The sequence below is a fragment of the Chiloscyllium plagiosum genome, unplaced genomic scaffold (genome assembly GCF_037043375.1).
Source record: "Chiloscyllium plagiosum isolate Xiang-an unplaced genomic scaffold, Cpla_swu_hap1 HiC_scaffold_46, whole genome shotgun sequence".
Lineage (NCBI taxonomy): Eukaryota > Metazoa > Chordata > Chondrichthyes > Orectolobiformes > Hemiscylliidae > Chiloscyllium > Chiloscyllium plagiosum.
In genome coordinates, this window is record NW_028270184.1 from 15780396 (window position 1) to 15852484 (window position 72089).

The 72089-nt window shown below is 44.9% G+C and overlaps 1 protein-coding gene across 1 annotated transcript; it reads left to right on the forward strand.

Moving 5' to 3' along the window:
- Positions 1-28121: 28121 nt before the first annotated feature.
- LOC122543934 (uncharacterized) lies at positions 28122-43990 on the forward strand. The gene is made up of 3 exons (XM_043682881.2): positions 28122-28167; positions 28914-29021; positions 39714-43990. The coding sequence occupies exon 3, from the start codon at positions 39762-39764 to the stop codon at positions 41217-41219; it is 1458 nt and encodes a 485-aa protein (XP_043538816.1). The 5' UTR covers positions 28122-28167; positions 28914-29021; positions 39714-39761; the 3' UTR covers positions 41220-43990.
- Positions 43991-72089: the final 28099 nt, after the last annotated feature.

Consider the following 72089-nt stretch of genomic DNA (forward strand, 5'->3'; position numbering starts at 1 on the left):
GAACTCCATGATCCCTTTGTTCCACGACACTCATTAAGGCTATACCATTCACCATGAAGTTCCTACCGTAATTTAACTTTCCAAACTGCCAGACCTCACACTTATCTATATTAAACCCCATTTGTCATTTCTAGGCCCACCTCCCCAGCTGATCAAGGTCCTGCTGAAATTTCTGATAACCTTCCTCACTGTTCACAATATTGCCTGTTTTAATGTCATCTGCAAACTTACTAATCATGCCTTGTACATTCTCATCAAACTCATTAATATCGATAGCAAACAGTAATGGGCTCAGCACCGACCCCTGAGGCACTCCACTAGTCACAGGCCTCAGTCCAACAAACATCCTTCCACTATTACCCTCTGCTTCCTACCATTAAGCCAATTGTGTATCCAATTTGCCAAATCCCCCTGGATTCCATGTGATTTAACCTTCCAGAGCAGCCTACCATTTGAAACCTTATCAAAGGCCTTACTGAAGTCCATCTTAACTACATCTACTACCCCACCCTCAACAACCTTCTTGGTCACTTCATCAAAGAACTCTAACAAATTTGTGAGGCATGATCGCGCACTCACAAAGCCATGCTGACTACTCCTAATCAAAGCCTCTCTTTCCAAAAGGCATGCATATCTTATTCCTCAGAATCTTCTCAAGTAACTTACCTACTACAGTTGTTAAGCTTACTGGTCTACAATTCCCAGGCTTTTCTTTGCAGCCCTACTTGAGTAACGGCACAACATTCGCTCCCCCCCAGTCTTCTGGGACCTCACCCATGGCTAATGATGATGCAAAAATATCAGCCAGACCCTGCAATTTCTTCTCTCAACTCTTGCGGTGTTCTTGGATATATCTGATCAGGACCAGGGGATTTATCCACTTCATACATTCTAATACATCCAGCACCTCCTCTACTGTGATGTGGACTGTTCCCAAGATATCACCACTAAATTCCTGAAGTTCCCAAGTCATCATGTCTTTGTCCATGGTAAACTGAGAAGAGAAATATTCATTGAGAACCTTGCCCACCTTTTGTAATTCTACATATATATGTCCACTTTGGTCCCTGAGGGGCCCTATTCTCTCCCTAGTTATTCTTTTTCCTTTAATATACTTAAAACAACTCTTTGGATTAACCCTAATCTTTTCAGCCAAGGCTATCTCGTACCCCTTTTTCACCCTCTAGATTTCCTTCTTTAGTAAACTCCTGTATTCCCTGTATACCCCCAGGGATTCCCTTGATCCCAGTTGTCTATACTGAGCCACACCTTTTTTCTGGTCAAAGCCTCAATATCTCTTGCCATCCAGGGTTCCCTCTTCCTGGGAGCCTTGCCCTTCACCCTCACAGGAACACATAGGCCTTGAACTGTAGTTATCCCACTTTTAAAGGCCTCCCACTTGCCAGAAGTCCCTTTGCCTGCAAACAGCCTACTCCCATCAACCTCTGCAAGCTCCTGTCTTGCCCCAGTTTAGAACTTGAACCTGTGGACCAGTTTGTCACTGTCCATAACAACTGTAAAATTAATAGAACTATGGTCACTGGTCCCGAAGTGCTCCCCTATTGTCACCTCAGTCACCTGTCCTGCCCTATTTCCCAAGAATAGGTCGAGTTTTGCCCCTTCCCGAGTAGGACCCTCTATATACTGCTTGAGGAAACTTTCCTGAATGTGCTAAACAAATTCCATCCTATCTCAGCCCTTATAGCTCTGGCAGTCCCTGTCTATGTTAGGAAAATTTAAATCCCTAACTATGGCAACCCTATTGCTTCTGCAAGTGTCCCCAGTCTCCCTGGATATTTGTTCCTCTAATTCCTATTGACAATTTGGGGGCGTATGTGCAACCCCAATAATGTCACCAGCCCCTTCTTATTTCTGAGCTCCACCCACTGGATGATCCTTCACTTATTTCATCTCTGACTACTGCTGTGATACTCGCCTTAATCAGAAATGCAACTCCCCCTCCCCTCCTGCCACCACCTCTGTCCCGCCTAAAGCACCTGTAACCTGGTACATTAAGCTACCAGTCCTGTCCCTCCCTTAGCCATGTTTCCGTAATGGTGATGATATCCCAATCCCATGTACACTCTACTCCCTGAGTTCATCGGCTTCATGTGTCAGCCCTCTTGCATTGAAATAAATGCAATTTAATCCAACAGGCATTCCTCACTCAGTCATGTTCCAGTCTGACTTGTCTTTCCAATTTACTATTTCTGATTACTGTATCTCCTTCTGGCCTCACACTTGCCTCCCTGCTGTTGAGGATGCCATCCCCCCGCCAATCTAGTTTAAACCTTCCCTTGCAGCACTAGCAAACCTGGCCACCAAGATATTGGTCCCCCTCCTGTTCAGGTGCAACCTGTCCCTCTTGAACAGGTCACCTCTGTCCCAGAAAAGACCCAGTAAATATATCCTAACAAATCCCTCGTGAAAGGATGCTGGGCTCATCAACCCAAGTTCAATGCAGCAAATCTCTCCCCAGTGCTATACAATCACATTAGTGCTGCAGGAAATGTCTTTGCTGTTTCTGCAGTCACATCTGAATCGGTTTACCCGATACATTCCTCGGCCACCTGCTTCCAGCACACATAAATCTATAGAAATCGAACAACCTCAGTCTTTTACACACTCAATAACCTTCATTACCCCTGGGGCCACAAATTGTAAAGGTTCTCCCCATTCTGAGTTCCCTAATATCAGTTCACTGTTTGGCAAGTGTGTGTCCGGTGCTGTTCCTGGCACATCCTCTAGCACTATATTCATGTATGGGTTTTTTTTGGCTGGTTCATTTTGTGACGCCGTGCCCGCATAATGGTTCCAATCCGAGTCCTGGCAATGACTTTTGTCCCCATTTCTTCCCTCTTAACATGTGATAAGGTAACACATTAAGGGATCATTAATATTGCAAGAAGAGACACAATGAGAGGCATGTGAAATGCTGAAGTTGTGAGATCAAGCCTCGCCAGAGCAGCTTTTATTAACATTGACCAGTGATTCCCGGAACATCAGGCTCAGGAAAATGACAGAGAGCGATTGAAACTTCATTGGGAAATACCAGTTTCTGTGGCAAACTGTGTGGTTTAGTTCACTTGTCAGTTTTGCTCAATTTAGGATTTTGAAATTGTCCACTCTACACAAATGCGGGTCATTAATATCTGACCAGAAGAGAGGTGGTCCCAATACTGACTCCTGGAACAGCACTGTGCACTCCCCTCGAGTCTGAAAAACAACTCCTCACAGACAATTGTACATCCCTGCTGTCACGTGGCTTTTCATTCCATTGACTTAAATCCTTCACAGAATTCAATTCCACAGATCTTGTCATCGAAAAATTTCCTTTTTGTGTTTGGCTCATGCGAGCCGAGTGTCAGGTGGGAGGGCATGGGCCCGCAGCCTAGGGGTCATGCCCTACCCTGGGAACCATATTCTGCTGTTTATCATTTCACTAATGCCACGGAGTGTTATCTGCTGTTCTGCGTAATTTACTCAACTGTTTTGAGAAGCAAGTTAAATAGTCTCAACTATTTTCTGCTAATAGTAATGCTATCAATCTCTCAAACTGCTTTGATTGGTAAATGCTGAAAACATGCATTGAGACTGTCTGCTCTAACACATCCCTTTTCTTCACAGGAGATGGCAAGATTATGGAGTGAGTTGCTTTCTCCCATTTGCTGTTACTCTGGAATGATTTGAACAGTAAAATTTACTCTGTGAGCTGGTGGCATGGTGAAGTTCATACACCTCAAACGCAGTGCATCTCCCTGCAGTAATACTGATTCAGACAGCAGCAACCTCCCTGTGATATCGAGAAGGACACAGACATAGCATTAGTCGGAGAAATTCTTTCTCCCCCATTGGCTCTGTATCTTTCGGTCTGCCTCAGATGAAATAATTTGGATAAGTTTCCCAACAGAATTTTAGTTCCTGTGCATGTGCGACCTCCCTTTTGCACACTCTTCCACACTTTTCATACCAGCCCCCTCCCCCACCTCACAAGCCCATGTTAGATAGGGCTTCTTTCCGCCAGCACTGCTTGCCAGTGAAAGATGATTTATCCCAGGAGAGGGAAAGCCCTGTTCCCGAGGGAGGGAGCTAACACAGCCTCCTGGGAGCAATCAGTCAAAATGGGAAGAAGCTGTTCTTAAAACTCATTGCTTTTACTTTCCAAAGCAATGAGAATATTTTTAGTTTACAAAAAAAAACACACCTGGTTTATTGTTAATAATTTGGACAGGGCTCTGGCTCGTTTTCTAAGGAAATGATTCTCCCTTTGGGTGGGATGAGGTAAGTGCGAGAGGTTAAAGTCAACTGGGAGAAAGTGAGGACTGCAGTTGCTGGAGATCAGAGTCGAAGGGTATGGTGTTGGAAACGCATAGCAGGTCAGGCAGCATCCAAAGAGCAGGAGAGTTGACTTTTCAGGCAAAAGCCCTTCATCAGGAATGAGGCTTGATGGGCCAGGTTCAAATCCCCAACAACCGCTGGCTGTGAATAAAGAACAATAGAACAAAGAAAGTTACAGCACAGGAACAGGCCCCTCGACCCTCCGTGCCTATGCCTATCCAGATCCTCTATCTAAACCTGTTGTCTATTTTCTAAGGATCTGTATCCCTCTGTCCACTGCCCATTCATGTATCTGTCTACATGCATCTTAAATGATGCTATCGTGTCTGCCTCTATCACCTCCGCTGGCAACTTGTTTCAGGCACCCACCACTTTCTGCATAAAGAATATTTCACATGTGTCTCCCTTAAACTTTTCCCCTCTCGCCTCGAACCTGTGACTTGTGATAGGGGAATGGGTCTGAATGGGTTACTCTTTGGAGGGTCGGTATGGACCTGTTGGGCTGAAGGGCCTGTTTTTACACTGTAAGGAGTCTAATTCTAATTCTAAAAAAAAGCAGAAACCCAGTTTCCAGCTTTGTGCATCTTTCAAAGCTCTTTCTGTACCAAGTGGGAGGAAATGGTTTAATAATCTGCCATTGGAGAGAGCCCAGTCCCTGTGGAAAGGACAAACAGCACAGTCAAGAGCGCAGGGAGACAGAATGAGAAGAAGATGTTCTTGAAACTCCTTGCTGCTTTGAATTCCTGGACCAATGTCGGATGTATTTCATGCTGGTCTCAGCTGAACACCGGCACCTAGCGATGGGACCTTGGTCTAGAGGTATGATTCTCACATTGAGGCTTGTACGTTGTAGAAATGCAAGAGGTCAGGTCACAGACAATTAGATTAGATTCCCTCCAGTGAGGAAACAGGCCCTTTGGCCCAACAAGTCCACACAGATCCTCTGAAGAGTAACCCACCCAGCCCCATTCCGCCTATTTTATATTTACCCCTGACTAACGCACCTAACACTATGAGCAATTTAGCACGGCCAATTCACCTGACCTGCACATCTTTGGATTGTGGGAGGAAACTGAAGCACACAGAGGAAACCCACACAGACATGGGGAGAACATGCGAACTCCACACAGACAGTTACCCGAGGTGGGAATCGAACTCAGGTCCCTGGTGCACTGAGCCCCCAGTGTGGAAACAGTCCCTTCGGCTCAACAAGTCCACACCGACCCTCCGAAGAGTAACCCACCCAGACCCATTCCCCTACCTACTATTCTACATTTACCCCTGATTAATGCACCTAACTGCATGTCCCTGAACGCTATGGGACAATTTAGCATGGCCATATCACATAACCTCCACAACTTTGGACTGTGGGAGAAAACCAGAGCACCCAAAGGAAACCCACGCAGACACAGGGATAATGTACAAACTCCAGACAAATGTGAGGTGATGCATTTAGGCAAGTCTAATTCCAGAGCGAATTACACAATGAATGGAAGAGACTTGGGAAGAGTTGATGGGCAGAGAGATCTGGGAGTGCAGGTCGATTGTACCCTGAAGGTTGCTGCACTGGTGGATAGAGTGGTCAAGAAGGCATGTAGTATGCTTGCCACCATTGGACAGGGTTTTGAGTATAAAAGCTGGCAAGTCATGTTAAAATTGTACAAGACATCGGTTCAGCCGCATTTAGAATATTGTGTACAGTTCTGGCCGCCACATTACCAAAAGGATGTGGCCGCTTTGGAGAGGGTGCAGAGAAGGTTTACCAGGATGTTTCCTGGTATGGAAGGTGCTAGCTATGAAGGAAGGTAGAGTCGGTTAGATTTATTTTCACTAGAAAAAAGGAGATTGAGGGGGGACCTGATTGAGGTTTACAAAATCATGAAGGGTATAGACAGGGTGGATAGAGACAAGCTTTTTCCCAGGGTGCAGGATTCAATAACGAGAGGTCATGCTTTCAAGGTGAGAGGTGGACAGCTTAAGGGGGATACATGGGGCAAGTACTTCACACAGAGGGTGGTGGGCGTTTGGAACACGTTGCCAGCAGAGGTGGTAGAGGCAGGCACGGTAGATTCATTTAAGATGCATTTGGACAGATGCATGTGTAGGTGGGGAGCAGAGGGAATAAAATGCTTAGGAATTGACCGACAGGTTTAGACAGTACATTTGGATCGGCTCAGGCTTGGAGGGCTGAAGGGCCTGTTCTTTGGCTGTAAATTTTCTTTGTTCTTTGTTCCACTGACAGTCACCCGAGGCTGGAATCAAACCAGGGTCCCTGGCGCTGTGAGGCAGCAGTGCTAACCACTGGGCCACACGAGTCCAGATTGCTTTCCTTCAGTTTCGCCAAAATGCCCAATCATCTTTCTGAAAAGGCAGCTCCTTTCAAAGAGGTCGGACTTCATGAAGGAGGGATAGGGCAGAGGTACCATTGCAGCGAAAGCAAATGTCACAGGATGGTTGCCCATGCCATCTGACACCGAATTAATCCTCTGGCTGGGGTATTGCACAGTTCTGGATGCCAAAGTTCAGGAAGTGATTAGAGACAGCACTGAACAGGTTTCGGTGAATAGTACTGTATCTGAGGAATTTAGATTACTTACAGCCCTTCGGCCCAACAAGTCGACACTGACCCTCCAAAGAGCAACCCACCCAGACCCATTCCCCTACATTTACCCCTTCACCTAACACTCTGGGCAATTTAGCATGGCCAATTCACCTAACCTGCACATTTTGGACTATTGGAGGAAACTGGAGCACCCAGGGGAAACCCATGCAGATACAGGGAGAATGTGCAAACTCCACACAGTCAGTTGCCTCAGGTGGGAATTGAACCCGGGTCTCTGGTGCTGTGAGGCAACAGTGCTAACCACTGTGCCACCCCTATGTCAGCAAAGAATGAATGTCAGCAAAGAAGACAGTTTGGAAAGTTGGTATCACTCTCTATGGAGAACAGAAGGCTGAAAGTTGATCTGATTGAAGCTTTCCAAGTTATGAGGAGTCTAGACAGAGGAAATAAGGAGCATGTGCTCCCACGCCTGAAATAATCGAGAACAGTTAGGCCGGGATTTAAAGTCATGAGGAACACAAGTAAAAATTCAATGAGAAAGAATGTTTTCACGCAGGGAGTGTCTAGAGTCATAGAGATGTACAGCACGGAAACAGATGCTTCGGTCTAACCCATTCATCCATGCCGAACAGATATCCCAAACTAATCTGGTCCCATTTTCCAGCACTTGGCACATATCCCTCTAAAGGAGAAAGTGAGGACTGTAGATGCTGGAGATCAGAGCTGAAAAATGTGGTGCTGGAAAAGCGCAGCAGGTCAGGCAGCATCAAAGGAGAAGGAGAATCGACGTTTTGGGCATAAGCCCTTCTTCAGGAATGAGGAGGGTGTGCCAAGCAGGCTAAGATAAAAGGTAGGGAGGAGGGACTTGGGGGAGGGGCGTTGGGAATGCGATAGGTGGAAGGAGGTTAAGGTGAGGGTGATAGGCTGGAGAGGGGGTGGGGGCGGAGAGGTCGGGAAGAAGATTGCTGGTCAAGAAGGCAGTGCTGAGTCCGAGGGTTGGGACTGAGAAAAGGTGGGGGGAGGGGAAATGAGGAAGGTGGAGAAATCTGCATTCATCCCTTGTGGTTGGAGGGTTCCTAAACGGAAGATAAGGCACTCTTCCTCCAGGCGTCGTGTTGCCATGGTCTGACGATGGAGGAGGCCAAGGACCTGCATGTCCTTGGCGGAGTGGGAGGGGGAGTTAAAGTGTTGAGCCACGGGGCACTTGGGTTGGTTGGTCCGGGTGTCCAGAGGTGTTCTCTGAAACGTTCTGCAAGTAGGCGGCCTGTCTCCCCAATGTAGAGGATGCCATATCGAGTGCAGCGGATGCAGTAAATGATGTGTGTGGAGGTGCAGGTGAATTTGTGACGGATATGGAAGGATCCCTTGGGGCCTTGGAGGGAAGTGAGGGAGGAGGTGTGGGCGCAAGTTTTGCATTTCTTGCGGTTGCAGGGGAAGGTGCCAGAAGTGGAGGTTGGGTTGGTGGGGGGTGTGGACCTGACAAGGGAGTCGCGGAGGGCATGGTCTTTCCGGAACACTGATAGGGGAGGGGAGGGAAATATATCCTTGGTGGTGGGGTCTGTTTGGAGGTGGCGGAAATGACGAAGGATGATACGATGTATCTGGAGGTTGGTGGGGTGGTAGGTGAGGACATGTCCCTCTAAACCCTTCCCATTCCTATATCCATCCAGATGACTTTTTAATGTTACAATTGTACCAGCCTCCACCACTTCATCTGGCAGCTCATTCTATTACATGCACCACCCTCTGCGTGAAAAAGTCTTAAACATAAGGAAAGTAAAACAAAAAACTGTGGACTGAAGGTCCGAAACAAAAACAGAAATTGCTGCAGAAACTCAGCATTTGTGTATTTTCAGGGATGTGTAGGTTAAGTGCATTCGTCAGGGGTAAATGTCGAGTATCACTGTCTGACAGTGACAACGAGGCAGATTCAATAGATGCAAAAGGGTTATGTTAAAAGCATAATGTGCAAATTTAGGGGATAAGGCAAGAGAGTAACACTAAAAGAGACACTCATTTCCTCATTGTGGAGAGCTGACACAGCTATGGTGTGTTGTATGGCTTCCATCTACACTGTGACCAATTTGTGATTCTGAGTGAAATCAGAGTCCGACCAACTGAGTGTGGGAAGTTAGACAAAGGGTATATTGCCACATTCGGGACTCAGCTGTGCAACAGAATCTTACACAACAGTGAAGGTCTTTTGACATGATCCTTAAAGGGACATGCCAGAAGCCAGGTGGAAACTGAATAATTATTTGATTCACTAATAATTTTTTCATATCTGTTGAGCTCAGGTGAGCAGAGTGGCTCAGCGGTAGCATGCTGAACTCAGAACCCAGAGGTCAATGGATCTGAATATTTGGAAGTTCCAATGTGCCACACCCTTCCTTTTGTTCTGCTTCCAGTAAGTCGATGAAATAAAAATTTCGTATTGATCCATGGCCAAGTTTACACACAGGTGAGCTGACACATGTGTGAAGGTCTGAATGGTTTTCTCATGTTCTCCGTCAGTCCATTATGATCTGAATCATAAAAGCTGTTCTCTGAGATGGAATCAACCGGTGAAGTTGAAACACATCAGTTGCTGGTGTGTTTCATGCGCAGGATGTCCTCTGGTAATTCCCCAGGCTGTTTCAGACAGCCGTGTCTTCCCGGTGAAGTGAAAAGTTATGAATGACAACAGGATCATCATGTAGGAGGCAGCGTCACTACACAGACGCAGTTCACCATTACTAAGACAGATATCATTGACTGTGAAAAACCACAGAAGAGTCCCTGTGGACTTGATGTGCCCGACGGCTTCTTTGTACACAGTAATTACGCCATGAGTTTATGACATCAATCTCACTGTCTCTGGGATGGAGCTTCAAATCCTCCCACTTCCTCCAGACCAAAGGGGTAGCCATGGGCACCCGTATGGGCCTCAGCTATTCCTGTCTCTTTGTCGGCTACGTCCACTTTCTGTAATTACACCAGCACCACTTTCCACCTCTTCCTCCGCTACGTTGATGACTGCATCGGTGCCACCTCGTGCTCCCGTGAGGAGGTTGAGCAGTTCATTAACTTCACCAACACATTCCACCCTTACCTTAAATTCACCTGGACCATCTCTGACACCTCCCTCCCGTTCCTGGGCCTCTCCATCTCCATTAATGACGACCTACTTGACTCTGACATTTTTTAAAAACCCACCAACTCCCACAGCTACCTGGATTACACCTCTTCCCACCCTACCTCCTGCAAAAATGGCATCCTGTATTCCCAATTCCTCCACCTCCGCCGTATCTGCTCCCAGAAGGACCAGTTCCACCATAGAATACACCAGATGGCCCCCTTCTTTAGAGACCGCAATTTCCCATCCCACATGGTTGAAGATGCCCTCCAACACATCTCGTCCACATCCCGCCCCTCCGCCCTCAAACCCCATCCCTCCAACCGTAACAAAGACAGAACCTCCCTGGTGCTCACCTTCCAGCCCACCACATCATCCGCTGACATTTCCGCCACCTCCATACGGACCCTACCACCAGAGATATATTTCCCTCCCCACCCCTTTTCACCTTCTGCAACGACTGGTCCCTCTGTGATTACCTGGTCAGGTCTACACCACCAAACAACCCACCATCCCAGCCTGGCACCTTCCCCCGCCACCGTAGGAATTGCAAAACCTGCTCCCACACCTCCTCCATCACGTTCATCCAAGGCCCCAAAGAAGCCTTCCACATCCATCAAAGTTTCACCTGCGCATCCACCAATATCATTTATTGTATCTGTTGCTCCCAATGCAGTCTCCTCTACATTGGGTAGACTGGACACCTCCTCGCAGAACGCTTTAGGGAACATCTCCGGGATACCCGTACCAATCAACCCCACCGCCCCGTGGCTCAACATTTCAACTCCCCCTCCCACGCTGCTGAGGACTTGCAGGTCCTGGGCCTCCTCCACTGCCACTCCCTCACCACCCGATACCTGGAGGAAGAAGCCTTATCTTCCGCCTCGGAACACTTCAACCCCAGGGCATCAATGTGGACTTCACCAGTTTCCTCATTTCCCCTCCCCCCAGTTCCAACCTTCCAGCTCAGCACCCTCCCCATGACCTGTCCTACCTGCCAATCTCCCTTCCCACCTATCCTCCACCTATCACCTCCATCCCCACCCCCATTCACCTATTGTACTCTTTGCTACCTTCTCCCCACCCCCACCTCCCTCTCATTTATCTCTCCACCCTGGAGGCTCCCTGCCTCCATTCCTGATGAAGGGTTTTTGCCCGGAATGTCGATTTTCCTGCTCCTCGGATGCTGCCTGACCTGCTGTGCTTTTCCAGCACCACTCTAATCTGAACTCTGGTTTCCAGCTTCTGCAGCCCTCACTTTTGCCTCTGGGTTAGAGTAGACGAATGATAACAAAGGCTCATCTTTAACCCTCCCTTCCGCGTTGGACTGTCTGCAGCCCCGCAGCTCAGGGCCATGGGGATGACTCTCAGTGAATGAATGCTTCTCTTGGATTCTCTTTATCTGGGACAGTCGGTGTCAGACACTAACTCCTGCTCTGTCAGCAGCAAACAAATGGACACCCATGTTGCAAAGGGGTTTCTGCAGGATAGCTGTGTGAAGACAACCCTTTTTCTTAATTTCAAAAATATACTTTATTCATATAATAATTTGATAGTCTGTACAGTTGGACATGCCATACACACGTAAACATTTACATACAGAGATCAGAATTTATCATTTTTATACAGGTCTGTATGTTTATCAATCATATGTCCATATATTTAGCTGAGTTGTCAGCAGAGCCCAAATGACTGTGGTGGGCCCCCTGTTCTTCTTTAGGCAGGCAGATGTTACACGGTGGTCTTTCCCCACCGCGCCTTGGCAGCAGCTGCCCCAAGCTTCAACGTGTCCCTCAACACGTAGTCCTGGACCTTGGAATGTGCCAGTCTGCAACACTCAGTCGGGGTCAACTCCTTCAGCTGAAAGATCAACAGGTTTTGGACCGCCCAGAGAACGTCCTTCACCGAGATGATGATCCTCCAGGCACAGTTGATGTTCGTCTCGGTGTGCGTCCCGGGGAACAGGCCGTAGAGCACGGAGTCCCGCATCACGGCACTGCTCGGGACGAACCTCGACAAACACCACTGCATTCCTCTCCAGACTTCCTCTGCGTAGGCACATTACAGAAGGAGGTGTGTGACAGTCTTGTCCCCCCCACAGCCGCTTCGAGGGCAGCGTGCGATGCGGCTGAGAGTCCGGGCGTACATAAAGGATCTCACAGGCAGAGCCCTTCTCACCACCAGCCAAGCCATGTCTTGGTGCTTGTTGGAAAGTTCTGGCGATGAGGCATTCTGCCAAATGGCTTTGACAGTCTTCTCAGGGAACCGCTCGATAGGATCCGCCCTCTCCTTTTCCTGAAGGGTCTCAAGGACACTACGTGCTGACCACTTCCTGATGGACTTGTGGTCAAAGGTGTTTTTCTTCATAAATTTCTCCACGAAGGACAGGTGATACGGAACGGTCCAACTACTTGGAGCGTTCCGCGGCAGCGAGGCCAGGCCCATCCTTCGCAACACCGGGGACAGTACCTAGTGACACTTGGCGTTTGCGTACCGGGGATCCACGCACAGCTTGATGAAGCCACACACAAAGGTGGCCATCAGGGTGAGGGTGGCATTGGGTGTATTTTTTCCCCCGTTGCCCAGATCTTTGTACAGCGAGTCCCTTCGGACCCGGTCCATCTTTGACCTCCATATGAACTGGAAGATGGCCCGGGTGACTGCAGCGGCACAGGTTCTGGGAATAGACCAGACCTGTGCCACGTATAATCGCAATGACAGTGCCTCACACCTGATGACCAGGTTTTTTCCCGCGATGGAGAGCGACCGTAGCTTCCATCTGCCCAGTTTCTGCCTCACTTTGCTGATACACTCCTCCCAAGACTTGGCGCACGCCCCAGCCCCTCCGAACCAAATACCCAGCACCTTCAGGTGGTCGGTCCTGACGGTGAAGGGGATCGAGGATTGGTCGGCCCAGTTCCCGAAGAGCATGGCCTCGCTCTTGCCTCGGTTTACCTTGGCCCCCGAGGCCCGTTCGAACTGGTCACATATGCACGTGAGTCTGTGCATGGATAGCGGATCCGAGCAGAAAACGGCGACGTCATCCATGTACAGGGAGGCCTTAACCTGCAGGCCCCCGCTGCCAGGAATAGTCACCCCTCTCAGGATTGCATCCTTCCTGATGGACTCGGCAAATGGCTCTATGCAGCACACAAACAAGGCAGGAGAGAGGGGGCAGCCCTGCCTGACTCCAGATCTGACTGGGAAGCTATCTGATTCCCACCCATTGATTGAGACTGCACTGACAATGTTGGTGTAGAGCAGTCTGATCCAATTGCAGATTCCCTCCCCAAAGCCCATTTTGGAGAGGACATCTCTCATATACATGTGTGATATCCTGTCAAAGGCTTTCTCCTGGTCCAGGCTGATCAGGCAGGTATCCAACCCTCTGTCCTGCACGTAGGCGATCGTATCCCTGAGGAGTGCGAGACTCTCAGCGATCTTCCTGCCCGCCACAGCACAGGTTTGGTCAGGGTGAATCACCGACCCCAGAGCAGACCTGACCCGGTTGGCGATTACCTTTGACAGAATTTTGTAATCTGCATTCAACAGTGAGATTGGTCTCCAATTTTTGAGTTCCTCCCTCTCCCCCTTCCGCTTGTAGACGAGGGTGATGATGCCTTTCCTCATGGATTCACTCATGGTACCTGCCCAAAGCATACTGACATACACCTCCAGCAGGTCCTGGCCAATCAAGTCCCACAGAGCGGAATAGAGCTCGACCGATAAGCCGTCGCTTCCGGGAGTTTTATTCTTTTCGAAGGACTCGAGGGCCTTGGTCAGCTCGTCCAGAGATAGCGGCTGGTCCAGCCTCTCCCGTGTTCTGTCGTCTAAGACCTCTGTGATAGAGGACAGGAATGACTGGGAGGCCGCGCTGTCGGTCGGCTTCGCGTCATACAGACTGGCGTAGAAGGATTTACTGATCCTCATGACGTCAGCCTGAGATGACGTTAGCGAGCCATCTTCTTCCTTCAGGCTGCTGAGCACAGAGCTCTCTTTGTGCACCTTCTGGAAGAAGAATCGTGAGCACGTCTCGTCCTGCTCCACCGAGCGGACCCTGGACTGGAAGATTATCTTGGAGGCCTCCGAAGCAAAGAGCGAGGCTTGCTGACCCTTCACCTCCTTGAGGTCCTCCGTGACATCCACCCCCATCATCTGCAGCAGGAGCAGGTTCTGCATACTTTCCTGGAGCTGGGACAGTTTTCCCCGCCTCTCTCTCGCCTCCTGAACACCTTTGAGGATGAAGAACCTCTTGATGTTCCCTTTTACTGTTTCCCACCAGTCCGCTGGGGACTCAAAGAGGGGCTTCACGGTTCTCCAACCTGCGTAGTCCCTCTTGAGCTCCTCAATGTTTCCTGGGGTCAACAGCTTGGTGTTCAGCTTCCACGTTCCCTTACCAGCCCGCTGCTCGTCCTGTAGGTGACAGTCGGCCAGCAGGAGACAGTGGTCGGAGAAGAACACCGGCTTGACATCGGTGGATCTGACCAAGAGCGTTCGGGACACAAACAGGTAATCTATCCTTGAGCGGATAGACCCATCTGCCCGTGACCAGGTGTATCTACGCTGTGCTCCGTCTGCAGGGGCGCTGAAGACGTCGTGCAGCTTGGCATCTTTTACCGTGTCCATCAGGGCTCTGGACGTGGTGTCCAGTTTACTGTCCCCCCTGCCGGATCGTCCATCTGCATCAATGATACAGTTGAAGTCTCCGGCCAGAATGACCGGCCTGGACGTAGCCAGCAACAGTGGAAGCTGCTGCAGGACGGCCAACCGTTCACTCTTACCCACTGGGGCGTACACATTGATCAGTCTCAGGGGAGCATTCCTGTACATGATGTCAGCAACGAGGAGGCGCCCGCCCACCACCTCCTTAACCTCGGAGATGGTGGAGTTGCCTCCTCTCAACAGGATACCCAGGCCGGAGGCGCGGCTATCGTTGCCCCCCGACCAAACTGACAGCCCATGGGCCCATAAGCTCGACCATCTCTTGTAGCTGCTGAGGTGCGGTATCCCACACTCCTGCAGGAACAGGACGTCGGCTTTAACGTTGGGCAGGAAGGCCATCGTAGAAACACATCGCATAGCTGATTTGATGCTACGCACATTGATACTGGCAACTCTTATCCCCATTTTAACAGTTTACAAGGTTAATAGTGTCCATTTGCTGCTGGTCTTGCCCCTCTAGGATCTTTGTACACTGCTTCAAACCCACAGCACTCCAACAAAGTCTTCTTCACAAACACTTGTCCGATCGACTAATTTGTGCTCCTCCACCCTCTTCACAGTCACCCTGATTGTGTTGCAAATGCACTGGCCTGGGCTGCGAGCGGCTACTGAGGCCATAGCTCTGATGTTGGCTGGTACCTTAATTGGCGTTAGGCCAAAGCCAGCATAAAGATCCACCAAGAGCAGGTCAGCACAACCAAACGATCCTCCAACGTCCAATCACAATCCAGCAATGATCTCCAGCAGCTCCGACGACTCGCAACACAATCCCCGTGGTTTCTCCCCTGCCAGCACACGTCCGCTGTGTCGAACCTGCAGCACTCGAGCAGAATCTCTTCCTCTGGTCCTCAGGAACTACACATATTCCGAGCCAAAAGGCTGAGAAGCGACTGCCTCCTCTTTCACCACTCTATGACTCTAAGTGCCAGGAGTAAAGGTGATGAACTTAGAGCATGGATCAGTACTTGGAGTGACAATGTTGTGACCGTTACAGAGACTTGGATATCACAGGGACAGGAATGGTTGTTGGACATTCTGGGGTTGAGATGTTTCAAAAGGAATGGGGAGGGAGGTAAAAGTGGTGGGGGAGTGGCATTTCTAATCAGGCATAATATAAGAGCTGCAGAAAGGGAGGTCGTTGAAGAGGGTCTGACTACTGAGTCAGTATAGGTGGAAGTCAGAAACAGGAAAGGAACAGTCACTTTATTGGAAGCTTTCTATAGATTGCACAGTAGCAACAGAGACATGGAGGAGTAGCTTGGGAGGCAGATTTTGGAAAGGTGCAGAAGTAACAGAGTTGTTGTCATGGGTGACTTCTACTTACCTAATATTGATTGGAACCTCCTTAGTACAAATAGTTTGGATGGAGCAGATTTTGTCAGATGTGTCCAGGAAGGATTCTGGACTCAATATGTAGATAAAGTTTAAAAGTCACACTAACCAGGTTATAGGAGAAAGTGAGGTCTGCAGATGCTGGAGATCAGAGCTGAAAATGTGTTGCTGGAAAAGCGCAGCAGGTCAGGCAGCATCCAGGGAACAGGAGAATCGACGTTTCGGGCATATGCCCTTCTTCAGGAAGGGCTTATGCCCGAAACGTCGATTCTCCTGTTCCCTGGATGCTGCCTGACCTGCTGCGCTTTTCCAGCAACACATTTTCAGCTACACCAGGTTATAGTCCAACAGGTTTATTTGCAAGCACTATCTTTTGGAGCACTGCTCCTTTATCAGGTAGTTGTAGAGCAGGACCTTAACATACAGAATTTATAGCAAAACATTACAGTGGCATGCAAATGAAATTATATATTGAGCAAAGCTGGATTGTTGTTAAGCTTTTCATGTTTTAGAATGAGTTGCAGGTTTCAGTTCATTAATATGTAAATTCCAGAACTTCTTCTAAGTCGTATTCTCGAGGCTCAGTGGTTAGCACTGCTGCCTCGCAGCACCAGGGTCCTGGGTTCGTTTCCCGCCTGTCTGTGTGGAGTTTGCACATTCTCCCTGTGTCTGCATGGGTTTCCTCCGGGTGCTCCGGTTTCCTCCCACAATCCAAAGATGTGCAGGTCAGGTGAATTGGCCATGCTAAATTGCCCATAATGTTAGGTGCATTAGTCAGGGATAAATGTAAGGGAATAGGGTGGGTTGCTCTTCAGAGGGTCGGTGTGGACTTGTTGGGCCGAAGGGCCTGTTTCCACACTGAAGGGAATCTAATCTAATCTAAAAATAACTTAAGGTTTTATTTAAAAAAGTGACATCTCAGATCAGGCAATGCATTAAAGGTGTGAGGTAAGAATCTGTCTGTATCCCAATCTTGAGTCAGACTGGTTCTATTTCTAAAGTGGAATTTACAGAATATTACATGGACTGACTGCCTGCATTGACTGCCTGCAGATTGTGCATTTTTTGAGCCTGGAGCTCAGTGACCAGTGGTGTTTTGTAGAGATCTGTTCTGGGACCTCTGCTCTTTGTGATTTTTATAAATGACTTGGATAAGGAAGTCGAAGGGTAGATTAGTAAATTTGCCGGTGACGTAAAGGTTGGTGGAGTTGTGAATAGTGTGGAAGGCTGTTGTTGCTTGTAACAGGACATTGTGTTGCTGGAAAAGTGCAGCAGGTCAGGCAGCATCCAAGGAGCAGGAGAATCGACGTTTCGGGCATGAGCCCTTCTTCAGGAATGAGGAAAGTGTGCCCATGCCCGAAATATCGATTCTCCTGCTCCTTGGATGCTGCCTGACCTGCTGCGCTTTTCCAGCAACACATTTTCAGCTCTGATCTCCAGCATCTGCAGTCCTCACTTTCTCCTGTAACAGGACATTGACAGGGATGCTGAGCTGGGCTGAGAAGTGGCAGACAGAGTTCAACCTGGACAAGTGTGAAGTGATTCATTTTGGAAGGTCAAATTTGAATGCCGATTACAGGGTTAAAGGCAGGATTCTTGGCAGTGGGAAGAACAGAGGGATCTTGGGGTCCACGTCCATAGATCCCAATGTCCCAGACTTGAAAGAGTAAAACTGGCAAAGGGCAACTGTTATTCTTGTCAAATCAGAATCTCCATCTGAAATTTCATTGCTCATCCCTAATTACTCCATTGGCGGAGGTGAAGAACCACTTTTTTGAACTCCTTGGCACCTAAGTACAGTGATTATATTGTTAGGGCAGGAGTTCCAGGATTCAGACCAGTGACACTGAAGGAACCGTGATTTATTTCCAACTCAGAATGGTAAGTGGCTTGGAGGGGAATGTGCAGTTGGTAATTTTCTCATGTGTCTGCTGTCATTGTCCTTCTAGATGGAAGCAAACTCTCACTGGGCTGATTCTGGCAGCTAAGCAGAGGTGAGTACTGCAGATGCTGGAGATTAGAGTGGTGCTGGAAAAGCACAGCAGGTCAGGCAGCATCTGAGGAGCAGCAAAATTGACTTTTCGGGCAAAAGCTCTTCATCAGCTTCAGTGTGTGTGTGTTCTATTTGTAATCAGGAATTTGTTTTCATTTGGATAATTCACACAAGAGAAAGAAATCTTCTTTTCCTGACTGGGAATTGTGTTCAGGCCTCGGCAATGCAAGCTCTGAATCTTAACCACTGGAACACCAGACATGCTGACAGTAACCCTTGTGACCTGACTCCTACATGCTATGGTGTCATTTCTGCACATCAGAACCACCTTCACCAAAAATGTTTTTCTTGCTAAGCTTCAAAACAATTCATACTGTTGCCTGGATTTCAATGTGAAGAAAGCAGAGCTGGTGTTGTTCAGCATATGTACTGCAGGAAGGTGCAGGAGAGGCTGATACTAAAAGGGACCTGTTTGAAGGTGCTGAGCTGCAGTGGAAGGGACGGCACCAACAAAGGTGTTGTTCAATGCATCTGATTCCAGACCCTGAGCAAGAAATAACCAGAAACTTCTCACTGAATTTGTTCAGGGTCTTGACTCGAAGAGACCATGACTTAATGCATGAAAGTATATTTCACTTTGAGGTTCAGTTCCCTAGAATGGACACCGTGAAAACAGTTTACCCATCTCAAACTTCAGTCTCATTTGTTGTGTCACTTGAGATTAAAATTTTACAGGGAAAATATCATTGAGATGAGCACTTGAAAGGTCAGAGCACTCAAGGATACAGGCCAAATGCTGGAAACATGGATGATGGGCCTCTTTTTGTGCTGTAAAAACATGATGAATTGATCATCAGAGATGGAACAAGTGGAGAGTGTCAAGCTCCTGGGAGTGGTCATCCACAACAAGCTTTCTTAGACTCTTTATCTGGACCCACTGGTTACAAAGGCCCAACAACGTCTCTTCTTCCTCAGGCAGCTGAGGAAATTGGGCATGACGGTGAATACCCTCGCCAACTTTTATAGTTGTGCCATCGAGAGCATTCTGTCTGGATGTATCACTACCTGGTATGGCAACTGTACCATTCAAGATCAGAGACGGTTACAGAGAGTGGTAAACTCAGCCCAGACAATCACAAAGGCCAACCTCCCATCTATAGAATCCATCTACCAGGATCGCTGCCAAGGAAAGGCCGCCAGCATTCTCAAAGATTCATCCCACCCTGGCAATGTTTTTCTACAACCTCTACCATTGGGAAGAAGGTACAGAAGCCTGAACACACGCACCAGCCGGTTTTGTAACAGTTTCTACCCTACTGTTGTTAGAATACTGAATGGACTCACAAACTCTTAGCATTCGCCTGTATTTGTGTTTTTGTTTTTGCTGCTGCTTATCGCTTATTTACTTATCTATGCAACGTAACTCTGTGATCTGCCTGTATGCTCGCAAGACAAAGCTTTTCACTGTGCCTCGGTACATGTGACAATCAATTCAATTCAATTCAATTTATCTTGGAGGAGAAACTTATCTCCAATGAAAATAAAAGCCAAAAAATGTGACACCAAGAAGTGCTTTTGCCCTCATCCCTGGTAGTTTATACACCAGAGTGACTGTGAATATGGAAAGTTCCAGCAGAAAAAGAGGCAATACTGAAGCAGCCTACTGAGGACAAATGTGTTTCCTTTGCCAGTGAAACTCACCATCTCACAAAATGAGGACTATGGATGTGAAGCAGTGATGGTGATTATCTTTTCAGGTTGCTCACCTTGTGAATGTTATCATTGCTGCTCATGTCCCTGTTAACACCACAGCTCTGCAGCATATAGGTCTTGCGCATGCATTGGGTCAGTGGTGCAATGGATAATGCATCTGACTAAGGATCAGGAGATTGTAGGCTTGAGCGCAATTTACAATTTCTTTATATTTCCAAACTCATCTTTCTCCTTGTCCTGAAGCCAAGGTGTGGTCTGAATTGAAGGTATGCAGGAATGAGAATCCTTTCATTGTCTCACATCGGTAAATGTCACCGAGAACATCAGAGTCAATATTTGTAGCACTGTCAGAGGAGGGGAAGCTGAAATAGTCCCAGAAAGCTGCCCATGGGCACCATTCTATTTTCCAAATCCACTGTGGCTCCTGGGAATGGAAAGGAAACAAAACCAAAAACCTGGTCTTAACATTGTGAATCTTAAGAAATGGGTATCAGAGGAGAACAAAGATTGAACTATATGACTGAGCAGAGACAGTGAAAGCACTTTCCCCTTCTTTAAGAGGCTGGGACATCGACTCTGATGTTCTCAGGGACGTGAAGCGATCCGAGGCACTGAAAAGATTCCTGTCAGGGCTATTCTGCTTTTGCTGTTGTCACTGTCGGGAACAACCAATCCTGATTCCCTGACCAGTAATTGAACCCTGGCCAAGTCAGTGAAAGCACCTAATTCTAACCACTCGACTACCAGGGATGAAGGCAAGAGCATTTGCATCATTTCTTAATGACACAGCTCTTGGCTTTTTCTTTTCACTTGAGGTAAGTTTCTCCTCCAAAATGATCAAATCACGATGTTTTTACAGCACGAAAAGAGGCCCATCATCCCATGTTTCCAGCACTTGGCCTGTAGCTCTGACATTTCAAATGTTCATCTCAAAGATATTTTCTCCTTAACATTTTAATCTCAAGTGACACAACGATTGGGACTGAAGTTTGAGATGGGAAAACTGTGTTCATGGCCCCTCACTCACAGAAGGGAACAAACAGTCACATTCCCCCAAGAGCGGCAGAGGCCTCAGGAGAGACCAACCCTCAGAAAGTAGGATTTCATCCACTTGGCTTAGATTGTTCCACTTCAGACTTCAAAACTAGAGTCTGGTTACAGCAAAATAAAGGAAATATTTGGCTGCTCCCCTGCCCATGTTCCTCTCCCATTGTTTACCTGTCACTCTGCAGTTTATAATACTGAATGGTCTTCCTCATGTTCCTGGAAGGAGAAACAGGAATGTGATATTTTAAACACATTCTGGCATGTGGAGGAAATGACATTGTCATACTTTCAGATGATATTTAAAGTGTGCCTTTGGATGTTGGATGCATGGGGTGTACAAAATCTTTCACAGACCTCAGTGAGGCTCAGACCGATAACCCTTGGTTTAGAAGGCCAGTGTTTGAACCACTGAGCTACAGGGCCAGAACTGTGCACTTGGAGAGAGGAGCTAGAGTCACAGAGTCATAAAGATGTACAGCACAGAAACAGACCCTTCAGTCCAACTCGTCCATGCCAACCAGATATCCCAAAATTATTCTAGTCCCATTTGTCAGCAGTTGGACCATATCCCTCCAAACCCTTCCTATTTATATACCCATCCAAATGCCTTTTAAATGTTGCAATTGTACCAGCCTGCACCACTTTCTCTGGCAGCTCATTCCATACACGTACCACTCTCTGCGTGAAAAAGTTGCCCCTTAGGTCCCTTTTAAATCTTTCCACTCTCACCCTAAAACTATGCCTGCTAGTTCTGGACTCCCCCAAGCAGGGTAAATATACAAGATCTTTTCCCTGATCCATGCTCCTTATGATTTTATAAACCTTTATAAGGTCACCCCTCAGCCTCCAATGCTCCAGGGAAACAGCCCCAGCCTGTTCAGCCTCTCAATATAGTTCAAGCTCTCTAACCCTGACAACATCCTAGGAAAACTTTTCTGAACCTTTTAAGTTTCATAACATCCTTCCTACAGGAGGAAGAACAGAATTTCACATGAAAGGGGCCTAACCAATGTCCTATACAGCCACAACATGACCTCCCAACTCCAATACTCAATGCTCTAAGCAATAAAGGAAAGCAGACTAAATGCTTTCTTCACTATTCTATGTACCTGAGACTCCACTTTCAAGGAGCTATGAACCTGCATTCCAAGGTCTCTTTGTTCAGCAACACTCCTTAGGATCTTAGCATTAAGTGTAGAAGACTTGTCCTTATTTACTTTTCCAAAATGCAGCAACTCACATTTACCTAAATTAAACTCCATTTGCACTCCTCAGTCCATTGGCCCGTCTGATCAAAATCCTGTTGTACTCCAAGGTAATGTTCTTCATTGTCCACTATACCTACAATTTTGGTGTCACCTGCAAACTTGCTAACTATCTCTCCTATGTTCACATCCAAATCGTTTATATAAATGATGAAAAGCAGTGGACCAAGCACTGATCCTTGTGGCACTCCACTGGTCACAGGCCTCCAGTCTGAAAAGCAGCCCTCCACCAACCACCCTCTGTCTTCAACCTTTAAGCCAGTTCTATATCCACATGGCTAGTTCTCCCTGTATTCTGTGTGATCTAACCTTGCTAATCGTGGACTTCACCAGTTTCCTCATTTCCCCTCCCCCCACCTTACCTCAGTTCCAGCTCAACACTGTCCTCATGACCCTGTCCTACCTGCCAATCTCCCTTCCCACCCATCTGCTACACCCTCCCCTCTGACCTATCACCTCCATCCCCACCCCCATTCAGCCATTTATTCTTTGTTACCTTCCCCCACCCTCCTCTCTGACCTATCACCTCCATCCCCACCCCAATTCACCTATTGTACTCTTTGCTACCTTCTCCCCAGGCGCCCACCCCCCTTTATCTCTCCACCCTGGAGGCTCCCTGTTATAGGACAAGCCAAACAGAGAACAGCCAGGGAATTCCTAGAGGCATGGCACTCATCCACAGATTCAATCAATAGGCACATCGACCTGGAGCCAATATACCGACCACTGCAACAGACAGCTGGAACTGACAACCGGAAGTGGCAGAGACAAACCACTACAAATGCCGGAGGAAAGATCACAGAAGCACTTCACAGAAGGCTCCCAAGCATTGAGGATGTCACCTAGACAGGGGACGAAACGTCTGCAACACAAATTCCCAACTCGGCGAACAGAACCACAACAACGAGCACCCGAGCTACAAATCTTCTCACAAACTTTGAGCTCCCTGTCTCCGTTCCTGATGAAGGGCTTTTGCCCGAAACATCGATTTTCCTGCTTCTCGGAGGCTGCCTGACCTGCTGTGCTTTTCCAGCACCACTCTGATCTAACCTTGCTAATCAGTCTACTATGAGGAACTTTGCCGAATGCCTGGCTGAAGTCCACACAGATCATATCTACCGCTCTGCCCTCACCAATCATCTTCATTACTTCTTCAAAAAAACTTACCATGCACAAAGCTATGCTGACTATCCTGAATCAGTCCTTGCCTCTCCAAATATTTGTAAATCCTATCCCTCAGGATTCCCTCCAACAACTTGCCCACCACTTGTGTCAGGCTCACTGGTCTATAGTTCCCTGACTTCTCCGTAATTTTCTTAAATAGTGGCACCATGTTAGTCAACCTCCAATGTTCTGGCACCTTACCTGTGACTATCAATGACACAAATATCTCAGCAGGGAGCCCAGCAATCACTTCCCTAGCTTCGCACAGTGTTCTAGAGTACACCTGATCAGATTCTGGGTATTTATCCATGTTTATGCATTTCAAGACATCCAGCACCACCTCCTCTGTAATATGGACATTTTTACAGATGTCATCATCTTATTTCCCACATTCTGTATCTTCCACAGTAAATACTGATGCAAAATACTCATTTCATATCTCCTACATCTCCTATGGTTCCACAAAAAGGCTGACTTGCTGATCTTTGAGGGGTCCTATTCTCTCCCAAGTTACCTTTTTGTCCTTAATGTATTGATAAAGTCCCTTTGAATTCTCCTTCACCCTATTTGCCAAAGCTATCTCCTTACCTCTTTTTGCTTTCCTGCTTTCCCTCTTAAGTATACTCCTTTTTACTCTTCTAAGGATTCACTCATACCTGACATATGCTTCCTTCCTTTTCTTGAGCAAACCCTCAATTTCTCTCGTCATCCAGCATTCCTTACACTGAACAGCCTTGCCTTTTGCCATAACAGGAATATACTCTCTTTGGACTCTCATTATCTCTTTATTGAAGGCTTCCCATTTTCCAATCATCCCATTACCTGTGAAAATCCACACCCAATCAACTTTTGAACATTTATGCGTAATATCATCAAAATTGGTCTTCCTCCAATTCAGAACTTTAACTTTTCAATCCTGTCTATCCTGTTCCATCACCATTTTAAAACAAATAGAATTATGGGCACTGGCCCCAAAGTGCTCCCCCACTGACACGTCAGTCACTTTCCCTGTCTTATTTCCAAAGGTAGGTCAAGTTTTGTACCTTCTCGATTATGTACATCCACATACTGAATCAGAAAATTTTCTTGTCCACACTTAACAAATTCCTCTCCATCTAAACTCTTGCCACTGTGGCACTCCCAGTCTATGTTTGGGAAGTTAAAATCCCCAACCACAACCACCCTATTATTCTTAAAAATAACAGATCTTATTACAAATTTGTTTCTCAATTTCCTGCTGATTATTAGGGCATCTTTTATCCAATCCCAATAAGGTGATCATCGCTTTCTTATTTCTCAGTTCCACCCAAATAACTTCCCTGGATGTATTTCCGGAAATATCCTCCCTAAGTACAGCTGTAATGCTATCCCTTATCAAAAGCGCCATTCCCCCTCCTCTCTTGCCTCCCTTTCTATCCTTCCTATAGCATTTGTATCCTGGAACATTAAGCTGTCAGTCCTGTCCATCCCTGAGCTGTGTCTCTGTAATTGCTATGATATCCCAGTTCCATGTTCCTAACCATGCCCTGAGTTCATATGTCTTTCCTGTTAGGCCTCTTGTATTGAAATAAATGCAGTTTAATTTACCTTGTTCTCTGCTTTGTTCCTGCCTGCCCTGACTGTTTGACTTTCTCCTTTTACATTCCTGATGAAGAGCCTATACTCAAAACATCGACTCTCCTGCTCCTTGGATGCTGCTTGACCGGCTGTGCTTTTCCAGCACCACACTCTTTGACCTTGGACCCCTTTCCCAACTGTACCAGTCTCAGATTGATCTCTTTTCGCACTATCTCCATGGGTCCAACTCCTCCCCACCTTACTAGTTTAAAGTTAAAAATCACACAACACCAGGTTATAGTCCAACAGGTTTAATTGGAAGCACACTAGCTTTCGGAGCGACGCTCTTTCATCAGGTGATCACTTGATGAAGGAGCGTCGTTCCGAAAGCTAGTGTGCTTCCAATTAAACCTGTTGGACTATAACCTGGTGTTGTGTGATTTTTAACTTTGTACACCCCAGTCCAACACCGGCATCTCCAAATCATGATTACTAGTTTAAATCCTCCTCATCAGATCTAGCAAATCTGCCTGCCAGTATATTAGTCCCCTTCCAATTCAGGTGCAATCCATCCTTCCTATACCGGTCTCTTCTACCCCAGAAGAGATTCCAATAATCTAAAAATGTGAACCCTTCTCCCCTGCACCAACTCCTCAGCCACTCATTCCTCTGATCTATCCTCCTCTTCCTACCCTTAATAGCTCATACCTCCAGGAGGAATTCAGATATTACTAGCCTCAAGGACCTCCTTTTTAAATACCTGCCTAACTTTCTATATTCTCCCTTCAGAATCTCATCCTTTTTCCTTTCTTTGTTGTTAGTTCCAATGTGTAGATTGACCTCCTGCTGGTCCCACTCTACTTTGTGAATATTCTGCACTCTGTCCAAAATATGCTTGATCCTGGCATCAGGGAGGCAGCACACAATTCTGATTTCTCACTGTTGGCCACAGAAACATCTGCCTGTGCCTCTGACTAGACAGTCCCCTTTCACAATTGATTGCTTGGAACCTGATGTCCTCTCGTTACATTAGAGCCAGTCTTGGTACCAGAAACTTGGCTGTTCATGCAACATTTCCCTGAGAGTCATTAGCCCTCTACAGCATACTTGTTTGAGATGGAGATAGCCACAGAGGACTCCTGCACTATCTGCCTCCCTCTCCTACCTTTTCTGGCAGCAACCCTAATCTGAAATGTCATAGATGATTGAAAAGCCAGCGTATGATAAACCACGACGTAATAAAACTGAGACAGAGACAAAGGGATCATGTGCAGAATGATGGGAAAATGCAGTGCTGAATCAGATAGTGTCCAGAGTGATATAAACAGAGTTCTTCCCTGGGAGAAAGTGAAGACTGCAAATGTTGGAGATCAGAGTTGAAGACCGTGGTGCTGGTCAGGCAGCATCTGAGGAGCAGGAGAATCGACATTTCAGGCATAAACTCTTCCTGAATTCCTGTACTTTTCCAGAGATCTTCTTGGTAGTCTAGTGTTAAGGATTCAGTGTTTTCACTGCTATGGCCTGTTAATGGTGAACATTTATTATAATAAATACTGATTGCTGAATTATGTCATGGACCAGTCAGAATCACTTCATGACGTATTACAGTTTCACATCAGCATTGTCAGCTGCCTGACTGTGCAAACAATTTAAAACAAGAACATCAGGAAAAATGAAGGGCAAAGGTAGTTTGTGAGAGTTGACTGCAGGCCTAGTGGAGTCAGGCTCAATGTGAATGCTGAAGACTGGCTTGACCTGCTACACAGATCACTCTGCATCAATCACCCACAATGAGTCTCCTTTGTGGGTTGCCCTTCGCACATCTCACCTCAGTTCATTGTCCCGAGGGGATTAACACATTTTTAACTTGACAAATTTTATTCAGGTCTTTTTTGCAGCCTCATATTAAGACCATAAATTTGAGGTGCAGAAAGAGATCATCAAAACTGCTCCGCCAATCAATGAGCTCATGTCTGATCTGATAATCTTGAACTACACCTTCTTGCCTTTTCCCATAACCCTTGATACCTTTACTGATTAAAATTTTGTCGATCTCAGCCTTGAATGTACTTAATGACCCAGAACTGACAGCCCTCTGCTGTAAAGATTTCCACCGATTGACAAATGTCTGAGGGAATAAATTCTACCACATCTCTTTCTTAAATGTGTGACACTCGTTCTGATATTAGGCACTCTGGTCCTAGACTGTCCCAAAAAGGAGCCAAGCTTTCTGCATCCAACCCATTAAATCTCCAAAAACATATCTTTCGATAAGGAGCAATTTTATTTTGCAGTACTGTGTCTGAGCAGGCAAAGGCAATGGATTTCAGTGCTTCTTTCCATTTATTTCATCACTGATGTGAAATTTTCACTTATTCGGCTCTCTTTGTGGTTTTAATGTCAGGAATTCATGTTCATTTTAAGAGTTTGCACAAGAACAATAAATCTCTATACCCTGACTGGGAATCAAATAGCAGTAAGTGCTGAATCCCAATTACTAGGGCATCAAGGAAGGCACATGTAACGCTTGCAAGTTTTCTTGTTGACACTGCTTTTGACCTTATTCTCAGTTGCAAAATGATAGAGAGTGACGGAGTTTTTAACAGCAATGGGACAGGTCCTTTGGCCATTATATCAATGTCAGTCATCAAACATCTCGCTTCTAAATCTAGTTTCCAGCACTTGGCCTTTGGTTCCTGACATTTAAGTGCTCATCTAAACAGTTATTCAATGTCTCGAGGGCTTCAATGGAATAAAAACAGCTCCTTCAACCAATGACAGGAAACATTGCTGTTTTTTGGGACATGAGCTCGACATTCTCTTCCTTAAAGACAGTTCCGAAAGGGAAACTCTTTCTTGGAGCCACTTGCTGGTTTTCCTCATAATGCCAATAGTGTGGGTTTAAATTTGGCGGGTTACCACAAATGACTTTCTTTTTCAACCTCTCTGCTTATCTATGGTGTGGCAGCACTCAGCGTAAACCACCGCCAGTTGTTTGTCTAAAACAGTCCAGAATGGGTAATGGCGACTTCAAAATTTAAATGTGTGGCTTAGTGTCAGACTTTGTGATATTATATCCCCTGGGATACACACAAGGAACATTTTATTCTCTATTATATGCATTATAAAGGTCAATGCGCTTGTTAATGATAAATAGAAAGACTGCTTGTATACATAACAAATACATTGAAAATGCAAAATGGTACAACTGCAATCTCTGGTAAACGTGCCCTAGGCATGAAATGCTTATCTCTGCGCATGCTCAGACTCGCTCCACCCCCCTCCCAACACAGCTTTGAGCATGCGCGTTGGTGGCGATCCTGAGGAGGGGTCGTTGTTTTTTTCTGCTCCGCAAAAGGTAACAATACGGCAGAGCGGACGAAGCGATGGATCGGGCGATTAGACGGAGAGGTTTCGTAAGCACTTTGTGCATGCGGAAAACCCTATATCAGGTCACATCTGTTCCCCCTTTTTGACGAAACGGGACAAACCGCGATTTCCTCCCTCACAGCGGCAGGCCGGGGTTACGGCCGCCATTTTCGCAGGAAGCGAAGGGCAGCAGCGCGCATGTGCGGCCATTCTGGGCCCAGGGAGAGAGTGTCTCTCGTGCGCTGTGATGCGGAGGTGCTGGGCTTGGACTGGGGTAGGGGCTCTGCAAAGTGTGGCGCTGGGGGGAAAAAAGAAGCCACAGCAGGTCAGGCAGCATCTGAGGAGCAACGGAGTTGATGTTTCGGGCATAATCCTTCACCAGTCCTGACCTGTTGTGCTTTTTCAGCGCCACACTTAATGGGCTCTGACTTCTCCTGCAGATCTCACTATCTCCTTGGACTGGGGTGGACAAGGTCAGAAGTCACACGACACCAGGTTAGGGTTCAACAGGTTTACTTGAAATCACAAGCTTTTGCATGTATGTAAAAGCTCGTCATTTCAAATCAACCTGTTGAACTATAATCTCTCCTGGACTGCTCGGATGGAGTTCAAACACTTTTTACAGGGCAGGAGGAGGGGAGGATTTACATACAGCAAACTCCAAATAACAGAAATATTTGTCTCTTCTGAATTTCTGTCTTGCATTGACTGAGATGACTTTTGTAAACTTTACAGCATGTTTGGAGTTGCAGATCGGAAGTTCAAACCAAATAACATACCAAGATCTGAGAGTGCCACTTTATTCATTATTCATTCAGCATTGGATATTATTGGCCTTTGAATGTAAGTATTGAGTGAAATAAAGGTAATGTAAAATTCCTTCCTTACATCTCCCAGTAACCCTTGCCCAGTAGCTTAAAGCTGTGTCTCTAATAATTTTACTGTCAGCTAATTGGAATATCTATACTTTATCTATTTTTCTAAACCTATCACAAACTGAGACACCTTATCCAATCTCATCTCAATCTCCTTTGTTCTGTGCAGAACAACTTCAGTTTCTCGAACTTGACCATACAATTAATATTACTCATTTCTTGGACTATTCTGATAAATCTTATTTTAAATCTCTCCAGGGGCCCTCATATTCTTCATGGTGATCACTTGTTTGCACACACCCAGATGCTCTGTGTTCATGTGGGTGATGTTATCACACAAGGACAGTTGCTCAGTAATGTCACCCTGATTCCCAGGAATTTCCTCAACTGAGAGAGTTTCCTTTGAACCCAGTGTTGCTGATATTTTTTGAGCTGCATTTGATTTTAAAGTTAAAAACAATGTAATTATTTCAACATTTTTAGCCAGTAACCTGCATGATTTGGCTTCTGGTGGTACTCTGTTATATGTGAAAGCTTGACATGCCTGTGGGGCTGCTGTGACTGCCTTCACTATGGATTTGAATCAATGTCCATTCATTGCTTTGTTTCATCTCTGCCCTCCCTGATCTACACTCTGCCATTGTCTAACTTCTCTGTCTCCAAGAATGGATGTAACTGTCTTAGGTATTTTATTGTAACTTTCATTGACTCTAAAAGAGGTTTTTACAGCTGAATATTGCCTGATCATCTGGCAATTGTCTTCTATTACTGGCTCCTGTTATACAGGGAGTTATTTGCCAAGTGATGATGAAGGGCCTGTGATACGTGTCGAAGTCGGTGACAACCAATTTATATCAATATTGTGTTATACACCAACTTTTGACCCCAGTCTCACAACAGATATTAGGGACGTTACGAAATGTTTGATGGTCAAGTACATAGTTTTCAAGGAGTATTTGAAACTGTGAAACTGAGGTCAAGAAAGGAAGAGATTTAGTGAAGAAATTTCACCGTATATGGCCTTGGCACCTAAAGATTGAGAACACAGTTGAAATTAAGATTGCTCACGGGGGTTTGGAATTAGAGGTGTTATGGACCAGACCTGGCTCCCTCTATACATTTTAAGAAGGTATCCAGAACCTAACTTTTTCAGTTCGTTTAAGCAGACGTAAGGTGAATATTCCAGCAGTGATGGAGCTGGTCAAACCACTAGGTTTTAAACAACACAGAAATTAGTTACACCCAAACAATAGATAACAGAATTTAGAGTAAGATAACTTATGTGAAAACCCAATGGACTCTATCACAATTCAGTGATGCTGTTCCAAATACCTGCAACATTCCTGTAAACAGCCGCTTGGCAAAAAATGTAAAGTCAAACACTGGTTCTTACAGGAGAGATGTCAGAGAGAGAGAGATGATCAGCATGGAGTTGTTTCCTTCAGTCTCTAGCTAAAACTTGACCAGCAGCTTCAAACAGACTGCTTACTAAACATAAACTAAGCCTAACCAGAAAAACCCTGAAATGGGAGAACTGTCCACTCCCCTCTAGTGTTTAAAACAAAATCTTGAAAACATTTTCAAGGAGACATTTCCAGACACATTGGAACCTCTGCCTTTATGTCTCCTCTCAAAAGAAAACAAGGACAGAATAACCTTGTTAAAGGAGCAGCATTGTCACACTTTTTCCCCTTTAAAAAAAGAACCACCAGTATCTAAAGATGGCTTCATTTTAAAACTCTTAATCTTACAGTGTTAGAATCCTGCAACACATATACGTTACTTTGATTATAAACATGCAAACATTCTGTGTCAGTCCGTTTACTCCTGCCACTGAACGCCTCAGTTTCTCATCCAAGTCTTGGCAATGCGTCGGCAATCGCATTTTCTCATCCTCCCACATGCACAGTATTTAAATTGAATGGCTGTAGCAACATCCTCCATCTGAATTTTTGTCTTTAAATTTCAGTAGTTAATGATCAGTGTATATGATTGTCTCAGATACATTACTGATGACATAAACATTGAAGTGTTGTAATGCCAACACCAAGCTCAAAGTCTCCTTCTCAACTGTCAAATATTTCTGCTGATGAATGTTCAATTTCCTGGAGAAATACCCAAAAGGTCTTTCTACCTTCTCATCGTCATCCTGTAAGAGCACAGCACCGACACCCATGTCACTCGCATCGATAGCCACCTTGAATGGATTTGCGTAATTAGTGTGGCTACTACCTGGGCAGTGGTTAACAGAGCTTTCTGGCTGTCACATGCCTTCTAATTGTCCGCTGTCCACTGAAACATCTTGCCTTTCTTTAGTAAGTCAGTGAGTGGAGCAGCCACATTGCTAAAATTTGTTACGAATTTCAGATAAAATCCACTCAATCCCAGGAATCATATTTCTACTATTTTTGTCGATCGCCTGGAAAACTTCCCAAATATTTTTATTTTTGCATTCCGTGGGGCCATTTGTCTATGTCCAGTAACATGGCCCAAGAAGGTGACTTGGACTTTGGCATATTCATTCTTAGCCAGGTTTACCACCAAGCCTGTCCCCCACCTGAAGTTGATTGAACAATTGTGATAAATGTTGCAAATACTCCTTCATGTGTGACTAAAAATAACCAGGTCATCAATGTACACAACACAGCTGGGTAATCCAGTTTGTCTCTGAAATGTGGCTGACGCATTTTTGCCATGACTTTAAATTGGTTCAGGAGAAAGTGAGGTCTGCAGATGCTGGAGATCAGAGCTGGAAATGTGTTGCTGGAAAGGCGCAGCAGGTCAGGCAGCATCCAGGGAACAGGAGAATCGACGTTTCGGGCATAAGCCCTTCTTCAGGAATCTTAAATTGGTTCAATCTATTTGGCATTATGAAAGCTGAAATTGGCTTCACTCTTTCAGACAAGAGTACCTGCCAGTATCCTCTGTGCAAATGCAACTTAGAAATATATGTTGCTTGCCCTCTTTGTCCAATACAGTCTACCAAACATGGAATTGTATATGAATCAGATGTTGTAACAGCATTACTTTGCAATAGTCCATACACAACCGTTGGGTGCCATCTGATTTTGGCACCACTATTATTGGTGAACTGCAGTCACTGCAACTCACTTGATTATGTCATCTTGGAGCATGCGTTCAATCACCTTTTGAACCTGTGCCAACTTTTAGAGGGTTAAGCCTAAAAGGATGTTACTTAATCAGAACAGCATTTCCTATATTTACATCATGCATACTTAGGTTAGTACTTCCTAGCTTATTCCCACATGTGATTGTAGTAACTCTTTTGGTCATTTCGATTTTCTTCTGGAAGGTAACTTAATAATTTATCCCAGTTTTTGACAACTTCCTCATTGGCCAATTTAGTTTGAGGACTATCCAATTCAGAATCCTCTGAACTTGGTTCTTCAGTTCTATGTTGTAAGCAATAACACAATTTCCTTACCTGTCAAATTTTGAGCATGTTCATATGACACACAGTGAGATTTCTTTCTGTTTCGAGTCCTTATCAAATAGTTCACCTCACTCAATCTCCTTCTGACTTGATAAGGTCCACTAAACCTTGCTTTTAGAGATTTACCTATCATTGGCAATAACACTAACACTTTATCTCCAATAGCAAAATTGCAAGTCTTTGATTTCTTGTCTCTTTCTTGTTTCATCGGATGCTGCGATGATGAAGAGTTTATGCTTGAAACGTTGACTCCTCCTCAGATGCTCTCTGACTGGCTGTGCTTTTTGGCTCTGATCTCCAGCATCTGCAGTCCTCACTTTCTCCTATTTTTAAATGCTGTCTAGCCAACTCCCAGCTCTATTTAACTGTTCCCTAAAATTTGACACATATCTGGTCTCTGTGTTATGACTTACCAATTTCTCATTAATCAATTGTAGCAGTCCCCTCACTCCAAGCCCAAAAATTAATTCAGATGGACTGGATTTGGTGGATTCATTTGGTACATCTCTGATGGCAAAAAGTACAAATGTAATTCCTTTATCCCAATCAGCTGGATAGTCTTGACAATAAATCCTCAACATAGTCCTTAATGTCTGATGCTACCTTTGTGCTCCCTGTGATTCTGCGTGATATGCAGTATATTTGAATTGTTTTATTTCCAAGCTGTTCATAATTTCCTTGAATAATTGATGTAAACTTTGATCCTTGATCTGATTGTATCTCTCTGGATAGTCCAGATCTTGTGAAAAAATTAAGTAACTCCTCTACAATTCTTTTAGTTGTGATATTGTGCAAAAGAACTGGAGCTGGATGAACTTCAGATCATTTGGGAGGCTGAGGGCGTATTTGAGAGGAGTTATAGGAAGGTAGTCACACCACAGGTAACGGAAAAAGGTAGATGGGTTGCACTCGGAACGGAAATGGAACAGACAGTGCAGGGATCCCCTGTGGCCATTCCCCTCAATAACAAGGATAGCGTTTTGGATACGGTTTGGGGGGGAGGGTGGGTGCGACTTACCAGGGTTAAGCCATGGCGTACACGCCTCTGGCATAGAGTCTGTCCCTGTTGCTCAGAAAGGAAAGGGGGAAATAGGAGTAGAGCATTAGTCAGTGGGGACTTGAGCATTAGGGACACAGATAGGAGATTCTGTGGGAACGAGAGAGACTAGTGGTTGGTGTGTTACCTGCCAGGTACCAGGGTCCATGATGTCTCCGATCGTGCTTTCGGAATACTTAAGGGGGAGGGGGGAGCAGGCCCAAGCCGTGGTCCACATAGGCACCAACGACATAGGTAACAAAAGGGATGGAGATGTAAGGCAGAAGTTCAAGGAGCAAGGGTGGAAGTTGAGAGCTAGAACAAACAGATGTTATCTCTGATTTGTTACCCGTGCCACGTGCTAGCAAGGCGAGGAATAGGGAGAGAGGGCAGTTGAACACTTGGCTACAGGGATGGTGCAGGAAGGAGGGATTCCGATACCTGGATAATTGGGGGCTCATTCTGTGGTAGGTGGGATCTCTACAAACGGGATAGTCTAAGCCTGAACCAGAGGAGCACAGATATCCTAGGGGGGAAATTTGCTAATGCGCTTCAGGAGGGTTTAAACTAATTCAGCAGGGGGATGGTAACCTGAATTGTAGCTCCAGTGTACAAGCAGTTGAGAGTACTGAGGTCATAAGTAAGGTTTCAAGGTCGCAAGGCTGTATTGGCAGGCAGCAAGCTTGTTTTGAAGTGTGTCTGCTTCAACGCCAGGAATAGCTGAGTGAACTTGCAGCATGGATTGATACCTGGGACTTCAATGTTGTGGCCATTTTGGAGACCTGGATAGAGCAGGGACAGCAATGGTTGTTGCGGGTTCTGGGATTAGGTGTTTCAAAAAGAACAGGGAAAGTGTTGCTTTGTTAGTCAAGGACACTATTATGGTGGCAGAAAGAAGGCTTGATGAGAACTCGTCCATTGAGGTACAGGAAAGGAGAGGCCACCCTGTTAGGAGTTTTCTATAGGCCTCTGAAAAGTTCCAGTGTTGTAGAGGAAAGGATAGCAAAGATGATTCTGGATAGGAGCAAAAGTAACAGGGCACTTGTTATGGGGGACTTTAACTTTCCAAATATTGACTGGAAACATTATAGTTTGAGTACTTTAGATGGGTCAGCTTTTTTTTCCCAATGTGTTCAGGAGGGTTTCCTGACATAGTAGGTAGACAGGCCAACAAGCGGCAAAGCCACGTTGGATTTGCTACTGGGAATGAACCCGGAGTGAGGTCTGCAGATACTGGAGATCAGAGTCAAGAGTGTGGCGCTGAAAAAGCACAGTAGGTCAGGCAGCATCCAAAGAGCAAGGGAATGGATATTTTGGCATAAGTCCTTCATCAGGTGATTAACCTGGCCAGGTGTTAGATTTGGAGGTAGGTGAGCACTTTGATGATAGTGACCACAATTTGGTTATGTTTACTTTAGTGATGGAAAGGGATAGGTATATACCGCAGGGCAAGAGTTATAGCTGGGGGTAAAGGCAATTTTGATGCAATTAGACAAGATGTCGGATGCATAGGATGGGCACAATTGAAATGTAGAGCTTTTTCAAGGAACAGATATGAAGACGAGATGTTAGGGAGTTTGAGAGTTACATGTTAGCCAGGAAGGACCTAAGAGCTAAGAACAATTAGGAGGGGACATGAGAAGTCTTTGGCAGGTAGGATCAAGGAACCCCCTAAAGCTTTCTTTAGGTATGTCAGGAATAAAAGAATGATTAGAGTAAGGTTTGCCTGTCAAGGACGATAGTTGGAAGTTGAGCGTGGAGTCTGAGGAGATAGGAGAGGCCTTAAATGAATATTTTTCGTCAGTATTCAAACTGTAAAAAGACAATGTTGTTGAATGGAATAGAGATACAGATTGGATGGTATTGAGGTTCATAAGGTGGAAGTATTAGCAATTCTGGAGAGTGTGAAAATAGGTAAGTCCCCTGAGCTGGATGGGACTTATTCTAGGATTCTCTGGGAAGCTGGGGAGGAGATTGCGGAGTGTTTGGCTTTGATCTTTATTCATCGTCTACAAGAATAGGGCCAGAAGCCTGGAGGATAGCAAATGTTGTCCCCTCGTTCAAGACGGGGTGTAGAGACAACCCTGGTAATTATAGACCGCCTTACTTTGGTTGTGGGTAAAGTATTGGAAAAAGCTGTAAGAGACAGGATTTATATACATCTACAAAGCAATAATTTGTGAAGAGTAAATCGTACCTCACAAACCTTAGAGTTTTGTGAGAAGGTGACTAAACAGGTGGATGAGGGTAAAGCGGTTGTGATGTATATGGATTTCAGTAAAGTGTTTGAAAAGGTTCTCCATGGCAGGCTATTGTAGAAAATATGGAGGTATGGGATTGAGAGTGATTTAGCATTTTGGATCAGAAGTTGGCTAGTTGTAGAAAGACAGAGTGGTGGTTGATGGGAAATGTTAATTCTGGAGTTCACTTACTAGTGGTGCACCGCAAGGATCTGTTTTGGAACCACTGCTGTTTGCCATTTCTGTTTGAGGGCACAGAAGGATGGATTAGTAAATTTGCAGATGATACTAAGGTCGGTGGAGTTGTGGACAGTGTGAAAGGATGTTACAGAGGGACGTAAATAAGCTGCAGAGCTGGGCTGAGAAGTGGCAAATGGAGTCTAATATGGAAAAGTATGAGGTGACAGGAGTAACAGAAATACAGAGTACTGGGCTAATGATAAGTTTCTTGGTAGTGTGGATGAGCAGATAGACCTCACAGTTCATGTGCATTGATCTCTGAAAGTTGCCACCCAGATGGAAAGGGTTGTTAAGAAGTCATGCAGTATGTTAAATTTTATTGGTAGAGGGATTTAGTTCCAGAGCCATGACGTCATGTTGCAGCTGTACAAAAGGGAGCGGCACGGTGGCTCAGTGGTTAGCACTGCAGCCTGTCAGCGCCAGGGACCTGGGTTAGATTCCAGCCTCTACCGACTGTGTGCACATTCTCCCCGGGTCTGCACGGGTTTCCTCCGGGTGCTCCGGTTTCTTCCCAGAATCCAAAGATGTGCAGGTCAGGTGGACTGGCCATGCTAAAATGCCCATAGTGTTAGGTGCATTAATCAGGGGGAAATGTGTCTGGGTGGGTTAGTCTTTGAGTGTCGGTGTGGACTTGTTGGGCCAAATGGCCTGTTTCCACACTGTAGGGAATCTAATCTAAAACTCTGCTGCGGCCACACTTAGAATATTGCATACAATTCTGGTTGCCGTGTCATTGGAAGGATGTGGACGCATTGGAAAGGGTGCAGAGGAGATTTACCAGGATGTTACCTGGTATTTACCAGGGAAGGTCTTATGAGGAACGGCTGAGGGACTTGAGACTGTTTTCATTAGAAGGAAGATGAATAGATTCCCTGCAGTATGGAAACAGGCCCTTCGGCCCAACAAGTCTACACTGACTGTCTGAGGAGTAACCCACCTGCACCCATTCCCCTACCCTACATTTGCCCCTAACTCTCATCAGACCTCTGCGTACAGCATAAAAGCAGGACAGTTTATCACCGTCATATCTCTCAACCCATATTTTTGACATCAGCCATAAGCAGATAAACAGTGCACTTAACAATGCTCCATTGAATAGAGGAAGCAGCTCATGCCTCATTAGGTTTGCTTACTTTTAATGCCTTTAATCACCTTTCAAAATTACTTTGTTTGATCCTTTCAAACTCAATGTAGGTTTGACCAGGGTCCCTCCTTCCTGAAACGTCTCTTGGCTTATGGTACAAGCTCATCTGCACTTAAAATGGCTTTCTTCAGCTCATCATACATCCCAGATACCTCCTCTGACAGTGATATGAATCCCTCACTAGCTCTGCTTACAGGTTTTGTTTGGATCAACAAAACCCACTGTCACTGGCTGCTGCATTTGTTTAGCCACCTTCTCAAATGAGATGAAAACGGCTTCTACATCTTTCTCCTCAAATTTAGGCAATGCTTGGATATATTTAAACAGATCCCCATGGGTTTGCTCATCCTCATTCTCTTCCTCACTAATCTTATCTTCAGCCTTCATCTCCATCCTTTTAAGCTGATTTTCCTGTCTAAGTGCCAATGTATGAAATTCAGACTCTTCCTTTCCCCCTTCTCTCTTTTTTTTTCTCTTTCTTCTCTCTCTTCATATTTCCTCTGCTTTTAATTGTAATTCAAACAGTTCAATTTCTTTTTCTCTTCCATTTTCTTTTGTCTCGAACTCAAGCTGCTTAATTCTCAATTGAATTTTAGGCATCTTCAAAGATTCTGATAGCGTTTCCAGCAGTTTAAATGCTGAGCTAATGCTGCAATAACCACATCTTTTTCCGGCTGCACAGGCAATTTCAGCTCCCGCTTGTTTGCAAATTCCAACAGCTTTTCCTTGTTAATGTTTTGTAAAGCCCCCAAAGTCACTTCTTCCACCACCCCAACACTCTTAGTGACTGATAGAACAATTACCCCAAGCACTGTTTAAACCAATGAATTTAACACCCAGAACAAAATACAGACACCTACCACTTGCTGCCTTTCAATCCAACAACCCTAATCCAAAATCGAAACTATAGAATAAATGCCGCAATTGGCTCCCAATCTGTTATGAACCAGGCCAGACCCCCTTAAAACATTATTTGAAGGTATCCAGAATTTAACTTTTCTAATTTTTTTAAGCAGATATAAGGTGAATATTTCAGGAGTGACACAGCTGGTCAAACCACTCGGTTTTAAACAAAACAGAATTTACATACATACAAAAGAAAACCGAATTTAAAATAACATATCTGAAAACCTAATCGACTCTATCGCAGCTCAACAATGCTGTTCCAAGTACCTGCAACATCCCTATAAGCAGCCCCGTGACAAAGAAAATGTAAAATCAAACATGGGTTCTTACAGGAGAGATGTCAGAGAGAGGGAGAGAGAGATATGATCGGCATGGAGCTGTTTCCTTGGGTCCCCAGCTAAAACCTGACCAGCAGCTTCAAACAGACTGCTTTCTCAAGCCAAACCAAACCAGAAAAACTCTGAACTAGGAGAACTTCCATTGTATAAGTGTTTTAGAAAAAACTTAAAGCCTTTCAAGTAGGTATTTCCAGACATATTGGAACCTTTGCCTTAATGACCCCTCTTGAGAAAAACCAAGGACAGAATAACCTTGTTAATTGAGCAACATGGTCACACGGGTAATGCAAATATCTTGAAGGGCATCTTTAAAAATTCACTCTTGGAACATGGCATTACTGGCTGGGTTAGCCTCTTATTGGCCAGTCGTAATTGCCCTTGGGAGGGCTGGAGGCCTTTCTTTCTGTGTATCAGGAGACTTGAATAGAAGGACATAAAATTTAAAATTTAGCTGTGTGGGCACAGGGTAGTGGGTGAACCAGGCTTTGTGTGAATACTCATGTGGGGAGCAGAGTTTTTGATGACCTCAAGATTACATCATTGGGTGAATAACCTACAATTCATTGCTGTATAGCATTGTGGGAGGTCATTTGGGAAGATAAAGCTGTTAGGACAGCAGCACATGGTTGGGAGAATGGGCAGTGGTAAAAACCTCATGCAGATATATGCAATGGAAGGAACAATAAAACATTAAACCGAGCCCATGTACAGTCATCAATGGAGGCACAGGAAGTTAGACAAGTGCAGCGAGGGGAATGTGAGGGGGCGGTGGGGAGTGTATAAGGACAGTTAAGGTCAGAGGTAACAAAGGAATGGTTGAGAGTTTCAGCAGCAGGTGAGCAGAGACTAGAATGACTCAGGTTGTGTTACTCAGCTGGAAGTGGGCAATCCTGAAAAATCACCTTGGGATGAAATATTTCAAAACATGGTTATGACATTTTTTTTCAGACTCATAGTTGCCAGGGAGTAGGATGGAGTCAGTGGCAAAGTAGTGGAGTTTGTGTTGGGGAATGATGACAAAGGTCTTGGTTTTGCCATGATTTAATTGGAAGAAATTTCTATTCCACCAGTACTGGATGTGAGACAAGTCAGGACAGTGTGTGACCTGAAAGGAACTGGGAGGTGATGGTGTTCACATTCACCTGTTATCCTGCTGCTCCTCAGTGATGGAGGCTGAGCATTCGGAAGATTCTGACGAAGTTGTGGTCAAGTTGTAGGTGTCTAAAGTCTCTCTCCTTCAGTCCCTACCTTCATATAGACATCAGAGTCTTTCACTCTTGTTGTTTGATATTAATTTCACAGGCTATTAGAAGGAGAGGATCTGCAAACCAGCCATCACACTATGATCTGATGGAGTCGCCTATTTTATCACAAATGGAACGTGATCACATTTTAAACATTGAAGGAAAAAACTTCATTCACACTGGAGATAAACCGCACACTTGTGTGTGTGGACAAGGCTTCAGCCAATCATCAGAGCTCACAAACCACAAATGCAGTCACACTGGGGAGAAACTCTGGAAATGTGGGGATTGTGGGGAGGAATGCATTTCCCCTTCTGAGCTTGAAACTCATCGGCGCAGTCACACTAGTAACAGGCCATTCACCTGCACAGTGTGTGGGAAGGGATTCACTCAATCATCTAACCTGCTGCAACACCAGCTCGTTCACACTGAGGAGAGACCATTTCAATGCCTGGATTGCGGGAAGTGCTGTAAAAACTCAGGGGGACTGCTATGCCATCAACGCATTCATACTGCAGACAGACCATTTCAATGCCCAGACTGTGGAAAATGCTTTAAAACATCCAGGGACTTGACGTCCCATCAACATGCTCACATTAGTGAGAGACCATTTAAATGTGCAGACTGTGGAAAATGTTATAAAACCTCTGGGGACTTGACGTCCCATCAACATGCTCACACTAATGAGAGACCTTTTAAATGCTCAGACTGTGGAAAATACTATAAAACGTCTGGGGACCTGATGGCCCATCAACGTGCTCACACGGAGGAGAGACCTTTTAAGTGCCCAAACTGTGGGATGTGTTATAAAACTCCCAGGGACCTAATGTCCCACCAACTTGCTCACATTAATGAGAGACCTTTTAAATGCCCAGCCTGTGGGAAATGCTACAAAACCTCCAGAGATCTGATGTCCCACCAACGTGTTCACTCTGAGGAGAAAGCGTTTAGGTGCTCTCTCTGTGGGACTGGGTTCAGGCGATCATCTGACCTCATGGAGCACCAGCAGGTTCACACTGGGAAGAAACCGTTCAGCTGCTCAGAGTGTGGGAGGGGATTCACTCGTTCATCCAACCTGCTGAGACACCAGCAAGTTCACACTGCGGAGAGATCGTTTACATGCCCAGACTGTGGGAAGTGCTACACGAGCTCCTGGGGACTGACTTGTCATCAGCGTGTTCACACTGAGGAGAGACCGTTCAAATGCTCTGACTGTGGAAAGTGCTTTAGGAATTCTGTGGAACTGATGTCCCATCAACGTGTTCACACCGAGGAGAGACCTTTTAAATGCTCAGACTGTGGGAATCACTTTGCAAGTTCCTGGGGACTGTTTTATCATCAACGTGTTCATATTGAGGACAGACCTTTCAAATGTGTAGTGTGTGGGAAGTGCTACCGAAGTTCTGTGGAATTGATGTCCCATCAACATGTTCACATGATGAGAGACCTTTCAGGTGCTTTCATTGTGGGACTGGGTTCAGGTGATCATCTCAACTCTCAGTACACCAGTGAGTTCACACCAGGGAGAAAAAATGTACCTGCTCAGTGTGAGAAAAACAGTTAGCTCACTCATCGACCCTGCTGAACAGCAGAGAGATCACATTGGGGGATATACCATTCACCTGCTCCATGTGGGGGAAGGAATTCACTGACTCATCAACCCTGCTGAAACAGCACAGAGTATACACATCTCAACAGCAATTGGACCTAGCAGTTCATCCAGTTCAGGACTGAAAGCAAAGTTTTAATATTCTTGATAAAAGTCAAATAAATCAGCTTTGTTATAAATGCCATTTGGCAGGTCATTGTAAGGATGTGATCATAATGTACTTGGAAGAATCAGCATGGCTTTGTCCAGGGGTAATCATGCCTGACAAATCAGTTAGAATTCTTTGAGGGTATAACGAGGAAGTTAGATAAACGAGAGCCAGTAAATGCATTCTGTTTTGATTTCCAGAAGCCAATGGACAGGGTGTCATACGGGAAGCTGCTAAATAAGAGTTAGTAGCAAGGCACTGTCAAGGATTGACGATTGGCTGACTCTTAGAATGCAGAGAGTTGGGATAAAGGGGTCATTTTCAGAATGATAGCTGGATGATGAGTGGAGTCAACAGGGGTCAGTGTTGGTACAACAACTATTCACGTTATACATTAATGATCTGAACAAAAATTGAGGACATTGTTGCTAAATTTGCAGATGGCACAATGATCGGTGGAGGGACAGGTTGGAAAGAGGAAGTAGAAAGGCTTCAGAATGACTTGAGTAGTTAAAGAAATGGCAGGTGGAATACATCATGGGAAAGTGTAAGGTTATACATTGGTCAGAAGAGTAGAGGCATAGGCTATTTTCTGATTGGAAAAATCTTCAGAAATCTGAAGTGCAAAGGGTCTTGGGAGTTCTAGTTCAGGATTCTGTTAAGATTTTCATGCAGGGTCACCTCGTGGCTAGGAAGGCAAATGCAATGTAGGCATTCATTTCAAGAGAGCTAGAAAACAAGAGCAGAGATACACTGCTGAGGTTATGAAAGGCTCTGGTCCGACCTCATTTGGAATATTGTCAGTAGTTTCCAGCCCAGTATTTTAAGGAAAACTGGGATGAATAGGGTAAATAGACAAGGTCTTTTTCCTGGGGTGGGAGAGTCCAGAACTAGAGAGCATAGGTTTAGGGTGAGAGGGGAAAGATGTAAAAGGGACCTAAGGAGTAGAGGGTGGTGCGTGTATGAATGAGCTGCTAGGAGAAGTGGTGGGGGCTGGTAAACTCCAACATTTAAAAGGCATCTGGATGAGTATATGAATAGAAAGTGTTTAGAGGGCTATGGGCCAAATGCTGGCAAATGGGACTAGATTAGGTTAGGATATCTGGTTCACATGAATGAATTGGACCAAGGGGTCTGGTTCCGTGCTGTACGTCTCTATGACTCTGTGCTGGTATTGGAGGGATTCGGCAGATACATCTTCCGGGATTGCTCTGCACAAGTTTTTGAATTTCTTGGAGCTTTTCCAGTGACACCGATCTTGGAAATCTCTCCCCACAGAAACAATAAACAAACCTTTTACTTTGTATGGTGAAAGGCTGAATGATAGTGAGGTGCTGGTGAATGGAGTGACTCTGTTTGATGTTGCTGTATTATTTGGTTGGAATTGACGATCTGGAAATGCATCCCATTGAAAATGCTGTACAAAGAGTGGACAGAAAGCAGTCCAACCATCAGGCCAGAGTGAAATCCTCCATCCAATTTGGCAGTGGAGTATTGCTCCTCATCAGAGTCCGTCCGCATTTCTTTCTTTTGGTTCTTTGATTTTTGAATCTCAGTCGTGGAGACAGTGATGGCAGTGGCTGGGGGCTTTTGACGGTTGGCTATGAGGTGCTGAATCCAGTTAATGGCATCGAGGCTTCATCAATGTCTGTAGTAGTGCTCGAGCTGGACTCTGCAGTGGAATGGCTGATGCAGCAATGGAGCATGGTTGCCAATGGGACCCAGTGAGAGCGGTAGTAGCAGCGAAGGATGATAGCAACGATGAAGCCTGGTATGCCCCACGAAGGTTGGCGGCAGCAGTCAGCGCTGAGGACAGTTGGCAGACAACAGGCGAATCTTGCCCAGTGTGGGGAAAGCATTCCTCAGGCCAGTGCTCTTGGGGAAAGCTGAGCTTGGAGTGTCTGCACGCCCATGGCTTAAGAAAAACCTGTAGTATTTGACTTTTTAAGTTTTTCTGAGTTTAAAAGGTAAAAATAACAATGTAGTGCTGAACATTTTTAACTCCTTTATTTTTCAACAACAAATTGAAAACAACAAATGCTACAGAACACAGCGGGTCAGCCAGCATCCATGGAGAGACAGCAAGCTAATGTGTTGAGTCTGCATGAATTTTCATGACTTTGATATCTGCATCAGTAGTTGCAGAGACATTCTATTTTGTTCAAAAAGCACAAAGCTGTAGGCAATTAATCCATGTGATGTTTTACAAATTCCTACGTTGGAAGTGGAAGCGGTCTGACTCAAGGTTGGAATACAGACAGACTCTAACCTCACACCTTTAATGCATTGTCTGAGCTGAGATGTCACTTTTTTTCTTTTTAAAAATAAAACCTTAAGGTATCTCTGGAATGTGACTTAAAAGAAGTTCTGGATTTGCATATTAATGAATCGAAACCTGCAACCGATTCTAAAAGGTGAAAGACTTAACTGCAATCTAGGTTTGTTCAATATATCACATCAGTTTTATGTCCTTTTGCTATAAATTGTGTCCTATAATCCTGCTCCACTAGCTACATGACGAAGGAGCAGTGCTCCGAAAGCTTGTATGTCCAAATAAACTTGTTGGACTATAACCTGATGTTGTGTGATTTTTAACTCTGTCCATTCTAGTCCAATACTGGCACCTCCATATCATTGGTATCAGCATCACGGGCTCAGTGGTTAGCACTGCAGTGTCAGTGCTCGGGACCCGGGTTTGATTCCAGCCTCTGGCGATTGTCTGTGGAGTTTGCACATTCTCCCTGTGTCTGTGTGGGTTTCCTCCAATAATCCAAAGATGTGCAGGTTAAGTGCTTTCTTAAATTAAGGCCTTGCTAAATTGCCCATCATGTTCAGTAATGTGTAGGTTGGGTGCATTAGTCAGGGGTGAAAATAGGATAGGGGAATGGGTCTGGGTGGGTTACTCTTCGGAGGATCAGCCTGTTCCCATACTATAGGAATTCTATGATTCTTCTACGATCATCAATGCTGTCTGACCGGCTGTGATCTCCAGCATCTGTTTTATTTTCTGTACGGATTCCAGCATCTGCAGTAATTTGCTCCTCTTTATTTTTCAACTTCTGGAACTAAGATTTTGTACCTAAGTTGCTGCTGTTTGGGGTGATATTGTCTACTTCTCTACTTTTTTTTTAATGGGCAATACCTGAGTGCACATCATAATGACACCTAAACCTTATAAAATGCCTTCAACTCATGGGGTGGGGGAAAATCTTATCGGTTCTGGTTTAATGCACAATTCATTCAGAATGGGAATTATTTCCTTTGGTTTAGTCAAATAAGTTTGAGTTTTGATGATGTGCACCTACCAGCAAGGGCTTGATCAGCTCTGGCAGTTTCCAGCACCAGTGAAAGATGCTAATAACTGAGGTTATATCACACTAAATTTTTGCTATAAATTCTGTGTTAAGATTGAGCCCTCCGCTATCACCTGATGAAGGAGCGACACTCCGAAAGCTAGTGTGCTTCCAATTAAACCTGTTGGACTATAACCTGGTGTTGTGTGATTAATAACTCAGTTTATTCACTAGAATAAACTGGTAGGTACACATCATCAAAACTTAGTGGGTGGCACAGTGGTTAGCACTGCTGCCTCGCAGCGCCAGAGACCCGGGTTCAATTCCCGCCTCAGGCGACTGACTGTGTGGAGTTTGCACATTCTCCCCGTGTCTGCGTGGGTTTCCGCCGGGTGCTCCAGTTTCCTCCCACAGTCCAAAGACCTGCAGGTCAGGTGAATTGGCCATGTTAAATTGTCCGTAGTGTTAGGTAAGGGGTAAATGTAGGGGTATGGGTGGGTTGCGCTTCGGCGGGGCGGTGTGGACTTGTTGGGCCGAAGGGCCTGTTTCCACACTGTAAAGTAATCTAATCTAATCTAAGACCTTTCTGGTGCACAACGGTTGAATGACTCAATGGGCTATTCAATTTCACACTTTGAAATTGATTTATTCTTCTTCCTATTCCCCCATCAATTGAGGGAGCTTAATCTCATAGAGCAAAAAAACGAATAAAATATCAAATTGTCCATCAAAATAAACCTAAACCTAAACCTAAAACAAAGTTCTGTCTCCAGCGAGTCAACATCTAACCCCACCCCTCAACCACAGAGCCGTCTTCAATTTTCTGATTGGCTGGAGGATCAATAGATCCGGCTTTTAATCACGCCCCTTGCTTGCTATTGGCTGTAACAAGTTCTCAATCAGACGGACATGCGCACATTTAATTAGGTTCACGAGCGGTTTTGGGCGAGTGATGGCCTCAATGCCATATTTGTCACGGCGAGTGGTGACTGAAGCGCTCAGCGCAATATTCCAGTAAGAAAGTTTCATGATTGCCCAGTTTAGGTCTTAAGCCCCAAACGTAGGTTTTCTGGGTCCGCGATTTAAGCCGCAGAAGAGCCTCAGGCTTCTTTCGTGAAGCAGGTGCCGGTTAACGGCCGCCATTTTGGTTCAACCGGAGGCGGTGTGCGCAGGCGCGGGTTTGAATGGTGACGTGATTTAGTGGGCGTGTCGGGTAGTTCCCCCCGCCCTCTTCCTTTGGGAGGTTTTACTGTTGTAAAAGGTGAGATGATATAAAGCTAGATGTGATAAAAAGAAGCAAAATCATCAGAAACCACCAGTAAAATTTACAGGTGTCTCAGCAGCTGGATGTCTGACTGAACTCTTCCTGCACATGGAGCAGGGTCTTTCCCCAGTGTGGCTGTGTCAGCTCAGGTGTATCCCTGTCATTGTCCTGATATTATCAGTTATCTCCATAATGTCTGTAACTTTTTCTCTCCTGGCTGGATGATCAGGTAAATTCTAATCCAATAGACAGAACACCCATATAGTTTCTCTCACCTGTACGTGGTGTGATTTTATTTCAGGGAGAAAGTGAGGACTGCAGATGCTGGAGATCAGAGTTGAGCAGGAGAATCGACATTTCGGGTGTAAGCCCTTCATCAGCAATGAGGCTTCTGGGCCGGGGCTGAGAGATAAATGGGAAGGTGGGGGTGGGGCTTGGGTGGAGGTAGCTGAGAATGCAATAGGTGGATGAAGGTGGGGGAGAAGGTGATAGGTCAAATAGGAAGGTGGAGCGGATAGATGGGAAGGACGACAGGTCAAGAGGGTGGTGACGAGTTGTAGGTTTGGGACTGGGATAAGATGGGGGATGGGGAAGTGAGGAAACTGGTGAAATCCACATTAATCTCGTGGTTGCAGGGTCCCAAGGTGGAAAGTCAGTTGCTCTTCTTCCAGGCATCGGGTGGTTAGGGCTTGGCGACGGAGGAGGCCCAGGGCCTGCATATCCTGGGGGGAGGGGGGAGTTGAAGTATTCAGCCATGTTGGTTCCCGTGTTCCAGTTATATTCTCTGAAACGATCCACAAGTTGGCGTCCTGTCTCCCCAATGTAGAGGAGACCACATCAGGTGCAATGGATACGGCAGATGACATTGGTGGAAGTACAGGTAAATTTTTGTTGAACGTGGAAGGATCCTTTACCCCAAGGCCTCATCTTCCACCTTGGCACACTGCAACCACATGGTATTAATATGGATTTCACCAGTTTCCTCATTTCCCCCCCATCCCAGTCCCAAGCCTCCAACTCGGCAGCACCCTCTTGACCTGTCCATCATCAATCCCATCTATCTGCTCCACTCTACTCTCCAACTTATCACCTTCCTGACCTTCATCTACCTTTTGCATTCTCAGCTACCTTCACCCAAGTGTCAGCCCCCTGACCCACAAGCCTCATTCCTGATGAAGGGCTTATACTCGAAACATCGATTCTCCTGCTCCTCGGATTCTGTCTGACCTGCTGTGCTTTTCCTGTACCACACATGATTTTATTTCAAAAACTTCCTGGCTGCCCACCTTCTACTCCATCTGGTAGGCCAACGACCCGGATATTGATTCCCCTGCCTCCGTTTTCCAAATCATCGACTTGCTCAGACAGGGCCCGAACCTGTTCTTCAAGGGCGTGGATTCGCCCCGCCGAAGACGCAACCTCGGTCTCTGACGCCGCTGTCGCCCTTCCCAAGCCATTCCAACTCCTTCTCCTGCTTTTGCAACATAGCGGAGGTGGGCTCCAGTTGATTCCGAGTCTCTTCCCTCATCTCCTGGATCAGCTGTCGGATCACTCCGAGTTCCTCCACGAAGTTCTGCTGCGCAGGCGTTTCTTTCACAGCTGCAGAGGGAGCTGGAGCTGTTTCCCCAGTTGCAGTCTCAGGCCTGCCCGCTGTTTTCAAGTGTCCTGTGTGTTGAAACTTGGCCTTTTGCTTTCCCCTTAGTCATTCTTGCATGCTCGAAAAGGATTTAAACGGTTGTCTTACCCTTTAACAATACGTTTTTCCAAAAAAAAACTTAAGATGGGGGCTGAAAAAATATTATCTTGGGTTGGGGTGCAGAGCTCAGCAAGGCTGACCTATTCAGATCGCCACCATCTTGCATCCCCACCTGTGTTCTTTTGAGGACCACACATACACAAATACAAACATTCTTGTAAATCAAACAGTAATTTTTATTTGTACAAGGGCTGGTTTTCCTACTGGTAGTAAGGTATTGATACCCTAAGGGTCAGTCTGAGAAGACCAAACGATTAGAATACACACAGTTTTGAGACATGTCTGGTTAGATGCAAATCGTTCTGTTTGGCAGTTGGATCAGGCAATGGGCTCGTGACACATAGTCACAATATAGTAACAAGATTTACAGAGAACTGAACAAACAAGATGTAGTTACAAATTTACACATCTACTGACACCACATTGTGAAAAAGAACAAAACAAGCGATCAGGTAAGCTGGAAAAATGGTCACTGCAGCTAGGCCTAATGAGATTACAATTTCAACCCTTTTACCAATCTTTTCCATCTTGCTCAATCTACTGAGTGATGTTGTCAATTTGTTTTTCAGAATCGTCAGTCCATAAACAACAATCAGGTCCAATAACAGCACAGGCGCCTCCTTGAGCTGGTAGCACATAGTCCAACACCATCTGATTTTCTAAGTCCAGTGTCCTTATCTCCGATGTTTTCTGGTTCGCTAATCCCATTGCAATCGCAGTTTTATTTTCCATCTTGGCGAATGCATGTGCCAACTCATTTAGTTCATAAAGAGCTGATACTGTACCACAATTTGGTCACATAGAAGCAAAGAAGTCCTGCTATCCAGAGTATTCACATTGCAGACTACGTTTGCTCCACTTTGTGTAGTGGTACCCTGTCCATTCAGATGATGGAGTGGGGGCCATTCCTGGGAGTCAAAAGGCAGGGACGTAATGCACCAAGGCATTAAAGTCAACGGGCAACCAGGAGTAAGCTGTATGGTTACACACCCATGTGGTCATTCCACACAATTCAGGCTGCATTTTTTATGACTGTATATTGGAACATGTGTAGCAGTGTGTTCTGTCCATGCTACCGACATTCGTGGCAATCTCCATCAAAGGCAGTTTCATCTCTGGCTGCTTCTTTATGCACATCTTGGTCTGTAATTATGTAATGGTAGTGGCTCGGGTAAGACCATCCTATCTTGGGTCTGCTTCCATTTGTTCACTCTATACACCAGTCAACAATTGGATGTATAGTGATGGGTATTCCTTTGGGTGCCTCCTGGCATCTCATATATTCTCGATCCTTCTGAGCTTTCCCTCCACATTTAATTTGGCACATTGGCAGTTTATCTCTTGTGGCATCACAGTGTTGTTGGCCATATGGATCATCTATGTGAAGGTGTAATAGTGCGCACACAGCACAGGCTGGGATTGGAGTCCCCTGAGTAGAGAAGCCAGCTCCAACTGACCGACCCAGGATGTGGAGTGTAGAAGATCTAATGTTTCTCAGGTACAGATCCATTGTTCTTACTCCTTACTGCTTGATGAACCTGCTGTAACCATTCACTGTTATAGGTTTGGACTTCCAAGTTGTAAACTAGTCAAATGCATACTTTGCACTTCCTTCCTTTGATATTGACAGCGTAATTAAATCGAAAATCTCTTTGTCGTCTATGACCTGGCCCTTGAGGATAGTCGAAGAAATAAACCTTAATGGTTTGCTGAGCCATAAAAGTTCAACGTTTGTTTGGTGCACCATTAATTCCATTTAAGTGTTGTACTGAAATATCGCATGCACTATCATTAGTTGAAGCCAGTCAAAGTACAAAGACACAGTGCTTGTACCAGATTTGTATTTGTCAGGGTATTATTGGTATTCACACAGAAGATCGTGGTATCTTCAAGGGCATGTGGGGTGGTGTTCAAATAACGACTGAGGTCAGTGAGTGGTGAAAGTAGCCTGAAGAAGGGCTCATGCCCGAAACGTCGATTCTTCTGCTCCTTGGATGCTGCCTGACCTGCTGCGCTTTTCCAGCAACACATTTTCAGCTCTGATCTCCAGCATCTGCAGTCCTCACTTTCTCCTCTTTATTCAGCAATTACAGCACAAGTTCAAGGTGGTATTGGAATCCCAAAATACAGTTCTTACAAGAGCCCCTTTATACACAGTATAACACATATGAAAATTCCATTACTTTGGTGTTACATTTTTTTATCTATAGTACACAAAGGTTTGAAGGGCTTCTATCCTGGGAGACAGGAGATGGGTTAAAACTTACTAAATGCTGGCTGCTAATTCTGATGGGATTAACAATGGCTGTCTAGTCTGCTTGCGTAATTAAGAGGTGTTAGTCCTTTTGCCTTTTAAATTAGTAAATGTTAGTAAAAATACTGGGCCTATACGCTTGAAATAATTTAGAAATAGTAATTAAACAAAGAATATTAAAGTGATGACTGCAGCTGGGTGGTGAGATTTATTTACTATTTGCTGGTAAGAGTTTCATTCATTCATGCAATTTCATGCAAGCGCTGTTTTGTCAGTTTGCTTCTTAAAAGGATAATGGTCCAGGTAAAAGGTAATTAACAGGTACTTAATCCATTCAGGTCCAGGAGGTGCTTGGTAAGAGCTGATTAATATTATAAGTTTCGTGGAGAGTTGGTGGGGATGGTATTGTTCTGTATGCTGATAATGTGTGGAAATGCAATAATGGGTTTGAAAGGATTATTTTTAAATTGGATATTACAGAACCGCCGTTTTCTGAATGAATGGATGAAACCGTGTTATAGCAAATAATGAGTTTGTAAAGGGTTATGAATGAATGAATGAACGGGAATCCGGTATTAATTAATACAGCGAGCAGGTGAGTGAGTTAATAAAGATAGCCTATAATACAATATCTCACAGGCACTTTGATTCAATGCATGTATGCAATAGGTACGAATACTCCTACAGAAGTCAGGGGCTGGTGAATTAGTGGAGAACAGGCAGATAGTTGGTATTGGGGCACTATCATCTGTGTCTGATCTGTAGATATTGCCAGCTCTCACTTACTCCCAGCCTGAGGACTAATATCCCGATAATATAGAATAGTCTTACCTTTATGATAGCACCTTTTTACAGTGACTAAAATGTATCCACTTACGTTTTTTGTTTTATTTTGCAGTTGGTGTCATTAGCAGGACATCATATGGTCCTTCCCATCTGGGCATCAATGCCTTTTGGTTCAATGTCTTAACCACTATTTGATCCCCTGGTTGGGAGTCAAGATTTAATGATTCTGCAGGTAGTAGTACCTCCTGCACCTCTGCCATCTGGAAATGATACTTTGTCATAGCATGAGTTGAATTCACCAAGCATTTCATTATCTCTTGCATGCAACTCTCTAAACCAACTAGGCTTAATCTGATAGGGAGCCAGTAGTGGCCTTCTAAAGACAACTTCTGCTGGAGTTAGTTTCATTTGCTTCTGGGGAAGGGTTCGTATTATCATCTGAGCATCTCCAGCCAGGATCTGCTCGATTCTTGCTTCAGCTTAGCTAACAATGTTTTTGAGTTAAAAATCACACAACACCAGGTTATAGTCCAACAGATTTAAATGGAAGCACACTAGCTTTTGGAGCGACGCTCCTTCATCAGGTCTATCACCGGAGCATCGCTCCGAAAGCTAGTGTGCTTCCAATTAAACCCATTGGACTATAACCTGGTATTGTGTGATTTTTAACTTTGTACACTCCAGTCCAACACCAGCATCTCCAAATCATAATGTTTTTGAGGTACCATTTGCTCTTTTCCCCACTCCTGCTGATTGTGGATGATTGGGACAATGCAGGTGTTGCTTAATCCTTAAAGCTTCAGAGTTCTGCATTTAACTATGCAGCAATGTCGCTAGAAATTATCTGTGGAACACTAAATCTAGGTATCATATCTCTCAACAAGCACTTGATTACTGTTTTAGTGTTGGAGAAAGTGAGGACTGCAGATCAGAGTCGAGATAGAGTGTGGTGCTGGAAAAGCACAGCAGGTCAGGCAGCATCTGGGAGCAGGAGAATCGACGTTTCGGGCATAAGTCCTTCATTAGGAGGGCTTTTGAGTCTCCATTTTGTGTCTCCGTTTCTGCAAGGACAGGCTTCTACCCATCTGCTACACAAATCAACCATCACTAACACAGATTTATAACCATTATTACTGGACAATTGAAGAAAATAAACAAAAGGTCCCCACGTCAAGGGAGTATGATATTGTCTTGCCCTAGTTGCTTTACCAGGCTTGTTCAACTGGCATATATAGCAAGTCTTTGCAATTTGGTCTGCTTCTTTATGTAAGGACCCCCTCCCCCCCTTCTTTATATTACCAGGAAGATAGAATTCTGTCCACTGACCACCCCCACCCCTTGCCAGTGTGTATCCACACATGGCAAACCTTTAACAGGATGGGTACAAGTGTTTTTGGCGCAACAATTTGCCCATCTGGATGGTGCCAAATTCCATTAGAATTCTGCAGGCAGCCATCCTTCATCTATGATGCATGCGAATCCATAGCTTTGCTTTGCAATGCAGTTAACCTCTTCCATAGCTGGAATAGATAGGGATTGTCATTGTTGGGGCTTGGAAGGAAGAGTCTTCAAAGGGAAGTCACCTTTGAAGACTGGAGAGTTAGGTGGAGAACTGGCAGATGGAGTTCAATCCGGGCAAATATGAGGTGATGCATTTTGGAAGGTCTGATTCTAGAGCGAACTATACTGTAAACGGAAGAGCCTTGGGAAAAGCTGATGAGCAGAGAGATCTGGGAGTTCAGGTGCATTGTAGCCTGAAGGTTGCTGCACAGGTGGATAGAGTTGTCAAGAAGGCATATGGTATGCTTGCCTTCATCAGACTGGGTATTGAGTATAAGAACTGGCAGGTCATGTTAAAATTGTACAAGACATTGGTTCAGCTGCAGTTAGAATACTGTGTACAGTTCTGGTCGCCACATTACCAAAAGGATGTGGACGCTTTGGAGAGGGTGCAGAGAAGGTTTACGAGGATATTGTCTGGTATGGAAGGTGCTAGCTATGAAGAGAGGTTGATTAGGTTAGGATTGTTTTCCTTAGAAATAAGGAGATTGAGGGGGGACCTGATTGAGGTCTATAAAATCATGAAGGGTGTAGACAGTGTGGATAGAGATAAGCTTTTTCCCAGGGTAAGGGATTCAATAACGAGAGGTCACGTGCTCAAGGTGAGAGGTGACAAGTTTAAGGGGGATACGCGCGGCAAGTACTTTACACAGAGGGTGGTAGGTGTTGGAAATGCGTTGCCAGCAGAGGTGGTAGAGGCAGGCACGGTAGATTCATTTAAGATGCATCTGGACAGATACATGAGTAGGTAGGGAGCAGAAGGATAGTGAGGAAGATAGGAATTGGGCGATAGGTTTAGACAGTGGATTTTGATCAGCACAGGCTTGGAGGGCCGAAGGGCCTGTTCCTGGGCTGTAAATTTTCTTTGTTTTTTGGAACTAGTAAAGCTGCAAGAGACAGAGGAGTCCCTATAGCTACAGAATCTGCAAGAGCATTTTTCCTTTGGCGACTTCTGCAGTTAACGCAGTGTGAGCTGCACACTTAATAATGGCTGTCTGTTTGGGTAATAATATGGCAGCTAACAAACATAGGACAAGATCCCCATGCTTAAATCAAGCCACCTGATGAAGTCAAGAATTCCCTGTTTTTCCAGAGTGTCCGAAATCCTGAGCAACTCCAAAAGCCTATTGGGAGTCAGTATAGTTAGTAACTGCCTTTCCTACAGCGAAAATTCAAGCTCCAGTCAGGGCAAAGAACTCAGCCGCCTGTGTGGGCAAGTGGGAAGGCAGTCATCCAGCTCCAATATGTCGAGGTTTCGAACAAATGCTACATCCTGTCACATTGATACCATCAAAGCCTTTGGCAGAACAACTATCTGTGCAAAGGAATAAATGTGGCTTCTGTAGCGGGGTCTCCTTTAAGTCAGCTGTTGGCATGTTTTAAATTTAGCAAGATGCAAACAGGAACTAGAACAGATTAATTTGGGATATCTGGTCGGCATGGACGAGTTAGACCAAAGGGTCTGTCTCTGTGCTGTACATTTCTATGACTCTAAATTTACAAATGTAGTAGCACCACATTGCGAAAAAGAACAAAGACAAGTGATCAGGTAAGTCAGAACAATGGTCACTGCTGCCCGGCCTAATGAGATTCAATTTTGACCCATTAACCCTGAGTTCCCACAACCAAGTGTAGGTGAAAATGGGTTGGCTGTGCTGAACGCAGCCAATGCCAGGATAGGGCCTGAGTTATGCTGGTGCATAAAGGACATCAGACATAGGAGCAGAAGAAGGCCATCGAGTCTTCCACTATCAAAAGAGATCATGGCTGATTGGATAAGCTTTTGAGTCATACAGTCCTACAGCATAAAGACAAGCCCTTTTGGTCCAAACTAGTCCATGCTGACCAAACTATCCATTAGTGCTAACCCCATTTCCCTGCACTTGGCCCATATCCTTCTAAGAGAAAGTGAGGACTGCAAATGCTGGAGACCAGAGTTGAAAAGTGTGGCGTTGGAAAAGCACAGCAGGCCAGCAGCATCCAAGGAGCAGGAGAATCGACGTTTCGGGCATAAAAAGGGCTGGCCTGCTGCACTTTTCCAGCACCACACTTTTCAACCCATGTCCTTCTAATCCTTTCCTATCCATGTATTTGCCCCAAAGCCTTTTAAATGTTGTTAATACACCCATCTCAACCACTTCCACTGACAGCACATTCCATATGTACCATCCTCTGTGTAAAAAAAGTTGCCCCTTAGGTTCCCTTTTATTCTTTCCCCTTTAACCTTAAAGTGATGCCCTCTAGTCCTCGATTCCCTAACCCTGGGAAAAAGACTGAATGCATCACCGTATCCATGCCTCTCGTGATCTTATACACTTCAATAAGATCCTCCTCAGTCTCCTACGCTGTAAAGAAAAAATGTCCTAGCTAGATTAGATTAGATTCCCTACAGTGTGGAAACAGGCCCTTCAGCCCAACAAGTCCACACTGACCCTCCGAAGGATAACCTACCCAGACCCATTTCTCTCTGACTAATGCACCTAACACTATGGGCAATTTAACATGGCCAATTCACCTGACCTTTGGACCACCACAACTTTGGACTGTGGGAGGAAACCAGAGCACCCGGAGGAAACCCACACAGACACGGGGAGAATGTGCAAACTCCACACAGACAATTGCCTGAGGCCAGAATCAAACCTGAGTCCCTGGTGCTGTGAGGCAGCAATGTTAACTACTGAGCCACCGTGCCACCCCAGTTAGCTGTCTAACATCTTCTTATAAGTCAGACCCTTGAGTCCTGTCAACATCCTTGTAAATTTCTTCTGCACTCTTTCCAGTTTAATAACATCCTTCCTATAACAAGGTGACCAAAACTGAACATATACTCCAAGTGTGACCTCATGAACGTCCTGTACAACTGCAACATAACTTCGCAACTTCTATACTCAATGCCCTGACTGATGAAGGCCAGTGCGCCAAAAGCTGCCTTCCCTGCCCTGTCTACCTGGGACTCCACTTTTAGAGAACCGTGCACCTGAATTCCAAGATCCCCCTGTTCCACTACACATCTTAAGGCCCTCCTATTCACCAAGAAACTCCTACTTTGATTTGACTTTCCAAAATGCAAGACCTCACACTTATTATATTAAACTCCATTTACTAATTCTCGTCCCATTTCCCTAGTTAATCAAAGTCCTGCTGCAATTTCGGATAATCTTCCTCACTGTCCGCGATATCTCCTATTTTCGTGGCATCTGCAAACTCACTAATCGTGCCTTGTACATTCTCATCCAAATCATTGATATCGATGACAAATAACAATGGGCCCAGCACCGACCCGTGAGACACTCCACTGGTCACAGGCCTCCAGCCTAACAAGCATCCTTCCAGTATTAACCTCTGCTTCCTACCATCAAGTTAATTGTGTATCCAGTTTGCCAGCTCCCCCTGGATTTCCAGAGGCATGTGGAACCTTATCAAAGCCTTATGGAAATCCATATGGATTATGTCTACTGCCCTGCCCTCATCAAGCTTCCTGGTTACTTTAAAGATCTCTAACAAATTTGAGAGGCATGATCTCCCAAGCACAATGCCATTCTGACTGCTCCTAAGGCCCCTGCCTTTCCAAATGCATGCATATATTATCTCCCAGAATCTCCTCAAGTAACTTACCTAACACAGATATTGTTAGGCTCACTGGTTTATCATTACTAGGCTATTCTTTGCAGCCCTATTTGAAAAAGGGCACAACATTCTCTACCCTCCAGTCTTCTATGACCTCACCTGTGGCTAACAATGATGCAAAAATATCAGCCAGGGCCCCCGCAATTTCTTCTCTAGCCTCTTGCAGTGTTCTTGGATATATCTGGTGAGGCACAAGGATTTATCCACCTTCATATGTTCTAATACATCCAACACTTCCTCTACTGTGATGTGGACTGTCCCCAAGATATCACCACTCACTTCACTTTCCTGCCTTATCCCCATAATCCCGGATTCCCACATTGATCAGAAATCTACGGATACATTACCAAGTGCTCATTGACAGAAAAGTTTTAAAATATTTGACTGCAGGATCTGGTATGAAAGTTCTGTGGAGTTGATGTGCCATCAATGTGTCTGCACTGACAAGAGATCATTCAGGTGCTCTCACTGTGGGAGTTGCTTCAGAGGATCCAGCAAATTCACACCAGGGGGAAAACTGGCATCTGCTTGGTGTGTGAGACAAGGTTCAAATTGGTCATCCACTACACGACACAGCAACATGCTCATTTTTAATAAGAAAACTTTGTAATATTTTGTGATCAGAGATTTAAAATCAAAATGATCTTGCTGTCCTCCAAACCCATTTACCTGCTTTGTGTGTGGGACAACAGTCACTCAGTCATTTCACCAACTGAGAGTTCACAAGTGATTGCAGGGGCTGTTAATCACATCCAGGACTGAATAGCATTCTGATAGTCTGGTTTTGCTTCTGCTGATATTAACAATCCTTGTAACTGGGCTGGAACTTGATAATATATTAACCAATACACGGTTAATAATTTAGCTTTACTTAAAACATTTTACTGTGGATTTTTCTTTCCAATCTGAGTGTTTAACATTACCTGCTAGAACTCAAAGGATAACCTGGGGAGGAATCATTGGGAGATTCAGCTGATCATAGTCTTTCAGGGTCATACTGAGAGGGACAAATAGCACTTTGATCTTTCTCATCTCTCTTCTCTGACAGCAAAATCCCCGTGTGGGTTAACCCTGAGGTGTGTAAGAAATATTTCCCAACTGCACTTTTCAGTGGTTCTGTCTGCTCAATCCCTCAGCTTCTCCCTGTAACACTGGGTAGCTGCCCTGACTGAGAAATTCACCAAGTGACATTCCCCCAGCTTCTTCCTTCTCAGATAATAATCTAACTTCCTCTTTAATATCTTCATCGAATCTGCCTCCACCACTCTCTAAGGCAGCACATTCCAGGTCTTAATCAATCACATTCTCCTCACGCCTCTATTTCTTCATTTTCCAACTACCTTATGATTTTACTTTCGTTTCTAATGAGTCAACGGGATATCAATGTGGAGTGGAATGTTTTGTCAGTGTTGTCATGGCAACCTGTCTACAGTGAAGTGACATTTTTGAATTCTAATCTCCACCCACTCTACTGCTCTTTCCCGATCAGCCTGAAAGTGTTTACCTTCAAGCACTTATTCAGTCGTCTTCTGAAGGTTCCTGTTACTGCACCAACCCTTCAGACACTGCATTTCAGATTATAACAGCTCACTGTGGAGTTAAATGTTTCTCTGGGTGTCCTGTCTGCTCTGAAACTGCAGTTTGAGATTCTAACTCAGTTCCAAATACACTTACCCAGGAAGAGATAGAAGAGAAACTCAGTGTCTTTTCATTAAAACAATGGAGGATGAGGAGAACTGTGAGCATGAAGTTTAAAACTGGATCAAGGTCAAGGTGCAAACTATCACAGACATTCGTTCCTCACGATTTGACTGCAGGGGAGACATTGATGGGTTGATCTCATCATCATTAAGTTGACATTCTCCAGTCAGATACATCCCAGATTAAATCCAGAAGAACTGCATCACTGTCACTGGGATATCGAGACTGAGGGACTGGAAGTGTCTGGGACAATGGCACTTCTCACTCTGTAAGCTGATCATGTCTCACTTCCCATTTCCCCTGGGCTCCTCCTCCTGTTCCACTTTCTGGAACAAAATGGAGTTCAGTCCAGCCCATAATAAGCATGGCTGAGGGAGGGTGGTTCCCAAGCACTGCAGTGATGTCATAAAGCAGCATCAGGCAGCCCAACTGATCCCTTCTTTCTCCCTTTCAATGTGGAGAGCTGGGAATCCCTGTATCAAAATGCACACAGATAAATGGCACGCAGTTGGTGAATAATGTTGGTGAGCTACAAGCACAAATAGCTGTGTGAGAATCTAAGTTGCATCAATAATGAAATTTGTGGCTTAAAATTGTGTGGGAACGACATTGTTATTGTTCAAATGCAGGAAAGGGAAGAAGAAAAGGGTGCTTGGGTGGCCATACTGATTACAGCTAGTTTGTAGGTTTGCTTCAATGATTAAATTTGGATTGATATTCAAAGTGAACTGGTTTACTGAAGAAACAGCTTCAGCTGAGAGTCAGTGAATGAAGAAGAAAGACTCACAGAGCAGTTCTTCAAGGTCTACTGCAGACCAAACATCTCAAATCAGCTCTACTTTCAGATCAGAAGACCTCAACAATTCCACACACTGTCCTCAGGGAAGTTCTCCTGTCAGTAATGGGACCAACTGTACTGCTTTCAATAACGCCACCAAAAAAAAACTTGATTAAATGGTTACTTACCTCACGGCTGTTTGCGGGATCTTGCTATGCACGTACTGGTTGATGTGAAACAATAAAGGAGGTTATTTCTAAAGGAGCCAACATTTCTTTGCAATCACAGAAAGGCTCAGGAGACTTTGACAGATTTGAACTTATCCAGAATTTTAACAACCGGAGCGGGGCTGGAGCTGATTAACGTCATCAGGAAAAGATTGCAGCTGTCCTGAACATGGTTCAGGATAAGTGCTTGAAGGTAAACACTTTCAGGCTGATGGGGAAAGAGCAGTAGACTGGGTGGAGATTAGAATTCAAAAATGTCACTTCACTGTAGACAGGTTGCCATGACAACACTGACAAACATTCCACTCCACATTGATATTCCATTGTTATTGACTAACAATAACAGCAGAATCCAATCCCAGCAATCACTTGTGAACTCATTGGTGTCACCATAGATTGCTGGAAAGAACAAATCTCTTTCCATACAAAGACCAGGTGAACGGCCTCTCCCCCAATGTGAACCCGCTGGTGTATATAGAGATCAGATGATCACCTGAATCCACTCTGCAGCAACTCCACCTCAATGGTCTCATGTCAGTATGAACAGGTTGATGGTGAGCCAGATCCCCAGAACTTTTGTAGCACTTCTCATAGTCTAGGCATTTGAAAGGTTTCTCCCCAGAGTGGACACGCTGGTATATCAGCAGGTCGGATGAATTAGTGACTCCCTTCCCACAACCAGAGCAGGTGAAAGGCCTCTTCCCCAGTATGGACTCACTGTTGTATCAAGGCTGGATAAGTGTCTTGAATTTCTTGCTGCAATGAGAACATTGGAATGGGGAATACCCAATGGGAATGCGCTGGTGCTCCCTCAGTCCATATGGACATTTAAAACTCTTATCCTAGTTATAGCAATGATACTGTCTCTCATCATAGTGAACTTGCCGGTATCTCAGCACCGATAAAAACATATATTTCTTCCCACACACAGAACAGGTAAGTGGCCTCTCTCCTGTGTGAACCTGCTGGTGTGTCAGCAGGGTGGATGAATGAATAAATGCTTTACCGTTCTGAGGAAGATCAGCGGACACGAAACATTAACTTTGATTTCTCTTCACAGATGCTGCCATACCTGAGCTTTTTGTTTCTGATTTACAGCATCCGCAGTTTTTTTGGTTTTTATTAAATGCTTTACCGCATTTGATGCAGCAGATTGGCCTCTCCCCGTATGACTGCATCGATGACATTCCAGCTGTTCGGGGTTACTGGATCCTTTCCCATAGTCCCTATATTTACATGGTTTCTACCCAGGGTGACTCTGCTTGTGTTTTGACAATCCAGCTGATCAACTGTAGCCTTGTCCACACACGGTTCCTTCCCACTGTGAGTGGTGCTTTCTGTTTCCATGATCAAAAGTTGTTGATATTCAGATCCTGAGGAATCCAGCATCACTGTCAGATCCTGACGTGATATTTGGGTTTTCCATTTGTACATCCTCTCCTAATTTCTGGTGAAATGAATTGATAAAAAGCAATGAGAGAGAGAAACTACAAAAATGCAAAGACAGATTGTGAAGCTGAGCTGAATGAATCTGTTTTTTTAATGTGGTCAGCATGTGAAAAAGAGATTACTGAAAGCTGCCAGACTGTCAAGACTATTTGCCAGTGTCCATCAGGAAATGGAACCTGACACCATGTTTGGGCCTAGACAGCTGAATTTAGGAAGTTAGTAAAGAAGGATTTTGATATGACGTGTAAGCCAAGAGCAGCAGGTGTGTGGAAACATTCTCCCCAAATCCTCTTCAAGTCAGCTACCATTCTGATTTGGACATAACTTGCTGTTGCTGGATTGTTGCTGGGGGAAAATCTTGTAAACCCTCACTGGAAGGCATTGTGGTTGCACCTTCACCACCTTGTCCACAGCAGTTCAGTAAGAAGGAACCCATCACCTTCTCAATGGGTAACTCAGATGGTCTTACCAGTCTCGCCCATATCTGAGGAAAGAAGTAAAAGCTGTCTTTCGAGTTACAATGGATGAAACGACCCCACAGATATACTTCTTATGAGCACATAGTTGAGTGTTTTGGGATTTGTGGAATTATACGTTGCTGGTTTTTAAAAAATAAACTTCTGAATTTGTATGGTTTGGTTTATTCTATTTTGTATTCATCTCTATTGCTAATAATCTTCTGTTTTATTGTTAAAGCGAAATCTGCAGCACTGTATGCTTAACTTACAGTGAGAGACCACATTGTTAAAATCAACAATGACAAAATCTCAGGTTTCTGTCTGGCTTATAGAGTCATAAAGATGTACAGCATGGAAACAGACCCTCTGGTCCAATCCATCCATGCCGACCAGATATCCCAACCAGGCCGACCAGATATCCCAACCAGGCTTGTCCAACAGCATCATCAACTGGAATCATAACAGCTGGAGGGCCACTGTGGGCAGTGGGGGGTGGGGGGGGGGCGGAATCTTGATGGGATTTTAGAATTCGTGAGGCTATAGAATGGTTCTGGGATGTAAAGCACTGGGGAAGTTTATTGCACAAAACTTAACAATGACTTTGGATGTCGGTAAGAGTTCTCTACAAATGGGCAATCGAACAGTAGATTATCTAAAATCTTTGATGGAAGACTAAACAGAGAAAGTTAGCAGATAAATTGAAGGTGGAAGAAAGAATAGGATCTTGTGAGGATGAGATATTTCAGGTCGTTGTACAAAATTTAGAATTAACTTAGAAGCAGGATGTCACAGTTGGAACTGGCTGATGAATAGCTATAAATGGAAGAAAATAGACCATCTGGAGAAAGAGAAGTAAACGTAAAACTTGAAATTGTGGAAAATGAAAAACGCGAGTAATGGAATGATAAGTCAAAGAAAAACAGGATAATGGAGTCAGAAATGCAAACGGAGATGGATTTTTAAAAGGAAACTCCAAAGAGATAAGGAAATTAGTGAACACTAGTTTGTCAGAGGAAAGCTTAGAATAGAGAAGGAAGAAATAGATAATAGTCTGCAGGATGATTATGACTCCATTGAGGGGATTTATCTCAGAATTTACACTTTGTGTTTAACTTTAACAAAGATAGAGTTGAAACAGATTTTACCTCATTTGAGAAGGTATCTGGACAGATGAAATGGCCAAAAGGAATTTGGACCTTAAAGTTACAAAATATTTTGATGGGTACAGCTATGACTGTGTACACCAGCTTGTCAGAAGTACAATCTGCAGCATTCGGAACTGTCAAAGCTGCAATATTCAATACTTACGAGCTTGTATCCAAAGCTTATGAACTAAAGAGGATACTTGCTGAAACCTCCAAGCCTCTATCATGTGTAATACACCAGCCAGCGGTGCCAATGAAGTCCTTCCATCTCAGTCACTCAGATTTGTCGCATGTATTTGAGTGCCACCACTTTTTTTTTTTACTGGCAGGGGTTTTCTCAAAGTCTGCATGAGTAGAGCTTTCTGCATTGGGCTTGTCAGGAGATTCAGTCTTCATTTAAATTTAGCTCCTCAAGAAAGAAACCTAATCAGACGTTTGAAGAATTTCCAAGGGACTGTCAGATCAGTCAAGCTAGAGAAATGTTTTGAGAATGTGAGGGAAATTATGCTCACTATTCAAAAAGCATTATTTCAAATTCAGAAACTTATGAGCGTGAAGTATTCAAGGGGGCTGCATGGTGGCTCAGTGGTTAGCACTGCTGCCTCACAGCGCCAGGGACCCAGGTTCAATTCCAGCCTTGGGCGAATGTCTTTGTGGAGTTTGCACATTCTCCCCGTGTCTGCGTGGGTTTCCTCCGGGTGCTCCAGTTTCCTCCCACAGTCCAAAATTGTGCAGGTTAGGTGAATTGGCCATGATAAATTGGCCATAGAGTTACCTGGGTATGGGTGGGCTACTCTTTGGAGGGTTGGTGTGAACTTGCTGGGCTAAAGGGCCTGTTTCCACACTGTAGGGAATGAAATCAGTGAACGTAGAGATCTTTCACCTCCCCTGATACTGGAGAAGTTCTTTTCTCTTTTTTGCAGAGTCAATTCTTGCAGGAACCAAAAGGAATCTGGTGATTTCTCAGCATGAAAAAAAGTGCAGCTCACTCCTTCTAACACACAGTCAGTACATCATCACGCCCAGAGATAGCGACGATAGTGACACATAAGAAAGGCGAGAATTCAAATAGTGTGAAAAAAAGCATCTTCACATAAGGTTTCATGCCTGAGAAAGAGGTTTGTGAATTGACAGAGAGTCAGCGCTCAAAATGAGGATTCGATGATGTGACAGTGACATCGCAGAGGGTCTGGCCAGAAGCTGGCCATAACCGGGTGTTAAATATTACAGGTTAGAATCAATTTGAAATAAAAATAAATGAAGGAGCAACTGGATAACAGGAAGTGCCCCCCACCCTGTAGAGAATTTGTTTAAAAAAGCATTATACATAATCAAAAGCAATATGGAAATTCCATTTCAATAAATGGAGAGAAAGAACTGCGGGTGCTGGAAATCTGAAACTAAAACAGAAATTGTTGGAGAAACTCAGCAGATCTGACAGCTCTTGGAGAGAACTATTAACTTTGCTTTCTCTCCCCAGCTGCTGCCAGACCAGCCCAGTTTCTCCAGCAATTTCTGTTGTTATGGAGAGGCGATTGTTACAATTAATGGCATCAGGTATTCATTCAGAAATTGGAGAATTTACAACTAAACTCAAGCATTTTAATGGTAATCCTACATTTTCTGATGGATCGGGTCAAGTTGCATAGTTCAGACATTTACCAAAATCTCATCCATTTTTAGTTTCTCCCTGTTCTCCTGCAATGATCTTTGACTGTCTTCTCCCTTGAGCGACTCAGCTCCCACTTCACTGGCCCTAGTCTCACAAAACAACTCACCAAGACAGATACACCAGAAAATACCGTTCAGCATACAGATTGGCACCTTGTACCTGCGCCACGTCCAATATGTTCATGATCTTATTGTGGTCACAGCTTCTGCTCTACACCTGATAGTTTTTTATTCTGTTGTCAAATAGTATAAAGGCAGTAGAAGTATACTTAAGAGGGAAATTGGGAGAGCAAAAAGGGGACATAGGATAGCTTTGGCAAATAGGGTAAAGGAGAATCCAAAGGGTTTTTACAAATACATTAGGGACAAAAGAGTAACTAGGGAGAGAATAGGGCCCCTCAAAAGATCAGCAAGGCAGCCCACGTGTGGAACTGCAGGAAATGGGGGTGAAACTAAACGAGTATTTTGCATCGGTGTTTACTGTGGAGAAGACCCAGAATGTGGGGAATACATGGTGACATCTAGAAAAATGTCCACGTTACAGAGGGGAGGGGGGGGGGGGGGGGCGGCTGGATGACCTGAAATGTGAAAGATTGATAAATTCCCCAGGACCTGATCAGGTTTACCCTAGAAATCTGTGGGAAACTAGGGAGGTGATTGCTGGGCCCTTGCTGAGATATTTGGATCATCGATAGTTCCTGGTGAGGTGCCGGAAGACTGGAGGTTGGCTAATGTGGTGCCACTGTTTAAGAAAGGTGGTAAGGAAAAGCCAGAGAATGATAAACCAGTAAACCTGAAATCGGTGATGGGCAAGTTGTTGGAGGGAATCCTGAGGGACAGGATTTACATGTAGGAAAGGCAAGGATTGATTAGGGATAGTCAGTATGGCTTTGTATGTGGGCAATCATGTTTCATTAACTTGATTGAGGTTTTTCAAGAAGTAACAAAGAGGGCAGAGTGGTGGACGTGATATATATGGACTTCAGTAAGACGTTTGACCAGGTTCCCCATGGGAGACTGGTTAGCAAGGTTAGATCTCATGGAATACTGGGAGAACTAGCCATTTGGATACAGAATTGGCTCAAAGGTGGAAGTCAGAGGGTGGTGGTGGAGGGTTGCTTTTCAGACTGGAGGCCTGTGACCAGTGGAGTGCTACAAGGATCAGTGCTGGGTCCTCTACTTTTCACATTTATATAAATGATTTGGATGCAAGCATAAGAGGTATAGTTAGTAAGTTTGCAGATGACACCAAAATTGGAGGTGTAGTGGACAGTGAAGAGGGTTACCTCAGATTACAACAGGATCTTGACCAGATGGCTGAGAAGTGGCAGATGGAGTTTAATTTAGATAAATGTGAGGTGCTGCATTTTGAAAAAGCAAATCTTAGCAGGATTTATACACTTAATGGTAAGGTCCTAGGGAGTGTTGCTGAACAAAGAGACCTTGGAGTGCAGGTTCATAGCTCCTTGAAAGTGGAGTTGCAGGTAGATAGGATAGTGAAGAAGGCATTTGGTATGCTTTCCTTTACTGGTCAGAGGATTGAGTACAGGAGTTGGGGGTCAGGTTGCGGCTGTACAGGACAATGGTTAGGCCATGTTTGGAATGTTGTGTGCAATTCTGGTCCCGCTCCTAGAGGAAGGATGTTGTGAAACTTGAAAGGTTTAAGAAAAGATTTACAAGGATATTGCCAGGGTTGGAGAATTTGAGCTATTGGGAGAGGTTGAATAGGCTGGAGCTGTTTTCCTGAGAGCGTTGGAGGCTGAGGGGTGACCTTACAGAGGTTTATAAAATCATGAGGGGCAAGGATAGGATAAGTAGACAAGATCTTTTCCCTGAGGTGGGAGAGTCCAGAACTAGATGGCATAGGTTTAGGGTGAGAGGGGGAAAATTTAAAAGGGATCTAAGGGGCAACTTTTTTCACGCAGAGGGTGGTGCGTGTATGCAATGAGCTGCCAGAGGAAGTGGTGGAGGTTGGTACAATTACAGCATTTAAAAGGCATCTGGATAGGTAGGTGAATAGGAAGGGTTTAGAGGGATATGGGCCGGGTGCTGGCAAATGGGACTAGATTAGGTTAGGATATCTGGTCAACATGGACAAGTTGGACCGAAGGGTCTGTGTCTGTGCTGTACACCTTTATGACTATATATAGGAGAAAACAGCAGTTTACTGTCGAAGGAAATCAGGAGGACAAAAAGGGGGCATGAGTTAATCTTAGCTAAGAGATTAGGGGGAATCCAAAGGGATTCTTTCAGGATATGAAAAGAAAAAAAAACTTGAAAGAGAATAGGATCACTCAAGGACCAAGGTGGACATATGTGTGTACTACCGCAGGAGATGGGCAAGGTCCATAATGAATATTTCTCATCTGTGTTTACTGTGGAGAAAGACACAAAGACTAGGGTAGAGTGCGTGCGGAGGGGTAGGTCTGTGTGTGATGATCTTTGGAGATTCAGTGTGGACTCAATGGGCTGAAAGGCCTGTTTCCACACTATAGAGGTTGTATAATTCTCTGTGAAATCCAAATGTGGCCTAATGGAAGTCTTATAAGCAGCAACTCGACTTGTCAATTTTTATACCATGCCCTAACCAATCAAGGCAAGCGTGCCTTCTTTAGTACCTTAACCAACTGTTTTCAGGGAGCTATGGACTTGGAGCCCAAGATCCCCCTTTGTCTCAATGCTTCTAATGACCCTACCATTTACTATGTACTTCCCTCTTGCATTTGGCCTCCCAAACTGCATTACCTCACACTTGTCTGGATTAAACTCCATGTGCCATTTCTCCATCCAACCTTCCATCTGATCACTATCCCGCTGTACCCTTCCACAATCTTCCTCACTATCCTCAACTCAACCATTTTGGTGGCATTGGCAAAGTTATTAATCTGACCACCTAGATTTTCATTCAAATCATTTATAAACATAACAAACCTTATGGGATACCATTGGTCACAGACCTCCAGTCAGAAAAAAAACACCCTCCACAACTATCCTCTGTCTTCTACAATCCAATCCAATTTTATATCCAACTTAGCAACTCTCTGTGAATCGATCCCATATGACTTCATCTTCTAGATCAGCCTATCATGAGGGAGCTTGTCAAATGCTTCAGTAGAGTGCATGTAGACAACATCCATTGCCCTGCCTTCATCAATCATCTTTATCACTTCCTCAAAAAAACTCAATCAGGTTTGTGAGATATGACCTCCACTTCAGGAAGTCATGATGCATATTGTCCGCATGGACTTTAGCAAGGCCTTTGATAAGGTCCCTCATGGCAGGCTGATATAGAACTTGAAGTCACACAGGACACACAGATGGATACAGAACTGGCTTTGTTATAGAAAGCATACATTCGTGATGCAAGTGTTACTGTGACTGGAGATCTGTGACCTGTGCTTTTCTGTCTTGCTCAGTGCTGAGACACTTGTTGTTTACATATATATTGTAAAAGTAATTTGAAACAGAATGTAGGTGGTCTGATTAAAAAGTTTGCGAATGGCACAAAGACTGGGGGGGAGCAGCGAATAGTGAGGAGGAATGCCAGAGAATACAGCAGGGTATAGATTGACTGGAGAAATGGCATATAGAATTTAATCCAGACCAATGTGAAGTAATGCATTTTGGAAGATGTAATGCAGGAGGGAACATAGAACATAGAACAGTACAGTACAGTATAGGCCCTTCAGCCCTCTATGTTGTGCTGACCTTTTATCCTACTCTAAGATCAAACTAAACTACAATAGCCTTCATTTTACTATCATCAATGTGCCTATCCAAGAGTCGCTTCAATGTCCCTAATGTATCTGACTCTACTACCACCGTTGGCAGTGCATTCCACACACCCACCACATATTGTGGAAACAACTGACCTCTGACAGCTCCCCTAAACCTTCCTCCAATCACCTTAAAATTATGTCCCCTTCTGACAGCCATTTCTGCCCAAGGGAAAAAGTCTCTGACTATTTGCTCGATCTGTGCCTCACACCATCTTGTACAGCTGTATCAAGTCACCTCTCATTCTTCTTCACTCCAATGAGAAAAGCCCTAGCTCCATCAACCTTTCTTCATAAGACATGCCCTCCTATCCAGGTAGCATCCTGGTAAATAGAACATAGAACATAGAAGAATACAGCGCAGTACAGGCCCTTTGGCCCTCGATGTTGCGCCGATCCAAGCCCACCTAACCTATACTAACCCACTATCCTCCATATACCTATCCAATGCCCGCTTAAATGCCCATAAAGAGGGAGAGTCCACCACTGCTGCTGGCAGGGCATTCCATGAACTTACGACTCGCTGAGTGAAGAACCTACCCCTAACTTCAGTCCTATATCTACCCCCCCTTAATTTAAACCTATGCCCCCTTGTAATACCCGACTCCATACGCGGGAAAAGGTTCACACTGTCAACCCTATCTAACCCCCTAATCATCTTGTACACCTCAATCAAGTCACCCCTAAACCTTCTTTTCTCTAATGAACAAGCCCCAAGTGTCTCAGTCTTTCCTCATACGATCTTCCTTCCATACCAGGCAACATCCTGGTAAACCTCCTCTGCACCCGTTCCAGTGCCTCCACATCCTTCCTATAGTATGGCGACCAAAACTGCACACAATATTCCAGATGCGGCCGCACCAGAGTCTTATACAACTGCATCATGACCTCAGGACTCCGGAACTCAATTCCTCTACCAATAAAAGCCAGTACGCCATATGCCTTCCTCACCGCACTATTTACCTGGGTGGCAACTTTCAGAGATCTGTGTACATGGACACCAAGATCCCTCTGCTCATCCACACTACCAAGTATCCGACCATTAGCCCAGTACCCCATCTTTTTGTTATACTTCCCAAAGTGAATCACCTCACACTTAGCTACATTGAATTCCATTTGCCACCTTTCTGCCCAGCTCTGCAGCTTCTCTATATCCTGCTGTAACCTGCCACATCCTTCCTCACTGTCAACAACTCCTCCGACTTTCGTATCATCCGCAAACTTGCTCACCCAACCTTCTAACCCCTCTTCCAGGTCATTTATAAAAATGACAAACAGCAATGGTCCCAAAACAGATCCTTGCGGAACACCGCTAGTGACGGCACTCCATGAAGAAACTTTGCCATCAACTACTACCCTCTGTCTTCTTCCATCCAGCCAATTCCTAATCCAAACCTCCAACTCACCCTCAATGCCATATCTCCGTATTTTCTGCAGTAGCCTACCATGGGGAACCTTATCAAACGCCTTACTAAAATCCATATATACCACATCTACCGCTTTCCCCTCATCAACCTCCTTCGTCACCTTTTCAAAGAATTCAATAAGGTTTGAGAGGCACGACCTGCCCTTCACAAAACCATGCTGACTATCCTTGATCACATTATTCCTATCCAGATGTGCATAAATCCTATCCCTTACAATTCTCTCTAAGACTTTGCCCACAACAGAAGTGAGACTCACCGGCCTATAGTTACTAGGGTTATCCCTACTCCCCTTTTTGAACAAGGGAACCACATTTGCTATCCTCCAGTCTTCTGGCACTACTCCTGTAGACAAAGAGGACATAAAAATCAAGGCCAATGGCTCTGCAATCTCCTCCCTTGCTTCCCAGAGAATCCTAGGATAAATGCCATCAGGCCCAGGGGACTTATCTATTTTCACCTTTTCCAGGATTTCCAACACCTCTTCTCTACATACCTCAAAGCCATCCATTCTACTTATTTGTGACTCAGTATTCACATCGACGACAATGCCCTGTTCCTGAGTAAATACTGAAGAAAAGTATTCATTCAGTGTCTCCCCAATCTCTTCCGCCTCCACACGCAACTTCCCACTACTATCCTTGACTGGACCTATTCCTACCGTAGTCATTCTTTTATTCCTAACATACCTATAGAAAGCCTTAGGGTTTTCCCTAATCCTACCGACTAAGGACCTTTCATGTCCCCTCCTTGCTGCTCTTAGCTCTCTCTTCAGGTCCTTCCTGGCTACCCTATAACTCTCAATCGCCCCAATTGAACCTTCACGTCTCATCTTGAGATAGGCCGCCCTCTTCCATTTAACAAGGGATTCCAATTCCTTATTAAACCACGGCTCCCTCGCACGACCCTTTCCTCCCTGCCTGACAGGTACATAATTATCAAGGACACTCAATAGTTGCTCCTTGAACAAGCTCCACATATCATTTACACTCTTGCCTTGGAGTCTACTTTTCCAAGCCACACATCCTAAGTCATGCCTCACCGCATCATAATTTCCCTGACCCCAGCTATAACTCTTGCCCTGTAGTACACACTTATCCCTCTCCATCACGAGAGTAAAAATCACCGAATTATGGTCACTATCCCCAAAGTGCTCACCTACCTCTAATTCTAACACCTGGCCTGGTTCGTTACCCAGAACCAAATCCAGTATGGCCTCACCTCTTGTTGGCCTGTCTACATATTGTGTCAGGAAACTCTCCTGCACACATTGAACAAACACTGACCCATCTAACGAACTTGAGCTATAGCTTTCCCAATCAATATCAGGAAAGTTAAAGTTAAAATCTTCTCTGCACCCTCTCTAAAGCTTCCACATCCTTCCTAAATGAGGTGACCAGAACTGAACACAATATTCCAAATGTGGTCTAACTAGGGCTTTATGCATAACCTCGTGGCTCTTAAACTCAATTCTCCTGCAAATGAAAGCCAACACACCATACGCCTTCTTAACAACCCTATCAACTGGGGTGGCAACTTTGAGGGATCTATGGACATGGACCCCAAGATCCCTCTGTTCCTCCACACTGCCAAGAATCCTACCTTTAACCCTGTACGCTACCTTCTAAAATGAATCACTTTACACTTTTCCAGGTTGAACTCCGTCTGCCACTTATCAGCCCAGCTCTGCGTCCTGTCAATATCACGTTGCAACCTACAACAGCCCTCCACACTATTCACCACTCCACTAACCTTCATGTCTTCGGCAAACTTACTAACCCACCCTTCTACTTCCTCATCCAAGTCATTTATAAAAATCACAAAGAGCAGAGGTTCTAAAACAGATCCCTGTGGAACACCACTGGTCACCAAGCTCCAAGCTGAATACTTTCCAACTACCACCACCCTCTGTCTTCCCAGGGCCTGGAGGAACTTGTACTTGGAGTCGGAGGAGATCGGCGAGATTCTTAATGAATACTTTACCTCAATACTCACTACTGAGAGGGACTTTGACATTTGTGAGGACAGTGTGAAACAGGCTGATATGCTCAAACAGGTTGATGTTAAGAAGGAGGATGTGCTGAAAATTTTGAAAATAGTAAAGATAGATAAGTCATCTGGGGCCAGATGGGATATTCTCAAGGTCACAATGGGAAGCAAGGGAAGAGGTTTCTGCAGCTTTGGTGATCTTTGCATCCTCACTGTCCACCTGAATAGTGCCAGATTACTAGAGTATAGAATAAATGACAGAACCTTGAGAAACATCAGAGAGAGGCATCCAAGCATACAGGTCTACAGTTCCTTGAAAATGAAAACACAAGCGGATATGATGGTTAAGAAGGCAAACAGTATAAAAATTGACAAGTCATGTTGCAGCTCTGTAGAACTTCAGTGACGCTACATGTGGAATATTTTGGACAACCCTGCTTGCCACACCACCATAAGGATGAAAGGCTTTGGAGAGGGTACAGAAACAGATTACTAGGATGTCACCCTGTTTGGAGGATATCCGTGATGAGGAGAGGTTGGACAAACTTGGCTTGTTTTCATTTGAACATCAGAAGCTGGGGAGCAACCTGGTAAAAGTTTACAAAATTGCATGAGGCATGGGTAGAATGGATAGTTGGAATTTTTTCCCAGGGTAGAAATGACAATTACTTGGGGATATAGGTTTAAGGTAAAAGGGGAAAGCTTAAATTTGATAATAAAAGGCAAGTTTCAGAGGATGGTATGTACCCAGGAAGTGGGAGAAGCAGATACAATCACAATGCTTAAAAGACATCATGACCAATTTGTTAATTGGCAGGGAGTACAGGGAAAGAGGTTTCTTGTTTAGAAAAACATCATGTAGGGCTGACCTTATAGAGGTTTATAAAAGCATGAGGGGCATGGATAGGATAAATAGACAAAGTCTTTTCCCTGGGATGGGGGAATCCAGAACTAGAGGGCATAGGTTTAGGGTGAGAGAGGAAAGATATAAAAGAGACCTAAGGGGCAACGTTTTCATGCAGAGGGTGGTAGGTATATGGAATGAGCTGCCAGAGGAAGTGGTGATGGCTAGAACAATTGCAACATTTAAGAGGCATTTGGATGGGTATATGAATAGGAAGGGTTTGGAGGGATATGGTCCGGGTGCTGCAGGTGGGACTAGATTGGGTTGGGATATCTGGTCGGCATGGACAGGTTGGACTGAAGGGTCTGTTTCCATGCTGTACATCTCTATGACTCTATGTGTTAGCATAGGCTTAGTGGGTTGAAGGGCTTGTTTCCGTTCTGTACAGGGTGACCTCCATATCCGCGGAATCATTTTCAGTTACCTGCAGTTTACCACGGCCCGAACATATTATGGGGAACATTCTGGAACCAGGGACCAAGAGGCTGCCAGAAGGGACGGTTCCCCATTTTAATGAATGGGTTTGCCCCTATCTACAGTTTCAGGCTTCCATGGTAGGGTCTTGGAATCTATCCCCCGTGGATATAGGGCGACTATTGTAGTGTTCTTTCAAAC

Coding starts and splice junctions, on each gene's coding strand:
- LOC122543934 (XM_043682881.2), top strand. CDS start 39,762: ATGGAGTCGCCTATTTTATCACAAATGGAACGTGATCACATTTTAAAC.